Source organism: Squalius cephalus (genome assembly GCF_949319135.1).
Source record: "Squalius cephalus genome assembly, chromosome: 5".
Lineage (NCBI taxonomy): Eukaryota > Metazoa > Chordata > Actinopteri > Cypriniformes > Leuciscidae > Squalius > Squalius cephalus.
Genome location: NC_137126.1, coordinates 3,259,674 through 3,310,546, shown reverse-complemented (window position 1 = coordinate 3,310,546; position 50,873 = coordinate 3,259,674). Strand labels below are relative to the sequence as shown.

The following is a 50,873-nucleotide window of genomic DNA, read 5'->3' as shown; positions in this document are numbered from 1 at the left end:
TGCTCAAGTCAAAATTACTGCCCCTTTCCCTCCAACCAGATTTTTTTGAGAGGATTTTCTGTTTAATAGTAAAGCCTGGTTTAGCCAGTCATGAACGTTATAAAACCATGAGCTGAAAGCGTGCCCTATTCCCTACATTCCCTGCTGGGATATTGGCCATTACTGGCATGCTTTGTTTAGTTCTACTCAAAGGCCTAAGAAAACTGTTTGAGCCGTACACATTAACCAACATCAGAGAATTGTGAACATGCAAATGTGTTGTTCAATTATTAAAATATTGACTTAAAATCTCAGGGGTATTTCAAGTAGATCTTTTAGGTTATAGTAGTCCGGATGATAAAACGTTTAGGAATCCCTGCATTACATGAAAAAACATTAATAAAAATGAAAACAGCAATAATAATACTTAGCCAGAATCTTCCAAGTTTGAAATATTTTTGTCCATAATCAATAAAAGGTCACTGGATATGATGAAGATATAATAATAATTTGTTTAGAAACACATCATCGTTTATCATCTTGCATAATTATTCTTCGTCTCATAGATGGTCTAATTTAATGAGAGGTGCTTTGGTCAACAAACTCAGAAGCATGGATTGCAAATTTATTAATTTATTTGCATGACATTTACATGGCCATTCTATATTGTGAAAACATTCAAGGCTAATTTTTTTTTAGAAAGGAAAATTTTAAAGCAAAAAGAATAATTACATAGAACCAATAAATTATGAATAATTTACTGCCATTGTGTGAATAATATGTAATCATGCAATTCATAAAGAAATAACTGTACTCTGATCATGAGCATTTTAAAATGTAATTTAATGTAATAACAATAATTTATTTTCTACATCTGTTTACGTAATCCAGATTACATCTAATCAATTACTTCCCGGAACAGCCGGTTACTCTTCTTACATAGGACAAGCAGCATGGAAAATCAAGTGATATGTTTATTTTACATGAACATTCACATGTATTTGTTTCATTAAAGGTGCTTTATGTAATTTTTTGACTGTAGAAAGCCATAAAAATGCCATATGTTTGTAGAGATTTAGGAAAGATGCTAAATTCAACTAGTTTCTCAGAAAAACAATCCTGCCAGTTATTCTACTTTGAAATGTGCTTTCTGGGTCAGAATATCTGTTTTTGTTTTGGTCTGTGGTCCCGCCCACTGCCAATTTACCCCCAGGTTGCCAGTTGGTGGAAAACACAGCATATTGGGTCACATATCACAGTTGCATCCTAAATCTGGCAACCCGCGTGAGGGTTGAGTCTGAGGAGGAAGGGACGGGGAAACAACCCTCTCTAATAATTTGACTTTAGACTGCAGCACCCAATTCAGTCGCTAGCTTACAATATTACATACATCTATCGTAGATTTGCAATATACACAAAATGCACACTGGCCGTCGCACACACGTTAGGACACACAATCCGCATCTCTGTAGAGAAGTATTGAGGGCAAGGCTATTATGCATTCACTCTTTTTTATTCTTTTGTGCTTTACCATCAGGACGAGTCTTTCTGAAACATTTACGGAGAAAGAAACTGCATGTTTTAATAAAGAGGAATGTGATCAGTGCAACAATTGAGAGTAAAAAGGCCACTACGTCCAGGCAGTGGTACTGATACCAGCTCAGTTCATGTGCCTGAACTCGAAGATGTTTAGCTCCTTTGTGCCGCATCACAAATTCGATCCAGTAAACTGCCTGGTCCAGAGGCTTCATCGGCTGATCATGGTGGATTCTGGACAGTCTCATGATGCTTTCTTTGTACCTGAAGAAAAAGAAGCGTTCTTTAGGCCCCGAAACATTTTTTGTCACATACAGCAAACATCTGCTCACTATCTGCTAGCTGCCTGTCCCCTGAACACACTGTAAAAAAACACGGTCTCTGTAGACAGCCCAGGCTCCACAAACGGCAACAAAAACAAACTGGCCCAGCCTGGACCACAAAACATAACAAACAGTGTTCCAGCCAATAACCGACAAGAATGATTTGGGGGTGGGGGTTGGGGGGTTAGTGCGCGTGCACATGAAGGGGGGTGTAGGGAGTGGAGGAGAGAGAAGCATGAAGAGGGAAGTTAGCTAGAGGAGAGATGTCCTAGACAACGACAACGACTAACGTTAGAATTATAGTCTCTTGAATTTTGATATGGCCAACACACGACCAAAGAGACATCGTTACGATGAACAAATAGCAAAGAAGAGGGAAAAAGGAGAAGGAACGTGCAAAGTCCCGAATTTACATCGGAAAAGCACGGAAGGGAGGGGGAGGGGACGGGATGAGGAGGAGGGAGGGTCGAGCTAGCCTCATTTCTGTTTGACAATACTTCGAACGCCAACAAGAAGTGACGTCACCCAACATCACTTAGTGCACCTTTTAACACAAGACAAGCTCTACAAAAGTACAAAAGTTTCTAAATATATTGAAAAGCTTTGCTTTGAACTACAGTGTTTTTCTATGAAATTAGGCAGCCGTGGTAATCCAATGACCAAAAAGAAAACTCATATGTACATTTATACACTCTATTTTCCCTGAGGTTCTTTTATAATTTTAGTGAAGTTTAGTTTAGTTATTAAAAAAACAAAATACAAAACCATTTTCCACTCTCTAGTCCTCTAATGGAAGAAAAAAACATTTCTGGGTTGTTTCTAACCTTCTGAAAATAACTGGTAGAGGCCTTTGGAAATGGATTATTTCAAATTAAAGACTTAACTCACGAGGGATTATTTAATACAGTCTTGAGAGCTTCTGCCAGGTCTTTGGACTCCATTGTATTGACATCAAGGACAACAGCAGCTCCTTTGGTCTTCATGTGCATCAGGTTGTCAGACTGGTCACCAAACAGTGGCAAGCCCACCATTGGGACGCCATGATAAATAGCCTCATACAGTCCATTTGTCCCACCATGGGCAATGAAGGCCTTAGTTTTTGGATGTCCTATCAGATAAAATGAAGTCAGTATCTATCTGACACCAGTTATTGTTCTTTGTGTATAATGAGCACACATGACAACACTTTCCTTACCAAGCAAATCATTCTGTGGGATCCAGTCGAAGAGTTTTGTATTGGGGGCGAGAGTTTCTGGTGTTTTTCCACTGTAACGCCAAACAACCTGTGCAAATACACATTTGGAGAACGTACTAAGCATATGAACACCTAAGCAACAGATAGTTTATAAAAATTGGGTTTTATAAAAATTGCATTTATTTTTCCTACTGAGAAATGTATTTTTGATGATAACGTTTAACGTTAAACCTTTTTACCACATCTACAGACCTCTGAGGTTGTTAATGGTACACAATTACATTCTGTGATGACCACATTTAGTTTGGACTTTTATTCACATAAAGACACATCAAATATGGCAAACTGAGAAGCTTAAATGCTTGCTTGACACAAGGTTTGTTCTCACGTGTCACATAAGTACAGCTCAGCTGCCATTAACCATGTTTGATGTGCTCTATGTATGTGTGTTGATCAATGTTTGGATTACTTTTCTTTATGAACATTTTGAAGCTTGAAAGTTTTGACTTTGGACTTTGAACAGAGGGACAGAAATATCTTTGGGCTTGGTTGGCACACCTTTTGTGGGATCTGACCAAGAGCAGAAGCAATAGTGTTTGCTCTTTCCATTGTCAGGTTGTTGATCATGGAACCCAATGAGAAAACAACAATGCCATGATCTCCTGAGCTCTGAACAAACTTCTCCAGTTCCTAAAAGACACACAAATGACCATATACTTTAACACAAAAACAGAAAACAAGACTTGAATCACCATTTACACCATGTAAACTACTTAAAGTTAGGGTAGGGATTTTTGGAGCGGCTAGCAATAGCAAGCTCGCTTTGCAAGCACAAGATCCCACCCTCCCTTCAGAGCATCTCCAAAGCTAGAGTCTGCAAAGCGTCACGAGATGAGAGACAGCATTAAATTACGTCTTGTCTCAAAGCACATACCATTACAATAATACTGAACATAAACAACTTACAGAGCTCTAACTTGTACCACCTGACTGCTGCGGATTCATTTCGGCGTAGATAGTGCTTAACTTATTTTCCACCAGAAATGGATATGGCATTAAGTTACAATGTTATTTGATCTATTCAGGTAAGAATTCCTTAAAGGTGCATTGTGTAATATTCAGGAGTATCTGTTGACATAAATGCAATATCATATACATAACTATGTTTTCAGTGGTGTATAAAGACCTGGCTTAATGAACCGTTATGTTTTTATTACCTTAGAATGAGCCCTTTCTATCTACATACACAATCCCCTTACAATCAAATAGCCATTTTGCGCTGACATGAGTCTACAGTGGCCCTAAACAGACAAACTACTACAGAGCGCGTTTCGTTACTATGTTGTTCTTCGTGCAAAGAAGCTAGCTAAAGTCAGCGAATAAAACACTGACACAATGATGAACAAGTAACAATAATATTCACAATAACATATTGTTTACTGAATAATTAAGTAAACATAATTTATTAATTTATCTTTGTAAAGAAACCTCATTGTTTAACTGGCTATTATCTGGTGTCATACGACGATATCTTTTCCTGTCAGCCACCGTAACTTCTGTTGGTTGCAATTCGCAACCTCACCACTAGATGCTGCTAAAATTTACACACTGCACCTTTAATTTACAAATGATGCATGTTTTAATGCAAAATAAAATAAAATGTAAAGGCATCAAGACAAATCAGAAGACCAGATATTTCAAAATAATATGGCAAAGCAAAGTCATTACCTTTGACAGAGGTTTGGCGGGTTTGCAGTGCAGTCCTCCAACAAATTTAAAATTAGGCACAAGTGGGCGTGGATACTCAAAATCCCAGTAAGTTCTAATCAACCAGATGTCAGCTTTCCCTGAGGTCTCACACATTGTTGTAGGTTTGCCTGTGATGTACATAGAATTTTACCCAGCCGATGCACAAAAGGTTAAAGGAGAACTCCGGTCAATTTTAACATTGAGCTCATTTTTTTGTACATTTGGAGTGCTGTCAATACAGAGAACAACGACAAAAATCGGTGTTGCCTACACCGAGTTATTCTATTTTTAAAATTTGCACCCTGTTGACTTCAATGGGGCAAGTACTAAACCTGCTTTTAGCCTCTTAACATCCTTGATGTGTCATTACAAGTGCACAGAAAATGTGAGTGATTCATTCTGAGTGAACACGAGTGAGTCTGACTGCAGTAGATGTGAAAGATATGTATAAAAATGATGTTATTTAAGCCAGCGCAAATACCTTTGTTTACATCCTGTTTTTCGGTTGAAGTCCAAAGTAGTCGATTGCAGAGTTCACACGCATAGGTTTAATACCTATGATCACGCGCGTGAACTCGGCAATCGACTACTTTGGACTTCAACCGAAAAACAGGATGTAAACAAAGGTATTTGCGCTGGCTTAAATAACATCATTTTTATACATATCTTTCACATCTACTGCAGTCAGACTCACTCGTGTTCACTCAGAAGGAATCACTCACATTTTCTGTGCACTTGTAATGACACATCAAGGATGTTAAGAGGCTAAAAGCAGGTTTAGTACTTGCCCCATTGAAGTCAACAGGGTGCAAATTTTAAAAATAGAATAACTCGGTGTAGGCAACACCGATTTTTGTCGTTGTTCTCTGTATTGACAGCACTCCAAATGTACAAAAAAATGAGCTCAATGTTAAAATTGACCGGAGTTCTCCTTTAAAGGTGCAGTAAGCGATTTCTGAGAAACGCTATTGATTAGGTCTGCAGGATTAATCAAAATTAAACCTCATGCGATTTGGCAAAGGCTGCGATTTTTTTATGCGCAGCTTGTCAGTGAAGCACGGCTCTGTGATCAGTAGTAAATGCTCTCGCGTAGAAGCTCCTGCAGTGTTCTCGTGCAGTGTGTTGAAACTCTGACTAAACACCAAGTTAAACCGTGCAAATGAAGACAGAGTCGTAGTAAGTTTGATGCTTTACTGTCATGCTTCCTCATTTACATGTAGTGATGAAAACTGTAATAAAATATGCCTCAATGCACATCGTACCAGGAAATCCCTATGAGCATCATACTATCGCCGTAGCTGAATAAACCGAACATTGAAACGGGCTGATTGAACATGACTAATAAACACACGACTATGACAATATATGGTTTATCTGAGTTCTTCAAGCCTTGGGTATTTTCATGATAATGAAGTATATTTATACTTCAATGCTAATTGACAGACTTTTTTTTACTGTATAGAATACTATTAAATTGTATGTTGTGTGCCTTATTCTGTGTGAGAAGCCACATCATCTCACAGACAAATGTTTTCACATACGCAACTGACGTTTTGAAGCAAGTTTGGAGTAAAAACAAGTTATTAAATGTTGTCTTTTGTTGGACAAGAGGTTCATAAATGATTCTCATGTTTGGAAAGATGTTTGACTCATGTTGCTTTTCAAATGTACATTATAAGAGACTCAAACTCGCAGCGCTTTCAGATGGTGCTTTCAGCCGTGCTTCGCTGACAAGCTGCGCATAAAAAAATTATTTGCAAATAATAGATAAAATCGCACAGCCTTACTGCTAATATCTGAAATCACCAAACACGCCCCTACCCAAAAGGATCACAGCCCTATCTTGATAGCCCCACCCCCAAAATCACAAAAACGCTATGCGGCAAAGGCCCCTCCCCCTCATGAGTGGACACGCCCCTTACTGCTGATTGGCTACAATACACCAAAACAGCTTTTCTCAGAAATCGCTTACTGCACCTTTAAGTCACAAGGTTAAAATAATCTAGAAAGAGACATTACTACTGAACAATTAAAGCACATGCATAAAAGTTGGCACAGATAAACAAAAATAATAATAATAATTACCTAATATTTCAGTGTAAAGCGGATCCATAAACCACGGAATAAATAGGGTTACAGTCGAATACATGATGTAGTTGAGCATGTTTTCCACTCTCTCTAGGAAGCTCATATGGTCAGTGAGGTGACCCAGCACAGCGACAGCAGGAACATAGGATGGTGGTGTGGGCATCTGACCGCAAAACCGCTCGCCAACATACGCAAACGTTGCGCGCATTGAGAAGACGAGCGGGATTTTCAGCGTCTCTGCCATCAAGTCAGAGAATTGCATCATCGGATCAGATAAAAGAACATCATAATGAGATTCCCGAAGCGCGTGCATAAGATCCTCATTGTGGAACATGCCCTTGAAAAATTCATCAAGGTGCACCTTAAACTTGGACATCAGTCGCCAGGTCTTGAGGACTTTCTCGTATGTGGTGCCTTGGTAATTTACCCAGGGATGAATCGCGTCATGCAGTATAGCACTGACCTCTTCTTTCTTCATGTTGACTTTGAACACAGTGAAGTTGAACCGCTCCTTCCGTGTGTACTGTACAGTAGGAGACGAAGAACTGACCAGAACCGTCACGCTGTGGTTCTTATCAACTAACGCGTCTAGGATTGAACGCATGCTGTGCCAGTGGCTGAACTCGCCTGGCATCACCAAAACCCTGCCAGCCTCTGCTACACACAGCAGTGCGAACACAAATATAGTCCCAGAAATCATGGCCAAGTGTTTGTGCCTTTGGATAAGAGCAGTGCGATCTGGGGAACGATGGTCCAAAACACAGCAGAGCCTTTGAGTAAACTGAGTTGCGAAGTTCAGATTGAACGCTTTATCTTCACGTGATTCATGTAGACTTCAGTTTCAGGAAGTTAGCGTTATCGAGATTAGTAGCCAATAAACCCATCGATTTAGAATATAACCAGTGTTGGGTAAGTTTCTATAAAAAAAATAAATAACAGAAGTCGAGGTTCTGTGGGGTGCGGACTGGATTGATTCCATAGAGCTTCCGAACAAATGGGTTGGGGGTGCGGACTGATGGGGCAGAATCCAAGGAGTCAGTTCTAGAGCTCCCCCTGTCTGATTTTAGGGGAAAATCGGGTCCATCAGAGACGTCCAATAGATTTCTTAGACGCGCCGAAAGAATACCAGACACACAATGAGGAAATCTCAGAGTAAAACTGGGAGTTATGAAAAAGATACACCGGTGTTTTGCCAGATGAGAAGTTTATCTATGTATCATCTTTTAACTCTTTTAATAAATTTTATAACTATCATATATATCTCTTTTAATTTCTTTTATAGCTGTTTTAATTTTCCTTGCTTTTATTTTGATTATTTTAATTCCTTTCTGTAAAGCACTTTGAATTGCCATTTAGTGTATGAAATGTGCTAAATAAACTTGCCTTGCCTAATATATTACTAATTTAATCTTCAACAGAGTAATTAGTACTAATTACTCTTTCTAAAAGCTATTTACTTTGTAAATCCCACATCAGGCTCAACCAGTTGAACAAAACAAGGAAACTCTTTTTAATTCTTTCAAATAAGTAATAGGCCTTATAAAATTGCGTAAATTATACTTGAACTGGCAAAAGTATTTAAAGGGAGAGAGAGGGTTATATTAAAAAAATAAATTTTAACAGAGACATTCAATTTTAATGTTAATTCCACTATTGTATAGAATTGTTATACTGTAAGCAGTAACTGGAATTAAAGCTGCAGTCCGTTTTTGTGTTAAAAATGTACAAAATGTATATAATAATCGAGTACATCATGAATCCAAATTCCAAACCATGTTTTTGTCTTATCCTGAATCACTACCTATAGCCTAAGTGTTTATATTTGGACTATTTTAGACCGGTCGGATCGGGTCTTACAGCTGCGGAGTAACCGAGTACCTGCGTGACTCGTCATAGACACAAACAGAGAAAAGTAGCTCCGGCGACAATGTTCTTCCGCAAGACGCATGCAGTTGTGTGTATTAACCGCTAGAGCGACAAAAGTTACGGACTGCAGCTTTAAATGACAAAATAAAAAAATTAAGAGTAATCCCTTACTTAACTATTTCAAGGGAAAAGTAATTAGATTACAGTAATTAATTACTTAGTAATGAGTTACACCCAACACTGTATGACACACAGACATGTTTATGTAGTATATGTAGTTACATCAATGTTTTTAAAATGTAAAATTTCTGCCAATATTTGAGGATATTGGTCCGTAGGCATTCGATCTCAACCACCACACTGAGACACTTGGTTCTTCTGTATATCTCTGCATTTGAAATTCTTTCTGGCCAGAAAATACCACATATTTTCCTCAGGCAAGAGTTTTGGAAGACATCCAGCTGTCAGTTTCAATTATTGTGGTCAACTAGTCTACACTGATACATATTTCAGGCTAATATTAAATCGGTTAAAGACTGTGTGTTGCTGTAGTTCGTTTCTTTTTTTATGTTCTTAATCTTGTATGTTAGTCAAGGGCAATGATGTCTTAATGTTTACCACGGTTTCACTAATCCCATGGTAATTTAGGGCCTCAATAAATTTTAATGATTGTTATCTTTATGATTTTCAGATATCAGAGACTGAAAGAGGATTGTCAGCTCAATGCAATGGACTAGCAGTGAAAGCAAATAACTGAATTCATGTCATTTTTTTTGAGTCGTGATTGTGTTCACTGGCCATGTGCTCTTGTTTTTTGTCATGTTTGGTGTGAGCACGGATGTTATGTTTGTTTCTTTGTGCCATGTGCTCTCCCTTCTGATATGACTATTGGTTCATTCGTTCATTGGTTCATTCATTATTTGTTATCAACGTCATGACATGCATTACACCAAGGTTTCTCAAACTGGAGTTTGTGAAGGAACTGCAGGGGGTTTGTGATTTGATGAAAAGCTAATAAATAATTATCTAATAAATAATTGTATAATTTTTTTACAGCATTATTTTTTTATTTTTCATGAGAAAAACTTACATGCATTACCTGATATATTCAAATGAATCTATATTGAATTGAATCGTTAAATTTGTGTCAATAAATAGGCTAACCAAAATCACAGTACAAGTCATTGTATACCATGTAACTGTCACGGGTGGTGGTAGGAAGACAGAACAAGATGAAGGTATCTTTTCAACACAAAGGTTTAATGATGATCAAAATACAAGACAGCAGAACAGGCAACAACACACACTATTTATAACAGAGATCGGACGAAGACTGACTGAACAGATGGAACTTAAATGCAAACACAGATGACAATGATTAACGAAACACAAGTGATAAAGATAACGATGACTGACTAAACACAGGTGATAAAGCTGAACTGATAATGACAGTGAAAATGATGACAGGCTGACAAGTCCAAATGAACACAAACTAAACCAAACACCACTGTGACAGTAACATGTTGTCAGTAAACCGAATAAAACTTTGTTCAGTAATCACATTTTTGACAATACACTTCTTGTGAAGCAGGACAGCCCTGACTTAAAGGAGCTGTATGTAAGAAATGTGTTTCAATTAATCATAAAATGGCCCTGATATGTCACTAGACATTAAGAAATCATGTTCATTTCAAATACTTGTATCACTGACAACAGTAGTACGGCCAGGATATTGTCATTTAAAAAGTGAAGTTGCAGCCCTCAACTGATGTTGATGTTGTCATCTTGTGTTTTGGCCTGAAGCGCCACCTTCCACCTATCTACCAATCACGAAATCAGTAGTGTTTCGGCATCCGGGTTGCCAGCTCTGCTCTAGTTACCACAGCTGCAGCTCCTTGTAGCAGCCTACGTTCCTGCTGGATCCTGCAGCATATCTGGCAACCTCGAGTCAGGGGGGAGGGGGAGGGGATACAGTGATTGCAGTACCAGTTTTGGCCACAATCTTACATACGGCTCCTTTAAAATCTCATGAGTACTTCAAGTAAATATTTTAGGTTATTGCGCTTCGGCTTACAAAAATGTTTGGATTCCCTGGATTACATGAGCTAACGTTAATAAACATGAAAACAGCAATGAATATTTTATGGCTAGAGTCTTTCAAGTTTTACATATTTTTGTCCAGACTTCCAGAATCAATTAGTGCAGGTTACTACTGGATATGATGCAGACATAATATTTAACATAATTTGTTTAGTAATACATTTTCACATAGTTGATAAGTAACTTTCAATTATATATAGTCTCATATATATATATATAGTCTAGTTGATTGAGAGGTGCTTTTGTCCCAAAATTCAGAAGCATGGATTGTATTTATGACATTTAAATTGTCATTCCATATTGTGAAAATATTCAAAGCTAAATGGTATGGACTTTTACAGTAGGATTTTTTAAGGAAAAAAAAGAAAGAAAGAAAGAAGAAGAATTAGGGAGAATCAATAAATTGACTGCCATTGTGTGAATAATATGTAATCCATTAAAAAGCACCTGTAATCTGATTATGAGGATTTTAAAACATAGTTTAATCTAATTACAGGTACTCTATTTTTGAAATCAGATGTCATAAATAATAATAAAAAAAATACTGTATTTTCAATGCCGATTTTCCTATGTATAAATGTTTTACTTTCCATGAACAATCACATGTATTTGTTTCATTAAGTGCATTTGCAATATACACAAAATGCACACTGGCCGTCACACACACGTTAGGACACACAACCGCATCTCTGTAGAGAAGTATTGAGGGCAAAGCTACTATGCATTCACTCTTTTTTATTCTTTTGTGCTTTGCCATCAGGACGAGTCTTTCTGAAACATTTACGGAGAAAGAAACTGCACGTTTTAATAAAGAGGAATGTGATCAGTGCAACAATTGAGAGTAAAAAGGCCACTACGTCCAGGCAGTGGTACTGATACCAGCTCAGTTCATGTGCCTGAACTCGTAGATGTTTAGCTCCTTTATTCCGCATCACAAATTCGATCCAGTAAACTGCCTGGTCCAGAGGCTTCATCGGCTGATCATGGTGGATTCTGGACAGTCTCATGATGCTTTCTTTGTACCTGATTAGAGAAGAAAAAGAAGCGCTGCTTAACACAAGACAAGCTATACAAAAGTACAAAAGTTTCTAAATATATTGACAAGCTTTGAACTACAGTGTTTTTCGACATCAGGTTTAAAGTGAATAGTGAAGCGGCCATTTTATTTCATTTCAAATTTATGAAAGACTTAACTCACAAGGGATTATTTAATACAGTCTTGAGAGCTTCTGCCAGGTCTTTGGACTCCATTGCATTGATATCAAGGACAACAGCAGCTCCTTTGGTTTTCATGTGCATCAGGTTGTCAGGCTGGTCAGCAAACAGTGGCAAGCCCACCATTGGGACGCCATGATAAATAGCCTCATACAGTCCATTTGTCCCGCCATGGGTAATGAAGGCCTTCGTTTTTGGATGTCCTATCAGATAAAATGAAGTCAGTATCTATTTGACACCAGTTATTGTTCTTTGTGTATAATGAGCACACATGACAACACTTTCCTTACCAAGCAAATCATTCTGTGGGATCCAGTCGAAGAGTTTTGTATTGGGGGCGAGAGATTCTGGTGTTTTTCCACTGTAACGCCAAATAACCTGTGCAAATACACATATGGAGAAAGTACTCTGTTACTAACGTAACCTCTGTACACTGAGATAACTGGAACGAGTACTGGATAGCAAGACGCAATGTGGAAAACTCCTTTTCCTCCGATTACTGAAGAAGATTATAGAATAACGCAGCGGAGCTGCACGAACCTATGGGGAGAAAGCCCGCCAGAGCCCGCCAAAATGGGCGGGGCTCTCCCTCTATATTAGCGGGCAATCTGCCATAGGGAATCATTTTAATTCGACTGAAGCGACGAACGCCGAGTCATGCAGCGTGAAAAAGTACGGCCGGTGACGCGGTACTCAGGGAACCAAGGTTATGTTAACCGAGTAAGTTCCCTTTCGATACGGTTCACTCGTACTGCGTCACTAAACTCAATGGGAACCCAGTGCAATCTTGCCATGCTTAGAACTGCGGAACGACAATCGTTCTGGGACCCTGGCCCAGTCGCAAGAATAAGGGCCCAAGGGTGCCAAGTTTAATATAGGGCGATATAACTCAGACTACATGTCGGAGTCGCATGGAGGGTTCTAGCGGGTTGAGCTCACGTAGAGGTCAATGCCCAGCTTACACAGACAGGACCTGTGCTTGTAGTGCAGGGACATCCAGGTTAGAGAATCTGGTGAATGTGGATGGCGAGGACCAGCCGGCCGCCACACAAATGTCACCAATGGACACTCTGTTGGACCATGCCCAGGGTGAGGCCATGCCTCTGGTGGAGTGTGCTTTAACTCCGATGGGGCACTGTGCCCATCGAAGCGTAGGCCTGTGCAATTGCGTCCACTATCCAGTGGAACAGTCTTTGCTTCGTGACCGGATGCCTTTTACCGGATGCCTTTTACTGCGGCCACCGAAGCACACAAAGAGCTGCTCTGACTGCCTGAACGGGGCAGAGTGCTCGATATATACTCTTAAGGCCGAACAGGGCAGAGTAAATAAGACTCCTGCTCACTCTCAGATGGGGGAAAAGCAAAGAGAGTGATAACCTGTGAGTCGAGAGGACCTTCAGCACATAGCCGTGTCTTTGTCTGAGGATGACCTTACGGTTGTTAGGCCCAAACTCAAGGCAAGAAGCACTCACAGAGAGTGCTTGTAGGTCACCCACTCGCTTGACCGATGCTAAGGCTAGCAGGAGAGCGGTCTTTAGTGAAAGGGGCCGTAATTCGGCCAGCTGGAGTGACTCGAAGGGAGGGCCTTTGAGGGCCCTGAGGACCGTAGACAGGTCCCATGTAGGAAATATGAGGGGGCGGGATGGGTTTAGCATGGAAGGGGTGCGACCCTTATCTAGCAGCTCCTGGAGGAACGACGGTACAGATGAAATGTCACAGGATTGTCGGTCTTCACTCTTAACTGCGCACCAGCTGGAGAAGACAGACCATTTAAGGGTATATAGGTGTCTTGTGGACAGGGTCCAGCCTCAGAAATATTGTTCAGGACTCTCGCAGGGAGGTCCATCGGCTCCCATCGAGGGGCCAAAGGAGAAGGGCCCACAGCTGTGGTTGGGGGTGCCAGATTGTTCCTTTCACTTGGGAAAGGAGGTCCTTCCTCAGTGGAATTGGGGCTGCTGAGAGCAGCTGTGTCTACTCTGGGAACTACAGTTGGTTCCTCCAGAGGGAACTACCAGAAAGACTGCGCGTCTGTCCTCCCTTATCCATCTGATGACCTGAGGGAGCAGCATAACTGAAGGGAAGACATATAGGGGAAGGCTGGGCCATTTGTAGGCCAGTGGGTCCCTGTCCCTTGAGAAATATATTGGGCAGAAGATTCTCCCAAGATCATATGAACCGTTGGGGGGGTGAAATATCCACACTTTCGAGGACACGTTTCCGCGGGACAGCATGTCTGCCCCTTGGTTCAATCTGGCACGTGAGACGCTATCAGCAAGCGCAGGTTGGGTTGTGCCCATAAGAGGAAGCGTCTCACCAGTTTGTACAGAGGTCTCGATCTGAGTCTACCTTGGTAGTTTATGTAGGACACCACTGCCATGTTGTCATTGTGCCATTTCAGATCTGGCAGGAAGGTTCTGAGGGCCAGAAAGACTGCCAGCATTTCCAGGCAGCTGATATGAAGCCTTTTTTCTGCGCTCAACCAGTAGCCTGAAGTCGGCCTGCCCTCACACAGAGCTCCCCAACCCGTGTTGGAAGCGTCTGTTGAGACTACCTTCCTTCTGGAGACCATTACCAGATATATGCCTGATTGGAACCAACGAGGGTCCTTCTAAAGGGTCAGGGCCATGATGCAGCCATGATCCACCCTGATGCAGACAAGCATGGGCTGGAACTCTGGGTATCAGACAGTATTGTTGGGGTCGCATGTGAAGAAGTACTGGTGACGTGGAGGCAATGAGGCCCAGCATCCTCTGAAACTTGCTGCGGGGGGGGGGGGGGGGGGGTGTCAAGGTGAGAACCCAACCTGAAAGATGCCACAAGCCGATCCTGATTCCCAGGCTTTCCAAATGGCCGAGGAGCACAGATCTGTGAGTGTCTAGATCTGGGCTAGAATGAGCTAGTCGTCAAGGTAATTCAGGTCGCGCACTCCCTTCTGTCTTAGAGGGGAGAGGACCTTGCACTTCGTGAAAGTGCGTGGAGCAAGAGACAGTACGAATGGAAGGACTGCATACTGATAAGCCACCGCCTCGAACGCGATTCTCAAGAACGGTCTGTGATGGGGGGATATCTGGATATGAAAGTATGTGTCTTTCAGATCCACTGAGAAAAACCAATCCCCTGAGCACACTTGCGAGAGGATTTGTTTCAATGTTTTCAAACATATTGAATGGCCGTTTCATAAGGGCGCAGTTCAGATGTCTGAGGTCGAGGATGGGCCTGAGGCCGCCATCCTTCTTTGGAACGAGGAAAGAGCGGCTGTAAAAGCCTGACCCGCTGTAGGTCGGAGGAACTGTTTCTACAGCTCCTTCCGTTAGCAAATTCATCACTTCGGTGTGGAGGACATGGGCCACGTTGCTCCCTACCAAGGTGGTGACGACACCCCTGAAGCGGAGAGGCCTGCAAGCAAATTGCAGCGTGTTCAATACCTATCTTGACACTCCAGGGATGGCTTTCCAAGCCTCGGCCCGGGTGGCAAGGGGGACAGGCCGCAGCAAGACTTAGCCTGCTCCTCTTCCTTCCTGAAGGATCAGGATGGCTTCTGAGGTGCAGGACCCAGCGTTATCTTAGGCCGGGGACCTAGGGGTAGCTCAATGAGAGCAGTTCATCTCAGTGAGCACGGCTTCTGCGTGGGATTAACTTTATTATTGCTATAAAGAGACAAAAAAAGTTACACACCTTTTGTGGGATCTGACCAAGAGCAGAAGCAATAGTGTTTGCTCTTTCCATCGTCAGGTTGTTGATCATGGAACCCAATGAGAAAACAACAATGCCATGATCTCCTGAGGTCTGAACAAACTTCTCCAGTTCCTAAAAGACACACAAATGACCATATACTTTAACTCAAAAACAGAAAACAAGACTTGAACCACCATATACACCATGTAAACTACTTAACAGTAAACATATTTACATAGGAAATAGCAATCACAGGGAAAAGAACCCACAAAAAACATAATACACTCTAACATACTCTAAAAACTTGATATTTCTACCAAGGGTCAAGGTTCGGATGGTTTGCATGACCCAGTTTGTCCCTGATGGTAGATGACATAATTGCACCAACTGGGTCCAAAAAGCATCCCCTTGACTGTCCCTCCCCCCCCCTCTCCTTTTACCCAGCTTTTAATTAGTGACCTAAATGGAAGATATTTTCCATCAGAAATGTCATCTCAAAGTGTTCCATATGCAGTTTACAAAATGGGATTACATTGCAAATCCATAGTTTCTTTTAAGGTCAACCGAGCCAAATCCCTCTCCAAAGTTACAATGTTACTTGATCTATTCAAGTGAGGATTCCTTAATTTATAAATTCTGCTTGTTTTAATACAAATTAAATTAAAATGTAAAGGCATCAAAAATATTTCAGAAGAGCAGATATTTCAAAATAATATATGGCAAAGCAAAGTCATTACCTTTGACAGAGGTTTGGCGGGTTTGCAGTGCAGTCCTCCAACAAATTTAAAATTAGGCAGGAGTGGGCGTGGATACTCAAAATCCCAGTAAGTTCTAATCAACCAGATGTCAGCTTTCCCCATGGTCTCACACATTGTTGTAGGTTTGCCTGCGACATAAGAAATATTTCTACTCAGTTGATGTACAGTAGGTCAAGTCACAAGTTTAAACAGTATCCGGAAGACTAGCTTACTGCACAATTAAAGCATAAAAGTCAGCCCAGATCAAACAAACAATAGTTACCCCTTATTTCAGTGTAAAGCCGGTCAAAAGTAAACCTCATGTTCAATCCAAATATGGTTGTATACATGATGTAAAGGAGCATGTTTTCCACTCTCTCTGGGAAGCTCATATGGTCAGTGAGGTGACCCTGCACAGCGACTGCAGGAACATAGGATGGTGGTGTGGGGATCTGACCGCAAAAATGCTCGAAATTATATGCGAACGTTGAGCGTAGTGAGAGGACGTGCGGGATTTTCAGCGTCTCTGCCATCAAGTCAGCGCATGACATCATTGGATCAGATAAAAGCACATCATAATGAGATTCCCGAAGCGTGTGCATAAGATCCTCATTGTGGAACATGCCCTTGCATGTATCAGCAGCAAGCACCATGAAGTTGGACATCACTCGTCTGATCATGGAGAGTTTCTCGAATGTGGTGGTTGTGTTGGTCATCCAGAGATGAATAAAGTCCATCCACACAGCATTGGCGTCTTCTTTCACCATGTTGACTTTAAACACATTGAAGTTGAACCGCTCCTTCCGTGTGTACTGTACAGTAGGAGATGAAGAACTGACCAGAACTGTCACGCTGTGGTTCTTATCAACTAACGCGTCTACGATTGAACGCATGTTGTGCCAGTGGCTGAACTCGCCTGGCAACACCAAAACCCTGCCAGCCTCTACTCCACACAGCAGTGCGAACACAAGCAAAGTCCCAGAAACCATGGTCTGTGTGACCATGTCTGAAGTGTTTGTGCCTTTGGAAAAGTGCAGTGTAATTTATGGAACAGTGACCCAAATGCAAGATTTGCACAACAGGATTTGGGCAAAGGTCGTGTTGCATTATGGAGGGTATAGGTGCACTTTGTCATTTTGCCAAAAGATAATATCTTGCACTTTCACTCAATTCCCATTCTAAATGGTTTATTTTGCAATACTGCAAGGAATATGCAAATGTTGTGAACAACACTGTTGTAATAACAGCTTTATTTTGTTTTTACAATATGTAAGTGCAATTCTGAGTCAGATGTCAGTTTATAGCAGGGGTTTTCAACCTTGATAGACTCGGGTTTATTATAGTCTAGTTCTAGTTCATGTCTATCATGACAACCCCTAGTAAAAAAAGTACTTTATTGTATTTGAAATATATTCCTTTTTCAATAGTAGGCTACATTGCAAATACTAACGCATTTTTTACTATCTTTATATATATTAAATAATGTATAGCATCATGCTTTTACCTATTTTCACAAAACAACTTTTAACACACTTTAAAATAATTGTACATTAGAAAAATATACTTGAAATTAAAATTCTGTTTATTTTTTAAAAGTGTATTAATTTGCCCTTTATTAAAAATATATTTTAGGTATATTTTAAAGGAGCTGTATGTAAGAAATGTATTTCAATTAATCATAAAATGGCCCTGATATGTCACTAAACATTAAGAAATCATGTTCATTTCAAATACTTATATCACTGACAACAGTAGTACGGCCAGGATATTGTCATTTAAAAGTGAAGTTGCAGCCCTCAACTGATGTTGATGTTGTCATGTTGTGTTTTGGCCTGAAGCCCCACCCTCCACCTATCTACCAATCACGAAGTCAGTAGTGTTTCTGCAACCGGGTTGCCAGCTCTGCTCTAGTTACCACAGCTGCAGCTACAAACGTTCCTGCTGGATCCTGCAGCCTATCTGGCAACCTCGAGTCAGGGGGGAGGGGGAGGGGATATACCACTCTACAGTAATTTGAAAGTGATTGCAGTACCAGTTTTGGCCACAATCTTACATACAGTTCCTTTAACTGTGTGCTAGAAATGACCATTTTAACAATGCATTGGAAGTATACTTTCAAAATACATTATAGTATACAATAGTATTTTGTACAAAGTATAGAATAATAAATAAATGAAATAGTATAAAATACATTTAAGAGAAGGTTTTTCTCAATCTTTTACACTGGCCAAATAGTATTTTTAATTGCTTTATATTTTTAATGGAAACAGATAGGCCTTATTGTGCATTATTGATCATTATTTGCATGAAAATATTTTCTCAGACCATGAGTTCTGCTATTATCATGCGCTAAGCAATCCTCGCTGTAGTTAAAACATTAAAACACAGCATGTCACAGGAAAAGTGTTCAACAGCATCATATAAAAAATGTTCTAACTTCTCTGTAATGTTTTCATGCATTTTAAGTGCTTAACTCCATTCATGAGAACGGCATATTTAATCTAAATGTGTACATCAGATGTAAAACATAGTTTAAATCATTCTTTTATTTATTTAAACGGTTATGATTAGGACTCATAATGAAGGTTTTCCTTCATCTGCCGTCAGTCCCTCACTCAGATCACCATCGGTGTCGCCAAACTGCTCCCGTCTCCAAAATGTTCGTACGCAATATGCATGGATCAGAGTTTGCGTGCATTTGCGCAAATTTTCCCGTCACGTTTGTTTTTATAAATCACAACTTATGCATCAGAAGTGGCGTATGCCTCTTTCAGGGCATCTTTTGTGCGTATGCATGACGGTTATAAATGAAGCCCCAGTCCTCACGGTTCGGCACGCATGTGATTCGCGGGTTAACTGCTAAATATAACCATGAAAGTAAAAAAAAAAAAAAAAAAAAAAAAAAAAGATGGCGTTTTCCACTTATGATATCATTTCTAGTGAGAAAAGTATTATTGTAGTCATTAAATATTCACTTATAAACAGGGGGGTAAAGCGTACCACCCCCCGGCCGCCATTGGCTAACAAGCCATCACCCTGCTGTTATTGACTCCCATTCATTTTGGCGTCACTTTGACAGCGAATAACTTTACATCTGAGGCGTTTGAAGACTCTATTTGACCATTGTTTATTTATAAAGAAACACGACAATGTATTAAAGGCTCCATTACCTTGTATCTTATGTTATGGCCCTGTAGAAGCAGTTTTTGTAAAAGTAGGCTAACGATTGCGTCATAACCACACGACTCTCTGGAAATTACGTATGGACAGGAGGAGAGACGCTCGCAGTCAATCAGGGGGACGTGGAGGCATAAAGTCCGATAAAGTCAAGGGAGAAGCCCATAGAGAGTCATAAAGTTGCCCCTGCTCCTAGCTCATGGACAGCTCCTACTCACGCTCTCCGTCTCGGCAAGATTCGGAAGGGAATGATTCAGATTTCTCTCGGCACAGCTACTAGAAGACTTACAAGTGTCAGACAGGTTGCTCACGTCACATCTACGTCGTCAAGCTCAGTTTGAGTCTGCGCAGTACGCTCAGCCATCAGGAAGTGAGAGCTTCTAATTGACTTCACTTTTCTCCGTTGAAATCTATGGGGTCGCTGTGTCCATTTCTTTTACTGTTTATGGTTTCAGACATCGCTCAGACAATAAATTGAATCCTCTTTCGCGTTTACTTGCACTTGAACAGACATACACACAAAATTCTGTCAAAATTCTGTCTCTGTCTCGGCAAGTATTCTCTCAATTATGTCATTAGATTAGTGAACAGTTGAGAAAGAACCGGATGTGTGTCAGTATATTCGGTTCGTGCATTCTGTCTTAAAGTGACAGCAGCCTAATATTCCTGCTGTTGTCTGTGTCATTAATGTTAATAATAATAATAAAAAAACATCATTATCCTCATCCACCATGTTCAAAAGAAATGAAGATAGTGAGCAGTCAGGTGGAAAGTGATGATGACAGCTTGTAGGATAAGTGTGGAGTACCCAAGCAGCATAGGTGCTCCCTTGAGAACCAGACCAAAAAAGTTATGTGCACCTCTGCGTTAAAAATGTACATTATTTTTTTTAACAATGAAAATATAACTTTGCTATATGTACGATGTTAATAAAAACATGTTTCACAGTCTGTGAAAACTGCATATGCCGCATTAAAGAGAGAATGTCATGCATCAGTTCGGCAGGCATCTGAATTGTTTTGGACAAAATCTGAATGTCACTATCAGTAATTCCCTTCAGAGGGACGGGTTGCACAGACTGTGGCAAGCCATTTAGACTTTTATCAATTATATGAACTCTTGATATAAACAATTCATTTTCCACTATATATATATATATATATATATATATATATTAATTCTTGATATCAACAATGGCAGCAACCCTCGCAGAAATACCAATTCTTGATATCTGTAATTTATCATAGGCTGCCATTCAAATTCAATTGCTGATATATAGAATTGATTTCTTAGTTGAAATTCCAAATTCTCATATCAGAAATACAATCATTTCTGATAATTACATGGTTTGCTACCACGTATTACGTAATTATTGATAGAAAATTACTTAGAAAATTATATTTCTAAGAAATGCATAGCTGATATGTTTCAACTAAGAAATCAATTATATAAAAAAAATCCAATTTCTGATATCAAGAATTAGTATTTCAAAAAGTGAAAATGTAATTCTTGATATCAATAATTCATACCCTGGGAATGTATAAATGTCAAAACGCTTGCCATACACGGACAGCAGGCTCCATATTATTTTTGATATAGCCTATATATTTTTGATTTTCCCTCACAATTGCGAATTTCCATCTCACTAAAACTACGAAGTGCGAGAAAAAGTCAGAATTGTGAGATTTGTTTCAGTGTTGTAAGCTTCCATATTAAGCTTATTCTAGCTCAACTACACTTTCCACAATAAAGATGTTCATGAGAAGAAAAAAACATTCGTGAACGCTTGCGTGAGTCCTTACCTAATATTTCACTGTAGTAATTATCCAAACTCATCAAGACCATCCGAAACCCGACGGAATAAAAAACATAACTAATCATATTTTTCACTCTTTCCATGAAGCACATGTGATCTGTCATCACCGACGGAGGAACCGGTACATAAGAGGGCGGTGAGGGCATCTGTCCACACATCCTCTCCATGGAAAACCCGAGTGAAACCCGCAGAGAGAGTACGAGTGGCAGATCCAGAATCTCTGCCAGCAAGTCACTGCATAAGAACATGGGATCATAAAAGAGAACATCAAACTTTAAATCCCTCAAGCGCGCGATCAGCGCGTCATTACGCAGCATGGAGTCGCACAAGGTGCGCTGAAATTCGTTCACTTTCCCCATCAGGTCCACGATCTGGAGACCAATTGTGACCATGCTTGGTGTGGGGTACTGCATCCAGATGTCGATCATCTGTTCGCTCACACTGTGCACCTCGTGCGCCTTCAGAGGCACGTCAAACACCAGGAACGGAAACCTCTCCTGCGCTGTGAAGTTCACGGTCGGCGAGGCGGAGTTCACCAGAACTGTCACGCTGTGATTGCGGTTCAGAAGCTCTTCCAGAATGTTGCGCATGTTGTGCCAGTGGCTGTATTCTCCCGGCAACACGAGCACATTGCCACCGTGCGTAAAGCTCACGGCAGTCAATAGGAAGATTAAGAAAAGTATGCATGACTTTCCCAAACACTGCATGGCAGAAACACTCGTGAAGACGCTGAACCACCGTTTCCGCTTTGCATCTGGACGATCTGGACTGAGAAGGTAGGCGTATCCAGGAAAGAATTTTAGGGCAAAGGGCGGGACAGCAGGACTTTGGAGGAAAGTGGTGTCACTAGTCAGGAAAACCATCACTACATTCTCTTGTGAAAAAGAAGTGCGCTTAATTGTACACTCTAAAAAATGCTGGGTTGTTTTAACCCAATTTTGGGTCAAATATGGACTAACCCAACGTTGGGTTAAAAATGCAATTTAAAAATGGACAAACCCAGCCGTTGGGTTACATTTTTAATGTAACCAATGCAATTTGTCTATTTTTAAATTACATTTTTGTCCATTTTTGATTTTGTTCAAAATGCAATTTGTCCATTTTTTAAATTGCATTTTTAACCCAACGTTGGGTTAGTTATGCTGGGTTATTTGACCCAAAATTGGGTTAAAACAACCCATCATTTTTTAGAGTGTATTGAATGTGAACTTGTAGGCCTGCATTTATTAAATAACTGTACTTGCCGACTATATAATATTAATAAAATAAAAGGTTAAGTGTAGGCTACATAAAGAGAGAATGTACACTTTCACTACTTTTTTTAAAAAGTGCACTTTGTAATAATGTCAAAAAGTTTTACTTTAAAGTACATTTTAACTGTATAGTGTGTTATTCAATATTACATTTAAAGGTAATATATTTTAAATGTATAATTGCAACTCATCATTACAATATAAATTTGTAAATACAAATAAATTTGAATATGACATACAAGTTTCAATAAATGACTAAAGTAGATTTCAGTTTACCACAAATTCTTGTTGGTACACTTTACCCATATTTCAAAGACAATAGAAGTAATTCGCCTATGAAATTATATGTAATGATATACTTAAGTCCTAAGTTTGTTAAAAAGCACTCTTAAGTTCAGCTAAGTGCATTTAATATAATTTTACACTGTAATACATTCACATTTAATTGCAAGTAACATGCAGAACTCTCAGAAATCACTACAGTCAGTTTGCACTTTAAGTACATTTCCATTATAATTACTAAATTACTAAAGTATGATAACATGTACTTTTTCATAAAGATTATTAAATTAATAAACAAAATAACCATAAATAAGAAAATAATAAGGATATAACCTGGAGAGATCTGAGCAGTTTGAGGATAGTGCCACCTACAGGCCATGAAAAAGAAAAAGAAAAGAGCTATTTTTTGCCTATTTGGGAAAGTCCTAGTCGAGACCAGACAACGAAGGTGTGTGTGGTGCAGGCTTTTGTAGTGTGGAGCAGATGAGGGTGATTACTGGCGGGTGTGTGCAGGTGAGAGTCAGAGAGGATGATGGGAACTGTAGTGTGGCAGGTGAATCGTGACAGCATCTTGATGACACATGGTGAAAATTAATGCTCTTGACAACTTTGAAAAAGAAAGAAGGCAACAAATGGAGGGAACGGCCCATATAATCCTCTGATAATGTAGTTTGCCGGATGTTCTACTCCAGTGCACTTGAGGTTGAAATCACAGCATGGCAAAGTGCACATTATCAGTGGTTTTATGTTTCTTGTATTGTGTGTAAAGGTTGTGGCCATTCAGAATGACAATGAAGTTTTATAAAGAATAAGGGAAGCTATGCAAAGGGGGTTGGGACTCTACAACCTTCTAACTCATGTTGTTCAGTTGCTTATTAGGACTTTGACTAGTCTGTAGAATAAAATACTGTTGAAAGTTCTTGCCAGAGATGCAAGTTTAATTGGTCATCCATAATTTGTTGAATTGTTCATGTCTTTTTTTTATGTTTAAGACCATTTGTAAACACTTTGTATAATCCGGTTATATGCGCAAGTGTCACATGACACTGATTCAGAACACAGGAATTAAGAGGCGTGGCTCAAAAAAGAAAAATCCTGTGTTTCACAACATTTTATATGGAAAATTGTTTTACAATAACTGATTACGTAACGACTACAAATGATGATATGTTTCTTCTTTTTATAAATAACCTTGGTTGATTAAAGTTTTGAACTGAAATGAAGAATTGTGACACATAGTGTACCCAGCCAACACGTTTATGTGGGGCCCATATGGGTTACAAATGGGCGACAGGGGTACAGAGTGGGCATGGGCTCAAAATGGGCTTCTTATCTGGGGCCCATATGGGTTACAAATGGGCTACAGGGGTACAGAGTGGACATGGGCTCAAAAGGGGCTTCTTATCTGGGGCCCATATGGGTTACAAATGGGCTACAGGGGTACAGATGGACATGGGCTCAAAAGGGGCTTCTTATCTGGGGCCCATATGGGTTACAAATGGGCTACAGGGGTACAGATGGACATGGGATCAAAAGGGGCTTCTTATCTGGGGCCCATATGGGTTACAAATGGGCTACAGGGGTACAGATGGACATGGGATCAAAAGGGGCTTCTTATCTGGGGCCCATATGGGTTACAAATGGGCTACATGGGTACAGATGGACATGGGCTCAAAAGGGGCTTCTTATCTGGGGCCCATATGGGTTACAAATGGGCTACAGGGGTACAGATGGACATGGGATCAAAAGGGGCTTCTTATCTGGGGCCCATATGGGTTACAAATGGGCTACAGGGGTACAGAGTGGACATGGGCTCAAAATGGGCTTCTTATCTGGGGCCCATATGGGTTACAAATGGGCTACAGGGGTACAGATGGACATGGGCTCAAAAGGGGCTTCTTATCTGGGGCCCATATGGGTTACAAATGGGCTACAGGGGTACAGATGGACATGGGATCAAAAGGGGCTTCTTATCTGGGGCCCATATGGGTTACAAATGGGCTACAGGGGTACAGATGGACATGGGATCAAAAGGGGCTTCTTATCTGGGGCCCATATGGGTTACAAATGGGCTACAGGGGTACAGATGGACATGGGCTCAAAAGGGGCTTCTTATATGGGGCCCATATGGGTTACAAATGGGCTACAGGGGTACAGAGTGGACATGGGCTCAAAATGGGCTTCTTATCTGGGGCCCATATGGGTTACAAATGGGCTACAGGGGTACAGATGGACATGGGCTCAAAAGGGGCTTCTTATCTGGGGCCCACTTGGGTCAACTAAGTAGGTCCAACATGGGCAAACCCAGATGGGCTCCCTATGTGAGACCTAGTCAGTTCACTAATGGGAAATGAGTAGGCTACATACCCAGCCAGCACATGACCGACCTTCAACGTTGAAATATGGTTGAAATAATGTCAGTTTGTTGTTGAAAAAGATTAACAAAAACCATTCTAAATCAACGTTGACATTTTTACAAGATCCCCAGCCAACACATGTGGGGCCCAAACGGGCTGCAAATGGGCTGATATCCGGGGCTCACCTGGGCTACCCAACTGGGAACCCAGCTAATTTTGGTTTTGTTGGCCACGGATTCACGCGCAAACATTTACATCACGTTTCCCAGCTCAACGTGGATTCATCCGCAGACACCAGAGGACAATCTGGACAGAGCTTGCAAATATATTTGTTTACATTTTTTTTTTTTTTTTTTTTTTTTTTTTGTGTGTGTGTGCTTCCCTTGCAATGATACACATTTCTGATGGGATTGCCATGCTTAAAGTTTATGTTTACATTTTTAATCATCATGTAACAACTAACAGTCTCAAAGATGACATTACTAGGGCTGGATTTATTGGATGGGATGCACGCTACAATGTTCCATTCATTCATCAACTGAAAACAGGTTGACTAATCGATTCTTGGGATTTAAGAATTGATATTGTTTCGTAAAAATGAGAATCAAATAAAATCGAGAAATCAATATTTTTTACCCAGCCCTTGACATTACTCAGTTCATGTAGTGTGAATGTTATAATGGCAAACGTTTTTTTTTTTTTAAATTTAAGATTGTTTGAAGGAATGATATAAGAAAATACTGCTTTTTAAGGACTTTTCATTGAATAATTTCTTCTTTCCCCCTCTTCAGATTCGCCAAGGACCAGCTGATTACTGGCAATTTGGTGGAGGATTATTCTTTAGCTGCTACATTGCACTATCACTTCTGGTACAGATTCATTGGCCTTTTGTGTTATTTTTTATTTTACTTGATTTAATAAATTACTTTTAATTAGTAGCCTACAATGTATGGTTAGGATTCTGAATTAAAACAGTGTAATGTTTCTCCACAAATATTATCAGAAATATACGGAGCCCCCAGGGGTCAGGCAAATTGTTGAAACAATATAAACCTGCATTGAAAGATATAGGCCTAATTCAAAGAGCAACAGACCACAACCCTCTCAGCTCAACACCACAATTTGTTGATTTCTTCATCTGTTTTAAAGATGAAATCATGACCTTATCATTATAGTAATCGTAACTGACACATGGGAGTAATATTAATTTTTTTACAATTCCATGTTGGGGCTCTGAAGAATTGCTTGTGTGAATACATAAAATGTGTTTTAGAATGGATAGTGTTGTATACTTTGTTTTCTACCCGACTAATTGAACTGTAAAGTGAAAATCTTGTACATGACTTATTTTGTATTGAGTTTTTCTTGCTTTTATTTATACAGGATAGTACAGACAGCAGGCAAGAAGTGAAGAGGAAGTGATGGCATCAGGAGCAGCACAACCAAAAGCTTGTGACCCCATGGAAGTTGTCCGAGTGCGTGGAAGAACAAGTGTAAGTGCAGAAGCCGATCTTAGGATGTAGTGGAGGAAGTGTATATGAAGAAGATATAAAGGAGCCAACTTGTTTAGTTTTTAAAATTGAACTAAGAGCCAGTGCAAATGTTGTAAAACAGGAGAAATATGTTCTGTAACATAACATTAGAGCGAGTAGACTTTGTAAAGTTGCTACTACTTACATGTCAAGTGATAAGCAATATTTGAGTTGGATGAATGATGGGCAAATATTTGGTTTTCTAACTTGTCCTGGGAACCCTCAGTACTGCACACCCACTTCAGATCTTGCAGTTTCTATAAATGAGCTAATGTGATGAATCCGGTATATTAGATGAGGGAAACGTACAAAGTCTGCATCTGAAAACTTAGGCAGCTGACTCATTGCCTCGCTGCCCTATCAGGCAACGACTTAGCAGGCAGCGTTTACACACTAAGGTGCCTCACAAAACCGATTTAGTTTAGTTTTTATTTATTTGAGCAGTAACCATTCTGATTTCAGACAGACTTATGAGGCAGCATAACGGTTTAATGATCTTCAACACTAATTATTTTTTAGAAATTACTTCAAAGTGGTAAAAGTTGGTCAAAATGTACATTTTGTGCTTCCAATATGTGCAGTGCAGGGGGTGTTCCAGGACAGGTTTGCAAACCCCTTATCTAGATACACTTGATGTGGGGCACCAAAAGGCTAACCTGACACATCTGATTGAACTGTGAAAAGGAATTAAAAAAGTGGCATAATGGTTGACTGATTTATTTTCTCTTTTCAAAGGGCCGTTGGGAGAGCGACAACAGAGGAGTGAGAAGCTGCACGGTTATTGTTTTGTTTGTGAAATGGTTAATTTTTCAGATATGCATATATAACGTGTGCATATATATATATATATATATATTACTTTTTTCTTTTCTTGTTTTGTGATACTTGTACTTGCTTAATAAAGTAACTTTAAAAGTGAACTACTGGTTTCTGTTCATTGAATACCTTTAACATTTTAGTATAGTTTAGTGGATTACATGTAATGATTGTATTTAGGGGTTTACTGTAAAATAAGGTAACCCAAACAGACAAATATGGTAGCCCATATATATACCCGTTGTGGCCCATAAGAGCCCTAGATAAGACCTATCTGGGTCCCATCATCAACCCATCTGGGCAGATTCCTGTAGGCCCTAAATGGGTGCTACCTAGGTTACCCATATGGGCCATATATGGAGCCCATCAAGAGCCCATCATCAACCCATCTGGGCAGACTCCTGTATGCCCTAAATGGGTGCTACCTAGGTTACCCACATGGGCCCGATATGGAGCCCATCATCAACCCATGTGTGCAGACTCCTGTAGGCCCTAAATGGGTGCTACCTAGGTTACCCATATGGGCCAGATATGGAGCCCATCAAGAGCCCATCATCAACCCATGTGTGCAGACTCCTGTAGGCCCTAAATGGGTGCTACCTAGGTTACCCATATGGGCCAGATATGGAGCCCATCAAGAGCCCATCATCAACCCATCTGGGCAGACTCCTGTATGCCCTAAATGGGTGCTACCTAGGTTACCCACATGGGCCCGATATGGAGCCCATCAAGAGCCCATCATCAACCCATGTGTGCAGACTCCTGTAGGCCCTAAATGGGTGCTACCTAGGTTACCCATATGGGCCCGATATGGAGCCCATCAAGAGCCCATCATCAACCCATGTGTGCAGACTCCTGTAGGCCCTAAATGGGTGCTACCTAGGTTACCCATGTGGGCCCGATATGGAGCCCATCAAGAGCCCATCATCAACCCATGTGTGCAGACTCCTGTAGGCCCTAAATGGGTGCTACCTAGGTTACCCATATGGGCCAGATATGGAGCCCATCAAGAGCCCATCATCAACCCATGTGTGCAGACTCCTGTAGGCCCTAAATGGGTGCTACCTAGGTTACCCATATGGGCCAGATATGGAGCCCATCAAGAGCCCATCATCAACCCATCTGGGCAGACTCCTGTATGCCCTAAATGGGTGCTACCTAGGTTACCCACATGGGCCCGATATGGAGCCCATCAAGAGCCCATCATCAACCCATGTGTGCAGACTCCTGTAGGCCCTAAATGGGTGCTACCTAGGTTACCCATATGGGCCCGATATGGAGCCCATCAAGAGCCCATCATCAACCCATGTGTGCAGACTCCTGTAGGCCCTAAATGGGTGCTACCTAGGTTACCCATGTGGGCCCGATATGGAGCCCATCAAGAGCCCATCATCAACCCATGTGTGCAGACTCCTGTAGGCCCTAAATGGGTGCTACCTAGGTTACCCATATGGGCCCGATATGGAGCCCATCAAGAGCCCATCATCAACCCATGTGTGCAGACTCCTGTAGGCCCTAAATGGGTGCTACCTAGGTTACCCATATGGGCCCGATATGGAGCCCATCAAGAGCCCATCATCAACCTATCTGGGCTAACACATGTGGGACCACCACGGAAACCGCGGCCAAAATTAGCTGGGTTCCCAGTTGGGTAGCCCAGGTGGGCCCCGGATATCAGCCCATTTGCAGCCCGTTTGGGCCCCACATGGGTGTGTTGGCTGGGTAGTTTTAGTTCTTTGAGCTCCTTCTAATTCCCTGTGTTTAATCCCGGTTTTATATCCTTAATAACTATGTAAATATGAATCTTGTCACTGACTTTTTCCTCAGCTAGAATAAGGGAAGTCTTTCATCCATATTGTGACTTATGTCAAAGTGAAACTTTTTTTTTTTTTAACAAGACGACATGTAACGCGGGACTTGATTTTGTCTACCGGGAATTGATTGGATCGTATTTGTTTGTTTGTGACAGAGGTTGTCCCATGGTGATTTTAACATATCTTGGTATATAACAAGAAATGTAGACATTTCATGGAATATATAGTTGCCCCATATTACCCTCGACCTACACTGAACCGATGTAGGGCCTGTAAACAGCAAAAAATGAGTGCCCTTTAACCAGTCAGAGAACATACTCTGTCTGTCAATCATTTAGCATGTCGGTGAAGTGCAAGGATCACAAGTGTGTTTTCCTTCATGATATCACTGCCTCTCCACAGGGGCAAGCGCTCACAAAATCCATCAACATGTCTATCAATGAAATTAATTTTACCTGGGCAATTGAGGTGGAAATGTTCAATGGCTTTTTGTGTGTCTATGTGTCTAATTCAAACTAAACCTACACCAAACAATATCGCGGCACAAATGTAAGAGTTATGTAAATGCATCTACATCTTTCACCCGTTTGGATTACATGTTTTTAATGTAAATTAAACTTAATGTGACGCATGTTTGTCAGATTATTACTAACTATTTGCATCTATTTTATTTTATTTAAAAAAATCAAATTGTCAAATTGTTTAGAATCAGCATTGTGAAACCAATTAAATTTACCCATTAAAAAAAGAGTGAAATATGGGTATAGCTGAGAAACAAGCAACATTCAGTTAAAATGAATGAGATTGAAACAAGTTAAATGTATTGATAAATATATAAACCCGGTGATTTAAAACACTTTTGTTTATTACTACAATTACAGAAATCTTACCTGTTTCTTGTTTCATTTATTTATTTTACTGGCACTGAAATCTAACAAAAATTAAACAATGCTCATTAAAAAAAGCATCACTTTACTAACACAATAATATAAGAAAAGAGGAATCACTCGCAGAGCATTAAAAGGAAGCACAGACTTATTACGTTGTTTTGTTTCGGTATCTGATTAGGTTTCAGTTTTAAAAGCAATACATAAAGGTATTTGGTTCCTAAATTTGCTTTTGTGAATATTCTCAATTATTCATCAGATTCGCTTATATGTAAAAACTGTAATCCAAATGGGTGGACATTTTACATGCAATTCAAATACATGAATCTCACACTGAGGCCTATTATCTGATGTACATCAAACATTTATGAAGAGGCAAATTATTGTATCTAGAAAAATAAAGCAATGCAGTCCTGCCACAGAAATGAAATGCACGCGTACTTACCCAGGATGTCTGTATAAAAGTGTTCCCACTTTGATTTAGTGACTAGATAAAACAACAAATCTTGTCCGCCATAGAACAGCACATTTTTCAGTCTCTGCATGAAACTCATTTCATCTGTGTACTCAGAGCCGATGCCAGGGACGTAGGATGGCGGAGCCGGCAGTTGTGCGCAGAGTCTCTCAAACGTGTTACCAAAGGAAAACCTGAGACTGAGAACTAAAGGTAAGTTCAACTTCTGGGCCAGCAGCTCTCCACACACGAAGAGAGGGTCGGCCAGCAACGCGTCAAACTTCTCTTCTCTCCACTTCTCGAGGAGGTCTTCTCTGGCGAAGACTTGAGTGCACACGGCCCGATTCTGATCTGATCCAACGTCAATCATCTCCTTGATCTTCAGTGAAGCCTTGATGAAGTTGTCGTTCGGTAGATCATGAGTCCAGTATTTCAGCATCCTTTCCATGTTCTCCAGGATGTCCTGCTTTGTGTGAGGAACCTGTATAATCTCCACATTGTAGCCCTCGGATGGAGTGGTTTTGACAGACGGTGTGGCCGTGTGAGTGACCACTGTGATATTGTGTCCTCTTTCGATCAATGCGTCTATGATGACTTTTACATTGAGCCAGTGGCTGAATTCGGCAGGCCAGACGAGGATCTTCCCTCCTGACACACTCAGCAGGTTCAGGTTCAGAAGAACAAGCAAAAGGAAAAGACCGGTGCTCCTTCTGGGACTCATGACAGCGGTGAACAAACTCCTGCGCACAGTGAGCAGGAACAGGCATGTGGAGGAGGAGGAGCTACTGACTGGCAGCATGGAGACGTTAGTTTTAAAGAAATAGTAGCCTAAGTATTGCTAGACTGATAGATTATGTCCCTCTGTTAGCATCTATATTCTCAATGCCTTCATAACATCAGCTTGCTTGTATATCTGCTTATAAGTTCATTTTTCTTTCACTTTTTATATTTTTTTATTTTACTGGCAGGGAAATCTAGCAAATATTAAGTAATGCTCATTGAAAAACACCACTTTCACAATTATATAAGAAAAGAGGAATCACTTACAGAGCATTAAAAAGGAAGCACAGACTTACGTTGTTTAGCTATAAGAATTGTTTTGGTATCTGATTAGGTTTCAGTTTTAAAAGCAATACATAAAGGTATTTAGTTCCTAAATTTGCTTTTGTGAATATTCTCAATTATTCATCAGATTCAGTTATATGTAAAAACTGTAATCCAAATGGATGGAAATTTTACATGCAATTCAAATACATGAATCTCACACTGAGGCCTATTATCTGATGTACATCAAACATTTATGAAGAGGCAACTTATTGTATCTAGAAAAATAAAGCAATGCAGTCCTGCCACAGAAATGAAATGCACGCGTACTTACCCAGGATGTCTGTATATAAGTGATCCCACTTTGATTTAGTGACTAGATAAAACAACAAATCCTGTCCGCCATAGAACAGCACATTTTTCAGTCTCTGCATGAAACTCATTTCATCTGTGTACTCAGAGCCGATGCCAGGGACGTAGGATGGCGGAGCCGGCAGTTGTGCGCAGAGTCTCTCAAACGTGTTACCAAAGGAAAACCTGAGACTGAGAACTAAAGGTAAGTTCAACTTCTGGGCCAGCAGCTCTCCACACATGAAGAGAGGGTCGGCCAGCAACGCGTCAAACTTCTCTTCTCTCCACTTCTCGAGGAGGTCTTCTCTGGCGAAGACTTGAGTGCACACGGCCCGATTCTGATCTGATCCAACGTCAATCATCTCCTTGATCTTCAGTGAAGCCTTGATGAAGTTGTCGTTCGGTAGATCATGAGTCCAGTATTTCAGCATCCTTTCCATGTTCTCCAGGATGTCCTGCTTTGTGTGAGGAACCTGTATAATCTCCACATTGTAGCCCTCGGATGGAGTGGTTTTGACAGACGGTGTGGCCGTGTGAGTGACCACTGTGATATTGTGTCCTCTTTCGATCAATGCATCTATGATGACTTTTACATTGAGCCAGTGGCTGAATCCGGCAGGCCAGACGAGGATCTTCCCTCCTGACACACTCAGCAGGTTCAGGTTCAGAAGAACAAGCAAAAGGAAAAGACCGGTGCTCCTTCTGGGACTCATGACAGCAGTGAACAAACTGAGCGGTGCACAGTGAGCAGGAACAAGCATGTGGAGGAGGAGCTACTGACCGGCAGCATGGAAACATGAATCATATTTCTTCTGACTATATTTTTTATTTTACTGGCAGTGAAATCTAGCAAAATGAAGTAATGCTCATTAAAAAACATCACTTTCACAATTATATAAGAAAAGGGGAATCACTTACAGAGCATTAAAAAAGAAAAGCACAGGCTTTTTAGAATTGGTTTGGTACTCTGATTTGGTTTTATTTTTAAAAGCAAAATTGTCATGATTCCTGTCTTGTGTTCCCCTTGTCTTATGTGGATTTCCTGTCCTGTGCCATGTTTTGTAGTCCTTTGTAGTTTTTCTCGTTTATTAGTCTCCCAGGTGTTTCTAATTAGCCCCGCCCCCTTGTTATCTTGTTTAGCTTGTTTGCCTGTGTATTTAAACCTCTGTGCTTCAGTTGTTGTTTGTCGGTCGTTGTAGCTGTTTCCAAGTTCCTGTCCTAAGTTCTGTGTTCTGTTGTTTGCCCCTGTTAAAAGTAATGCTTGCAGATGGATTCTCTCCCCGCTTCATTCCTGCCTCATCATTAGTGATGGGCAGATCGAGGCTTTGTGAAACAATGAAACAGTTGAAGCAAATGTGCCATATTGCAGTGGTTCTCAACTCCAGTCCTCGGGACCCGCTGCTCTGTACATTTTGTATGTCTCTCTTATCTGACACACTCAAATCAGTTCATGGAGTCTCTCCTAACGAGCTGATGATCTGGTTCAGGTGTGTTAAATAAGGGAGACATACAAAATGTGCAGAGCAGTGGGTCCCGAGGACTGGAGTTGAGAACCACTGCCATATTGTGTCGAGGCTTCGAAACAATCCAATCACTTGCAGGTGTTGATCCGAAACAACCTTGACAACGAGCCATTAAAAAATGTGTTTTTTTATTATTGTATTTTTTTTAATATGTGAAGCTTGTAACCTGTAGGCTCCTCACTGTGCATGTTATTTTGGTCATGAAAAATGAATATTAATAAAATAAATCAAGCCACAATGTCTCACTTTTTTATAGATTTTTATTCAAAAATATTAATTTCTCTGCTGTGGAAGGACTTAGCCTACTACTTTTTTTTTACAGATAATTTCTCCAGCCTTTGAAACAATCCTCTCACAAGGGACACTTGTTGCTGGCATGCAAAGATATTTTTTAGCAAGGACATGCAAATGAGGAACGATTACTGCTCTCTCTTTCCAGTAAGTTAGTGGATCATGCGTTCTGGGCAAAAACGCATCATTGAGGTATTTTTTCACTTCCACTGTGGCATCAGCTGTAGCATTGTGTATCATCTGGGTTTCACGGATACGATTATCAAAAAGTTCCCATAAACTGTCCTGTTTTGATGATGATGATGATGGGCCTGATGTTGACATTTGTGGCTCGGAATGAAAATTAAAACAGCAGTTAGTAACAAATCCTAAACTGACTGCATACATGAAGTATAAATTATAATTTATACATGAATCATATTATATTATATTCACAGTGAAGCTGTTTTTAACATGATTGGCAGTTGTGATTGGGACGTTAGGTTGTAGGGCTTAGGTTGACACAGGCCTATGGACTTTCTAAAAAGTGTCCCAACAGTTTGTAATTATATTTAAATTATAATTATATTTAAAACAATGCATACCTTGCTTAGATGGCCTAGCAGTGTCAGTAGCAGGCCTAGGCACAGGGGGAATGCCATCCTCTGCACCCTGCAAAATGGCAGGATGAGTGCTCCTCAAATGGCGCATCATGGATGATGTATTGTTGCAGTAGGCTATCTGCCGATCACAATCTCACTTTATTTGGGGTTTCTAAACGGAAATGCTCCCACACCACAGATGTACGGCATCTCTTCTGGGGAGCCTCCATTTTATCTATCTATCCAAATCTATCTATCTATATGAATCTATCTATGTATCTAGATATGTAGGCTATCTATAATCTATCTATGTATATAGATATGTATCTAGATATGTACCTAGATATGTATCTAGATATAATCTATCTATGTATCTATCTATAATCTATCTATGTATTTATATATATATATCTATAATCTATCTATATCTATCTATCTATCTGTTCCCTTCCCGACCCTGTCAATCAAACGCTGATTCGGCGGACCACACCTGATGAAACACTTAGTGAAACACTTCGAGGCTTTGTTTGGCCATAGTCACGTGACATGGGTGTTTTGAATCACGCTTCGGATCAGTAGCCGTTTCTCAATACCAAGTACGCAAAGTTCGGACTTGAGTCCTTGGCAGTTCGGACTTGACAAGTTCGACTCAGGAGAACGAACTCCCGAGGACGGGAGGACGCGAGTCCAATAATTCTGCAAATGGAACAGCGGCGTACTTGATAGCGTCACTCAGCTCGCTCTGGCTACTCCGGTTATCTCTTTATAGGCTACAAATAAAACAAAATATGTTATAAACCACCACTTTGCCTCTTTTCATTTTCATTTAAAAAAGATCTTTAACATAATGGCCACACAAATGAGGTTCAGGCAACGCAATTGATTATCTTCACTGGCACTGCATATTTACAACAACACGAAATATAAAGCACAACCCTGACTCTTTTTGTTTTCATTTTAAAAATATGATGAATAAAAAACATTATAATATTGATCATTAAAACGAACATTTAGCAAAAAGAGAGGGTTGTGTCATATAGGCTATGTATATAGCCTACAGTGAAGAGAATGTAGGCAACATGTAAGGCTATTATAATAAAATATTTTATATGTTTTAAATATATAAAATAAAATGACATAACCTTTTTGCTAAATGTCAGTTTTAATTATCAATAATAGCCATTCTAAAAGTATAAGTAGCCTAAAAGGTATAAGAAGCTACAATAATAAAGCCAACGATTCAGTCAAACATAAGTCAGCTCTCTAGGCTACGTAGTTAAATAGACTAACGTTAAATAAAGCTATAACTTCACTTTGCCCTCAGCTAAAACGTTTTGCCAGGGAACAAATAATAATGAGACAAATAAAATAAATAAATCGCCTGTTGGATATACACAAGACGATTTAAATCTCATGTTATACCCATAGACTGTAAAAGGTTATACCACTAGACTAGAGACATCCGAGCCAACGGCAAGTCAGCAGCAAAAGCCGAGGAAAGGCTGTTCTCGGCGGGGTACGAGCGCCGAGCGTCCGATTGCCTGGTTCTCACAACTCCGAAAACGTCAGATCAAATTTTCAAATAGGCGCTATCTTTATAAACAAACCAAACGTTTGAGCTTTAAACAACTACATTCTCGCCTGAAATACTCTTAAAACTACATTTCGTGACACATTTATAGCAGTATTTTTAAATTACGCGGGGTTTCTCCTCTGCTATTGACGCTTGCTGGTTGGTGGTGTGAAATGCATTCTGGGATACCTGGCTTGTCAAGTCCGCACAAGTCACCTCTTGATGCATCCTCGGTAAAAGGGGCGGATCAAGAACACATCCGGGGATTCGAACTGGACTTGGCTAGATGTGAACTTTGAATTGGAACAGTACTAGGGCAGCGACTGATGACGTTTCACAAGTCCACAAGAACACAAGTAGGCTACAGACAAGAACGCATATTGAGAAACGGCTAGTGTTTCGAAACATCTGCGCTTCGGGATCTCGCAAAGCTTCGGAACGACTGTTTTGCGTCAGCCATCCCTACTCATCATAACAGAACGACCGACCAAACAATGAATCCAGCAGCTTTAAATGGTAATCTCCAGCCAAGTAGGCGTCCACGCCTGATTCTTATCCCCAGGATGCCTGCCGCCACATCTGCCGAGCCGGAGATTCTTCACGTCATGCCTGCAAAGCCTGAGTCTCTTCGCGTCATGCCTGCCGAGCCTGGGTCTCTTCACGTCACGTCTGCAGAGACCGTTCATGTCACGTCTGCCGATCCAGAGACTGTTCACGTCACGTCTGCCGATCCAGAGACTGTTCACGTCACGTCCGCCGAGCCAGTGTCTCCGGACAAGATGGCCGCCGCCGAGCCAGTGTCTCCGGACAAGATGGCCGCCGCTGAACCAGTGTTTTCAGAACAAGATGGTCTCTGCCGAGCCAGTGTCTTCGGACAAGAGGGCCGCCGCCGAGCCAGTGTCTCCGGACAAGATGGCCGCTGCCGCCGAGCCAGTGTCTCCGGACAAGATGGCCGTCGCTGAACCAGTGTCTCAGAACAAGATGGTCTCTGCCGAGCCAGTGTCTCCAGACGAGATGGCCGCTGCCACGTCGCCTGAGCCCTCAGCAGAGATGGCCGCCGACACGCCTGAACCTGAGCCCTCAGCAGAGATAGCCGCTGCCACGGTGTCTGTTCCTTTCCCTGAGCCGGTGTCTGTTCCTGAGCCCTGGCCGCCTGAAGGGTCGTCTCCGCCCTGGCCGCCTGCACTGCCTGATCCGCCCTGGCCTCCCGTCTTGCCGCAATCTCCAGGTCCTCTTCCGCTCCACGGGCCTGGTCCTCCATCCCGCCCCCGGGTCCGCCTCCGCTCCACCCTCCTGGACTGTTTCGTCTGGAATCCGCTCATTAAGTGGGGGGGCTATGTCATGATTCCTGTCTTGTGTTCCCCTTGTCTTGTGTGGATTTTTGTTATTTCCTGTCCTGTGCCATGTTTTGTAGTCTTTTGTAGTTTTTCTCGTTTATTAGTCTCCCATGTGTTTCTAATTAGCCCCGCCCCCTTGTTATCTTGTTTAGCTTGTTTGCCTGTGTATTTAAACCTCTGTGCTTCAGTTGTTGTTTGTCAGTCGTTGTAGCTGTTTCCATGTTCCTGTCCTAAGTTCTGTGTTCTGTTGTCTGCCTGGTTTACCTGTTTGTTTTATTAAAAGTAATGCTTGCAGATGGATTCTCTCCCCGCTTCATTCCTGCCTCATCATAACAAAAATAGGCATTTGGTTGCTTTTGTGAATATGAATTCAGCTTGTGTCTAAGCGTATTATATCTATCTTAAAGGGGGGGGGTGAAATCAGGGCTGGACTGGGACAAAAAATCGGCCCGGGCATTTTTGCCCAGACCGGCCCACTAGCTTATATGATCATAAACACCACCCATCTTTGCACGCCCTTAATTATATGCATACCAACTCCTATTCATTAAAACCACTAATGCCATGTAATGAGTGAGTATAGGAACGAGTGAGAGTTAACAGATGAAATAAGTCAAAATTTGATATTTATTAATACAGTTGAACTACTCCACAGTGGTGAATCCTAAAACAAGCTATAAGCGGCTCTGGCATATCAATACAAGTGTTTCTTACAGGATTTTTGTTAAAACTATGGTGGTGTGACCTCGGTCCTTCTAGGGGGGTTCGGGGGCATGCCTCCCCGTGAGAAAATTTTGTGCATTTTAATGTTAAATTCATCAATCTGGTGCACTTTGAGAGTTCAAAATTAAAAGCTCCAACCCATATTCAGTGTGCAAATTAAACAAAGAAAAATTCAAACCTCTTACAGTGTCTACATTACACCTACTACATATTAATAGTTATAATATTAATCCAATGACAGTAATAGCCATATTTTGTAAAACAAATGCACTAAAAAATAAAGGAAACTTTCATAATTAGTGTTGTACCAATTTCTATACTTGAAAGAGATAAGCACATGATCTTTTATTTTGATGCAAACTGCATCAAGCTTTTATTTTGGCGGAAAACGGTTTACAAACGCCTCTTATTAAATTTCTAGTGAATTGCGGTAATCGTCAACTATGCAGATGTGGAAATAATCTACACTCATGACATGGCCTAAGTGTTTTGAAAGTAGTTCTGCTTACCGCGGACTCTACACTCTCTCATCTCTCTCCTGATCCTCCGTCCTCACTATCATCATCATCACAGGAGCTGATGAAGGTCAGAAAACATATATTTTGACACATAAAGCGTCTGCTTGGTTCTATTTTTTCACGCTATTTATCTGCACATTCCTTGCGTTTCTTCTCCATCTATTTTGACAGATACACACTGACACTGCTGCACGCTCGCTCACTCATTTAAAGTTGTGATTGGGCCAGCCCAGTGTCAATCAAGAAAAGAGCCAATGGGCCGCTGATCTACGTGTTTCATGGGCTGGTCTGTCAGAAAAAAAACTAACACTGACTTTGACCAATGCATTACACCGGCACAAACCCAGCGCCGCCAATTAAGCAAAACAAAACAAAACGAATGGGCCGCCGATGTACAAATTTTATGGGCCGTTAAAAAAAAAAAAAAAAAAAAAAAATGAGTATGAGATATATCGGCCCAAAAAGCACGTCGGCCCACCGGGCAAATGCCCGGTATGCCCAATGGCCAGTCCAGCCATGGGTGAAATGCTCATTTTCACTCAATCTCCTGTTAATCCTGAGTACCTATAGAGTAGTATTGCATCCTTTATATCTCCAAAAAGTCTTTAGTTTTATTATATTTATAATAGACAGATAGACTGTACCGAGTTTTTCCGGAAAAAAACGAGCGGCTGAAGGCGGGCCGTGTGGGCGGAACTAAAGCTGTGCTAACCAAGCTATAACAACAACACAGAGAGACATTTTAAGCAGTTTACTCACCGCCTGCAATCGCAAACCTTTATCATTGTGATTGCTCGATCCTTAAGCATTAGACGATCTGCAAATCCGTCGATCTGGGCTTTGTTTATAAAACAATCAACGTCGAAATGCAGGCAACAAACAGTCTCGCACAACCTCCGTTTTTGCCCCGGAAAAACAATCTACATCCACTGTTCCTAACGCTGGGTTCTTTGGGAATCTGTGCAGGGGTGTCTTGCCCTGGCTGGCAACCAAAAACACACTTCTTTGGTGAGCTGAGCAGAGCGCTTTGATGAGGTAACGTACTGCTTTCGCTCTCTCTCTCTCTCTCTCTCTTCTCTGTCTGGTGTACGGGCGCGCGCGCGTCTTTCCGGCAGAAGTGCCCTTAGGACCCATATAAGGAAATTCCGCCCTATCTTACGTAAGACAGAGCCATACTCGAAAAAAACTTTCCGAAACTTGTGACAAACCGGAAGGAGTATTTTTGGAACAAAAATACTCCTTCAAACGTACAACTTAACTTTTGAAACTTTGTCCATGTTTAGCATGGGAATCCAACTCTTTAACAGTGTAAAAAACTCAGTATGCATGAAACAGCAATTCACCCCCCCTTTAAGTTAAAATAGTCTTTCGAGCTATTGAATTTAAGTTATTTAAAAAAAAAGGTATTTTCTGTGAAAATAACTAAGAATGTAAAATCTAAAATGCAAGGAATAAGTAATAATATAATTATAAACTTAAAATGAAGAGGGTTTAAGAGGTAAAAAAAAACCGCTAATACAGAAGTTTAGAGATTAGCTCATTCCTTTTTACAAAATTTGAAAGGTCAATTCAAAATTATTGTGCAATAAACACAATTTCAAAATAAGTGAGTAATTGTTTCTTCATAGACGACAAAAGGAAGCAACTGGGTGAAATACTGTCATTAAACTGAAAGATCATAGTAACGTTCCAGTTATAAAAAACAAAGAAAAAAAACAGAAGATTTCTTTTTAGTCGAAGAAGCAAGAAGTCTTTCCATTCTTGGTCACTGACTTTATTATTCAAGAGGTCTGAGTTTAATTAAGAATTGATCTAAAAAAATATATTATTTGAAAAGCTAGATTAGAGTAGTCAAAATGGGCAAGGGACCATGAAGACAGACTTGGATTTCGAGTGTTTACGCTGTTTTTTTTTTTTTTTTTTGACACAGAGTCTGGAAAGTTTGAACGCCGACGGTAAAATCAAATAAACTACTCACAGTGAATGTAATTTGGACAATGGCTGAGACATCTGCTGGATATTTTATATAGTTAAGCCTAGATAATATGCTTGATGAAGGTAAAATGTTTTGGGATGAGGTTGTTACTGGCAACAAGCAGAATACGGCTAAGATCAGAGAGTGAAAGGGATTCAATCAGTAGTTGTGGCGAAAAAGACCAAAACAGATGGTAACAGGCCCTTGAGGCCTCAGGTTGATGTTTGGAAAGTTATTTTGGTGTTTGATCAAAAGGGAGGGCCAGATCTGCATCCAATACATATCACGAAAGCAATAGAGAAGGAAAAAGGCAAGATTAATCACGCGCATTTCATGGGGAACGGGAGGATACTGATCTTTGCAAATTCCAAGGAACAACAAAGTAATATTCTCATGAAAACCACACTCAACAACCTCGGGTAACTAAGGTCATACTGCAGCATCTAAGGTCAGAGGAGTAATTATCTCGAATCCCAACTTCAGTTTCAATAGAGGAGATCATTTAAAAGATTATGATTTAGTTGAAACTAAGCGATTGACAAAAGGTAAAGATAAAACAGAAAGCCTGTCTATTTTATTAGGCTTTAAGAAAGAACTACCCAGCAGGGTTCAAATGGGATGCATGTCATACTCAATGAGAGAATATATCCCACCGCCGTTAAGATGTTTTAATTGCCAACGGTATGGTCATGCTGCTAGCCAATGTCAAGGAAAAATTAGATGTGCGAAATGTGGAGGAGAACATGAGTATGGCAAATGTGAACAAGATGCTGTGATAAAATGTTGTAATTGTGTTGGCAATTATAGTGCAGCTTATGGAGGTTGTGAGAAGCACAAAGAGGCAAAAGAAGTCCAGAAATGCAAAATTATTCATAAAGTTTCCTATGCTGAGGCGGTTAAGAAAATTGAAATGGAAAAGAAAGGTGCTAGCCTATTACTACAACAAACGGCTGGTAGAGACTACACGACATTCCTCCAGGGTTTGTGACATCACAAACCCTAAAAATTAGCATAAACCAGCCCCCCTGAACACGATTTATAGATTATCATGACAGAATATGCTAATCAATGACTAGAAGATAACTACACATAAGCTTCATAAATTCATCAACTAACCGTTCAGAAATGTCCTGTTGCTTCTACATGTTGTCACTTCTTCTTGAGTCTCTCCATCATTGTCTGACTCCGGTTTGAACATAAAAGGATAAAAGTTTTTGAAATTTTCAGTGCATGTGTGTGTGTGAGGTAAAAGGACACGAGCTGTTGAAGCTCCGCCCCCTGTGCCGGGAGCAGCAGCTCATTTGCATTTAAAGGGACAGACACAAAAACAGTGCGTTTTTGCTCATCCTCAAAAAGTGACAATTTTAAAATGCTATATAAAAATATCTGTGGGGTATTTTGAGCTAAAACTTCACACACACACTCTGGGGACATCAGAGACTTATTTTACATCTTGTGAAAAGGGCATTATACCGCCCCTTTAATAATGATCAGACAGCTGATGAAATGAATAGTAGTGTCAGTTCATTTATATTGGTTTCTGCCAGCCAAAGCATTCCTGTTAGTCAAAACTAAAAGAAGCAAACCAATGTTCCATGGTGGAATGATAAGTGTTCTGAGGCTATCAAGGACAGGAGTAGAGCTTTTAAGAATCTGCGTAGAACATTAACAATGCACAATCTTATTAATTACCAAAGGAAGAAGGCATTAGCCAGGAAGGTTATTAAAGAGGCTGAGAGAGATTCATGGAGACAGTTTTGCTCAACATTAGGAAGAGAGACCACTTTAAATAAAGTATGGATGATGATTATAATTAATAATAATAATTCGTTACATTTATATAGTGCTTTTTCTGAGACCTCAAAGCGCTTTACATAGATGGGGGAATCTCCTCAACCACCACCAATGTGCAGCATCCACTTGGATGATGCGACGGCAGCCATATTGCGCCAGAACGCCCACCACACACCAGCTTACTGGTGGAGAGGAGACAGTGATGAAGCCGATCAGTATATGGGGATGATTAGGAGGCCATGATGGACAGGGGCCAAGGGGCAAATTTGGCCAGGATGCCGGGGTTACACCCCTACTCTTTTTCGAAGGACATCCTGGGATTTTTAATGACCACAGAAAGTCAGGACCTCGGTTTAACGTCTCATCCGAAGGACGGTGCTCTTTTGGCAGTATAGTGTCCCCGTCACTACACTGGGGCATTAGGACCCACACAGACCACAGGGTGAGCACCCCCTGCTGGCCTCACTAACACCTCTTCCAGCAGCAACCTGGTTTTTCTCAGGAGGTCTCCCATCCAGGTACTAACCAGGCTCAGCCCTGCTTAGCTTCAGTGGGCAACCAGTCTTGGACTACAGGGTGATATGGCTGATTAAGAAGATGATAGGCAAATTTAAGCCTCCTCAGGTTTCTGTCTTAATTAAAGATGGGTCCCATGCAATCTCAGATATGGAAAAAGCCAATATGCTTGCTAGAGCTTTTGCAGACATACACAAGGGTAGCCACATGGAGGAGCGGTTTAAGAGAAGGAAAGAAGAGGTACTGAAAATAAATAGGAATATCTTAAATACCAAAGAGTCAAATATGTCTATTATGGATTCTGAAATTAATATGTCAGAACTTAAAAGGGCATTGAGTAATACTACTCTGCACCAGGGACTGACAACCTGTGTTATGCTATGTTTAGAAAATTGCCTGATAATATATTGGAGAAAGTTCTTAAGCTGTTAACAAAGTATGGAATGAAGGTAAATTACCAAGCATGTGGAAATGGGCAAGAATCCTTCCATTTTCTAAGCCAGGGAAAGACTCAAGTGACCCAGGAAACTATAGGCCTATTGCACTCACTTCACATTTTGGAAAATTAATGGAAAAAATTATAGTTGGGCGTTTGAATTATTTTCTAGAATACATAAATCCACTTAAAGGGTATCAAACTGGATTTAGGAGGTGCAAGTCAACAACTGATGCTGTGGTTAAAGTATGCAATGAAATTGAAAAGTCTTTAATAATGAATGAAGTAATGGCGGCAGTTTTCCCGGATATTGAGAAAGCCTATGATACTATGTGGAGAGAAGGTTTGTCGATTAAATTAGGAAAATTGGGAATTAATGGGAAAATATATAATTCAACCCAACGTTCCATCAGGGTCAAAGTGGGTGATGCAGTGTCTGATGAGTTTATTGTTGAAAATGGAATTCCTCAGGGGAGTGTTATCAGTCCTATCTTGTTCAACATAATGATTAATGACATATATGAAAAACTGGGAGATAGTAACGAAGGTCTATTATATGCAGATGATGCTGTCATTTGGAGAAGAGGACATAACATTTCATATGTTAATGATAAGATTCAAAAGGACATTCATGTACTTGAACAGTGGGGAATTGACCACAGGTCACAAGTCACAGGTTGTTTATTTTACTAGGAAAAAAAATTATAAAAAAAAAAAAAAAATTTTTTTTTTACAATCACTCACATTGGCTGTGCATTACAAGTGCACAGCCAATGTGAGTGATTCCTTTAGAGTGAACGCGGGTGAATCTGACAGGATGTAAATACAGGTATGTGCGCTGGCCGAATTAACTTCATTTTTATTCATATCTTTCACATCTACTGCAGTCAGATTCACCCGTGTTCACTCTGAAGGAATCACTCACATGACCTGTGCACTTGTAATGACACATCAAGGATGTTAAGAGGCTAAAAGCAGGTTTAAAACTTGCCCCATTGAAGTCAACAGGGTGCAAATTTTAAAAAGAGGATAACACGGTGTCGGCAACACCGATTTTTGTCGTTGTTCTCTGTACTGACAGCACTCCACATTTACAAAAAAATGAGCTCAATGTTAAAATTGACCGGAGTTCTCCTTTAATAGGTAAAAGTAATGGCATATGCTCTGAATGTAAAGTCTTGGAAGATGTCACCCATGTTTTATTTAGATGTAAGAAATTTGACCAACTCAGACAGAAATGGAAAGACTCTGATGCAGAAAATGACATTCATAATATTTTACAGGAGCAAGGAACGCAGGGACAAAGAAGCAAGTACTTCATTATGTATCTTAATGATACTGGTTTAAGTAGAAGAATTAATTTTTATTAATTTTTTTATTTTTTTGGAGGGGGGGGGGGGGGGGGTGTAGTAGTCCAGTAGGTGGCGGTATATATATCGTGAAGATATGATCCGCCATTAATCAGAAGAAGAAGAAGACAGCCTTGACTAGTAATTTGACACGCGTAATTTTAAATGTAATAAGTTACCTATCCATTTATCAGATTTTCACAAGCAAGCACTGGGTTCTTGGAAACTGGCTTTTAAACACAATTTTTCACCTCACAAATGCATTGTATGGAATAATCAATATATCCTATATAAAAACAGGACAATATTTAATAAAGAATGTGTAGAAAAGAATATAATATGTATTTCAAAATGTATAAACACGGATGGGATTCTGATTAGTTATGAAAATTTTTGTAAGGAAAACAGTATTAATATTACTCAAAGAGAATTTTTGAGAATAATCAATGGTATTTCGCCTAAACTTCTACAGCTTATTAAATCATCCTTACAATACTCTCCTTTAAAGGAAGACATTCCTCGATTAATGATAGATGGTATTGACTTGTTAGGTAAAAAATGCAATGATATTCATATCAGAAGAACATTACTCTCTATAAGTAGTATTTCTCCTAAAGCAGTGTCTTCATGGAAATGGATATATCCTTCTTTATCTAACATATGGTCTATTCGCAATAAGTTTGTGATACCAAAGTCAAAGAAATCCACCTTAAAATCCTTCATAATTTTTACCCCTGCAAGTTATTTTTATCTAAATTTATGGATATTCACCCAGAATGCTCTTTTTAAGGTTCTGAAAATGAATCAGTGATTCATTTGTTTTTTAAAAATCCCATTTTGGAATGAGATTTCAATGTTGATCTTTACATCTTTTAATAACCTTATTGACATCACTGAAGAAATGGTCCTGTTTTTGTCATGTAACACTGGTTCTGTTCCTTTAAATAGTGCTATTAAAATCCTGTGCTTGCTTGGGGAAAAGGTCATATTCATAAGTGTAAAGTTACAGCTTCAAACCCAAATTTTATTGCATTTTGCTCTGAATTAAAACGTTTTGCTGAATCCCTCTGTAAATTAAATCAAAACAAAAAAGCAGTTAAAACATACCAGATTTTAAATGAATCACCTGTAAATTGACATATAATCTTTAGATGAGCTTTCCCCCTACTTGAGTAAAAAAAGTATTTATTTATTTTTTGTCTATGTATTATTATTATTTAATCTTTGATTTAATTGTTATTGTATTTTATTATTATTTTATTTGTTGTTTTATCTTTTTTTAAATGTTTTTTTTATTTTTATTCTGTTATTCTAAATCCCTCGTAACAGATTGTTTGTTCTTATTCATTGCTAAAGGCTAACTTTCGTTGGAATATAATTGTATGTTTTCAAATGTCAAATGTTACTGGCAAAATGTTAATAAAAAAATAAAAAAAATAAAATAATAATAATAATTTGATACGCGATTGTAAAAGATTTTTGCACAGTGTTCAACACGTGTAGGTTGCGTCATCAGAGAGCGACCGCAGCATCAGAATGCTGACATGGCCGCGTCCGTGGAGCTGAGACTCACTTTATGGATCTGTTTTGTCTTTATTTTGGGTTTTTCTTCGGTCGCCGCGCTCATCGAGGGACTGTATTGCGGGACTCAGAGTTGCTATGAAGTGCTTGGGGTTTCGCGTGAGTCCAGTAAAGCGGAGATCGGTCGCGCGTACCGTCAGCTGGCCCGAAAATACCACCCGGACCGGTACCAGCCCGGAGAGACCGGAGACACCCGCGACACCGCGCATCAAAAGTTTCTGCTCGTCGCTACCGCTTACGAGACACTCAAGGTAACGTTAACCCCGAAAACTAGCGCCCGTTTGCATGCAGCCCTATCTCACATCTTCATTCCGATTGCGCGTAAAATTGAGTTGAGGTGGATATTCTAGAGTTTCATAATGGTCAGAATGCGCTTTAAAGGGATAGTTCACCCAAAAATGTAAATTCTGTCATTGTCACTCACCCTGATCTCGTTCCAAACCCATAAGACTTTCGTTCATCTTCGGAACACAAATGAAGATCTTTTTGATGAAATCTGAGAGATTCCATTGACAGCTACGCAACTACCACTTTGACGCTTCAAAAAGTTCATAAAGAGATCGTAAAACTAATCCATATGAATTGAGTCCAAATTTTCTGAAGAGACACGGTCACTTTATATGATGAACAGACTGAATTTAGGCTTTTATTCACATTCAAACATTCATCAACTTGCACATCAGCCGTGGTAAATGCAAGCGTTTGCATGAGAACCAATGAAGTTCATTCTTCTTATGCAACACGTTTGATCTTCCGCAAGAACCAATGAGGTTTGTTCTCGCGCATCAAGCGAACATGCTTGAGCTTCTGCTTACCACTGATGTGTGAGCTGATGAATGTTTATATGTGAATAAAAGCCTAAATTAAGTCTTAATCGTATAAACCGATCAAGTCTCTTCAGAAAATTTGGACTAAACCGCTCAATTCATATGGATTAGTTTTACGATCTCTTTATGAACGTTTTGAAGCGTCAAAGTGGTAGTTGCATAGCTGTCAATGGAGGGACAGAAAGCTCTCAGATTTCATCAAAAATATCTTCATTTGTGTTCAGAAGATGAACGAAAGTCTTACGGGTTTGGAACGACACGAGGGTGAGTAATTAATGACAACGTTTTAATTTTTGGGTGAACTATCCCATTAAAACTATCCCATTAAAACTATCCCATTAAAACTATCCCATCTGCAACTTAGTAAAGTTGTGGTCACAATAGTGAAATTTCAGCAGCAAATCATATGACCAACTTCAACCCGACGTGAAATTCGTGGTTGATCTTTTAAACGTTTAAAAAAGATTCCACAAACCTTGCAAACTTTGGCATATCCAGCTATTTTGGTACATGTTCACAAGAGGAGTGAAGAAATACACTTTTGTTAAAAACCCCTTAACGCCTGAATTTATATAGCTGTATATATAAAAAAAAATTATGTGTGTTTTTGCCTTTAAGTAGATGGTAAATAATGTTGAGATTATCAATTTCACTTTTGCACAACAAATAAATAGAAATTGGTATGTTGCAAATTTGCGACAACAGGCATTTAGGGTAATTTTTTTTACAAAATGGTAAAATTAATAAAACACATTTTCCCATCTCAGGTATCAGGGCTCCAGACTAACTTTTCCACTGGTTGCACTGGTGCTACCAACTTTCTCAGTTGGTCGCACCAGCATATGATTTGGTCGCACCTTTTTTTTTTTTTTGCTACATACCATGGGATTAATCAATGCATGCTGATGAATAGTGGTCTTAATCTGCATACCCTAGTTTTGCACTGATGTAATAAGACTGACAGTGACACAAGACCTCATGTTAGCAAAATGTTTTAATCTTTTAACTCTAAAAAAAAAAAACAAATAAAAAACATATATGTTCTTTAATGTTTGATTATTAGGGCCCGAGCACCGATGGTGAGAGGACCCTATTGTTTTTGCTCCGTTTATTCTTCTTCTTCTTCTTCTCCAAAGTGAATCGCTTTTTAGAGGGCCTAAACATGCTCGAAAACTCATGAAACTTTGCACACGCTTCAGAAGTGGTGAAAATTTACGTGTGATATGGTTTTCAGAATTGGGGGGGGCAAATTCGGTAAATTATTGCCCCCACATTTTGCCCCGGCTCCTGGTTTCACGTATAAGTATGAAATTTGGTACATACATGTAATGACCCAATACCTACAGAAAAGTCTCTTGGAGCATAGCCCTAAACACAACAGGAAGTGAGCTATTTTGAACTTCCTCCTAGATTTTGGGCATTTTTCGTAATTTCCTGATGTTGTACTTTAACGAACTCCTCCTACAGATTTGATCTGATCCTCTTCAAATTTGGTGAGTGTAATCTTAAGGCCTTTGTGACGTTAAATTGCGAAGATCTAGAGTTTTCGTCGAAGGGTGTGCCCTCGGCGGCCTGACAAACCTTCACCCAATTTCGGCCTTCTGGTGATATATGCATGATCAGATAAGTTCAATAATAATGTTGCTTGCAGTTCCGATGTTGCTAGGCAACCACAGACAGCCTGCAGTAGCTCAGCCATACAATTTCCAATCTGTCCCAAACTTCACATGTTTGATAAGAGTCCTGTCCTGAACACATGACCATGCTCATATTTGGTTATAGCAATAGCGCCACCTGCTGGTAGCAGGAAGTGTGGCAAATACAAAACATGCTCGAAAAATCATGAAACTTTGCACACTCTTCAGAAGTAGTGAAAATGTACGTGTGATATGGTTTTCAAAATTGGGTGGGGCAAAATGGCTTACTTATTGCCCCTACATTTTGCCCCGGCTCGACGTTTCACGTACAGGTATGCAATTTGGTACATACATGTAATGACCCAATACCTACAAAAAAGTCTCTTGGAGCGTAGCCCTAAACACAACAGGAAGTCAGCTATTTTGAACTTCCTCTCAGATTTTGGGCAGATTTTGCCATTTCCTGATGTTGTACTTTAACAAACTCCTCCTACAGTTTTGATCTGATCCTCTTCAAATTTGGTGAGTGTAATCTTAAGGCATTTCCTAAAGGCGCCGGGTGGCGGTGGCAGGGGTGCGAGGGCCCTTTTCATCGCTGCTTGCAGCTTTAATAATTTTACTGTCTTCACATAGGGATGGGAATTAAGAAGATGATAAGCCACTGACGATTCTGCTTATCGATCCTCTTATTGATTCTTGATAGCACTGTGTGGAAAAATGTATTCAAATGCTTTTCAAAAAAACAAGTGGTTTTATTTATTTTAAAGCTTAAGCTTGAGTAAGCAAACTGTACTTTTTATGTAATTTATGTAATGAATAGAACCTTATTGTAAAGTGTTACTGATTAGTTATACACCGATTCAGACGTCTCCTGAGTTCAGTGTTGGAAAGATCAGTTGTTTAACCATTCATTAAAATGAATCGGTTCAAAAGAGTCATTAGTTCGCGAATTGGACGTGTCATGCGCGTTGTGTGATTATCCCAGCACTGACATGGACATCCAAGATTTGTGTCAACACAGAAAACATTTCATCACTGGATAGTTTTTTCGTTTAATTAAAGTGTTGTTTTATGTCAGCTGAATGTCCGGAACGCTTTTCAGAGAAGATAAGGCAACTTATTTAGCACAATTCACACCCAGTGGTAATTCAGAAAAAAAAAAAAATATCTCCGAATGCTCCACGGAAACTCTTCCGACCTTTTACCACCATGTCGATTTATTTTGATTAATATGCGCGCGGGAGAGAGAGCAAGACAGCGCCTAGTTTGGAGACGGTGTTCGTCTTGTTTACACTTTCGCCTGCTCCGAAGAGAGAGAGTGCGCGCGCGCACGACCGGGTCTCTCTCTCTCTGCTCTTTCTAACAGGTTAAACAAGCGCGGCAGTTCATCTACATTACTCACCGATCAAATAAGACTTTGGCGGGCGCTAAAACAAGTTCAATGCAGGAAAATTCATGCGTGAATTTAACTGAGTAGTACATGACCATGTACTCGCACAAATGCGACCACATCAAATTTTAACTCGCACATTCTCAAAAAATGGTCGCAGTCTGGAACCCTGGGTATGTAGATTTTATTCATGGCACAAAGTTGTTAGAACTTATAAACTTTAATTGACAAATTAATGAATCTTGACAACAGCAAGAAACAAAACACTCTCCTACTCCCTAACATTGACAGTAGTTTTTATACATTCCATGTTACACTCGGTTTAACTCTTTCCTTGTTTCTCCAGTGCATACATTATATATTCTTATAGTGTTATATCCTAACATGCTATTTTTTGTAAAAAAAAAAAAAAAAAAAAAAAAAAAATTTTTTTGGCTGAAACCATCTAAATACAGCATTATTATAATATGTAGCCATTAGCCCAATCCAGCCGTTATGGACCAATGTCGCAAATTTGCTACAAACAGAAATCTACAAAGTACGTAAAAAATATTCGTCACATGAAGCCTATATGAA

General features: G+C 40.1%; 3 protein-coding genes and 1 long non-coding RNA gene across 4 annotated transcripts in view; 2 read left to right on the top strand and 2 right to left on the bottom strand.

Annotated features, from left to right (window-relative positions):
• Positions 1–1,365: 1,365 nt before the first annotated feature.
• On the bottom strand, positions 1,366–31,629 carry LOC307158294 (uncharacterized protein). Its single transcript, XM_079870728.1, has 12 exons — positions 30,843–31,629; positions 16,464–16,612; positions 15,727–15,858; positions 12,342–12,429; positions 12,035–12,254; positions 11,566–11,859; positions 6,868–7,703; positions 4,762–4,910; positions 3,592–3,723; positions 3,034–3,121; positions 2,727–2,946; positions 1,366–1,779 (listed from the first exon to the last, which is right to left on the bottom strand). Exons 1-12 carry the CDS (start codon positions 31,570–31,572, stop codon positions 1,482–1,484), a joined length of 3,336 nt encoding a protein of 1,111 aa, XP_079726854.1. The 5' UTR covers positions 31,573–31,629; the 3' UTR covers positions 1,366–1,481.
• Positions 21,369–22,309, bottom strand: ugt2a2 (UDP glucuronosyltransferase 2 family, polypeptide A2; the record flags this gene model as incomplete). Its single annotated transcript, XM_079872639.1, has 1 exon — positions 21,369–22,309. The coding sequence occupies exon 1, from the start codon at positions 22,161–22,163 to the stop codon at positions 21,369–21,371; it is 795 nt and encodes a 264-aa protein (XP_079728765.1). The 5' UTR covers positions 22,164–22,309.
• LOC307159036 lies at positions 26,155–27,716 on the top strand. Its single transcript, XR_013821331.1, has 3 exons — positions 26,155–26,217; positions 26,732–26,841; positions 27,616–27,716. It is a non-coding gene; the product is annotated as an uncharacterized lncRNA (long non-coding RNA).
• A 14,743-nt stretch (positions 31,630–46,372) lies between the features above and the next one.
• The window catches only part of dnajc25 (DnaJ (Hsp40) homolog, subfamily C, member 25), a 13,347-nt gene continuing 8,846 nt past the window's right edge, over positions 46,373–50,873 (top strand). Inside the window, exon 1 of the mRNA XM_079870705.1 lies at positions 46,373–46,694. Within this exon, the coding sequence (XP_079726831.1) occupies positions 46,407–46,694 (288 nt within the window). The 5' untranslated portion in view covers positions 46,373–46,406. The remainder of the gene's footprint in view (positions 46,695–50,873) is intronic.

Bases quoted from the DNA above. Each gene is read 5' to 3' on its own strand.
- LOC307158294 (XM_079870728.1), bottom strand. From the start codon at position 31,572: ATGAGTCCCAGAAGGAGCACCGGTCTTTTCCTTTTGCTTGTTCTTCTG. The intron at 12,255-12,341 runs GTAAGGAAAGTG...TTTATCTGATAG, and splicing joins CCCACAGAATGATTTGCTTG to GACATCCAAAAACGAAGGCC. The intron at 4,911-6,867 runs GTAATTATTATT...TGTACATCACAG, and splicing joins GCTTTACACTGAAATATTAG to GCAAACCTACAACAATGTGT.